Source organism: Pristiophorus japonicus, chromosome 23, assembly GCF_044704955.1.
Source record: "Pristiophorus japonicus isolate sPriJap1 chromosome 23, sPriJap1.hap1, whole genome shotgun sequence".
In the NCBI taxonomy this organism is placed as follows: Eukaryota; Metazoa; Chordata; class Chondrichthyes; family Pristiophoridae; genus Pristiophorus; species Pristiophorus japonicus.
Genome location: NC_091999.1, coordinates 33,355,395 through 33,427,483, shown reverse-complemented (window position 1 = coordinate 33,427,483; position 72,089 = coordinate 33,355,395). Strand labels below are relative to the sequence as shown.

At 47.5% G+C, this 72,089-nt stretch overlaps 1 protein-coding gene across 1 annotated transcript; it reads right to left on the bottom strand.

Moving 5' to 3' along the window:
• Positions 1 to 11,976: 11,976 nt before the first annotated feature.
• Positions 11,977 to 42,208, bottom strand: LOC139235471 (neuropeptides capa receptor-like). Its single transcript, XM_070866567.1, has 6 exons — positions 42,027 to 42,208; positions 41,199 to 41,409; positions 33,525 to 33,641; positions 32,670 to 32,777; positions 14,863 to 14,989; positions 11,977 to 12,875 (listed from the first exon to the last, which is right to left on the bottom strand). The coding sequence occupies exons 1-6, from the start codon at positions 42,206 to 42,208 to the stop codon at positions 11,977 to 11,979; spliced, it is 1,644 nt and encodes a 547-aa protein (XP_070722668.1).
• Between the last annotated feature and the right edge of the window lie 29,881 nt (positions 42,209 to 72,089).

Here is a 72,089-nt window from a genome sequence, read left to right as displayed (position 1 = left end):
CACCACATCCACTGGTTCTCCCTTGTCCACTCTACTCGTTACATCCTCAAAAAATTCCAGAAGATTCCTCAAGCTTGATTTCCCTTTCATAAATCTATGCTGACTCGGTCCGATCCTGTCACTGCTTTCCAAATGGGCTGCTATATCATCCTTAATGATTGATTCCAACATTTTGCCCACTACTGATGTCAGGCTAACGGGTCTAGAATTACCCGCTTTCTCTCTCCCTCCTTTTTTAAAAAGTGCCGATACATTAGCTACCCACCAGTCCATAGGAACTGATCCAGAGTTGATAGATTGTTGGAAAATGATCACCAATGCATCCACTATTTCTAGGGCCACTTCCTTAAGTACTCTGGTAAACAGACTATCAGGACCCAGGGATTTATCGGCCTTTAATCCCATCAATTCCCCAAACACAATTTCCCGCCAATAAGGATATATTTCAGTTCCTCATTCTCACTAGACTCACAGTCCCCTAGTACATTTGGAAAGTTTTTTGTATCTTCCTTTGTAAAGACAGAACCGAATTATTGTCTCTACCTCTCTCTATGTCTGTCTTTCTCTCTGTCTTCCTCTTTGTCTCTCTCTTTGTCCCTGTCTTTGTCTCTGTCATTCCATTACTATTTGCCTCCCTCTCTTATGGAGCACACAAACACATCTCTGTGTATGTATGTGTTTGAGTCTTTCTGTCATTCACTCTGACCCTCCCTCTCAGTCTCAAAGTTTCTGTCTCTCTGTGTCTCTATCTCGCTGTCTGTCTCTCCCTGTTTCCCTGTCTCTCACCTTATCTGTCTCTTTCTCACGATGTCCAGTTCTGTTCCAATGGGATCCTCTCAGTCTCTCTGTCTGACTGTCTTTCTCATTCCCATCAGCTCTGTCTGTCCATGTCTCTACCTGTCTCTATCTTTGCCTGTCTATGTGAATTCCTTTCTCTAACCTGCTGAGTATTTCCATCATGTTCTGTTTATATCTCTGTCTATCTCTCTATCTGTCGCTCACTCTTTCTCTGTCTCTCTCTTTGTCACTGTCTTTGTCAATGTCTTTCTCTCACTCTTTCCCTCTCTCTCTTGAAAGAGCACACACACACACATCTCTGTATATGTGTGTGTTTGAGTCTTTTTCTCACTCAGTCTGCCTCTCCTTCTCAGTCTCATACTTTCTGTCTCACGTTGTCTCTATCTCGCTGTCTGTCTCTCCCTGTTTGTCGGTTTGTCTCTGTCTCTCAATGTGCCTGTCGACTTCTCATGGTGTCCAGTTCTGTTCACAGCTCGATTTCTGCTCTGAAAAAACAAAAGCCCGTCAGTTCCTCGTTAGTATAGTAATTAGTATCCCTCCCTGTCACGCGCGAGGTCGGGGTTCAATTCCCTGACGAGGGTGGAGCTTTTTCAAAATGTTGAATATTACTTCGATATGTCCTGGAACGTTATAAAAAGACTTGGGGAAAGTAATACGGATGTGAGCTTTGGTATCGGCTTTGGTTCAGTGGCAGCATTCTCGACTGAATCAGGAGGCTGTGTGTGTAAGTCCGACTCCTGAGACTTGAGCAGAGAATCTTGGCTGGCACTCAAATGCAGTACTTGGGAAATTTTGCATTGTTGAAGCTGTTGACTTTCGGATGAAATGTTAAATTGAAGCTCCGTCTGCACCCTCGGGTGTATGTGAAAGTTTCCAGAGCATTACTCGAAAAATAATAGAAGAGTTGCCCCTGTGTCAATATTATGATGAATATTTGAAAATGCTCATTGAAAACCTGTGTCTCTGAGAGTGGATCTGCAGCCCAGATTCTCACAGAGACAAAATCCGAATGCTGACAAAACCAGGATGGCCGAGTGGTTTAGGCGTTGGACATAAAATCCAATGGATTTATACCTGCATGGGTGCGAACCCCACTCCTGGTAAATCTTTAAATTCAAACCGATTTCCTCCCATCCTGCTCAGTTATACCTGAATATATTCTGTTGAATCTGCACATGTCGATAACTTTACGACGTTCTCAACTGACAAAGAAATGGGATTATGCAATGTTTCTGTGCCTCTCAACCTCTGTCTTAAGAGAGCTCTTTATGTGTTTGTGTTTGAGTCTGACTCACTCTGTCTGAGGAATTACAATCTGAATTTAGGGAGCTGGGAGGTAGATTAACAAATAGGACCTCAAAGGCAGCAATTTCAGGATAGCTACCACTACCACCTGCGAATCAGAGTAGGAGTCGCAGGATAGCTCAGATTAATGTGTGGTGCAGAACGGAGGGATTCAATTTCCTGGGACATTGGAACCGGTTCTGGGGGAGCTGGGACCAGTGCAAACCGGACGCTTTGCACCTGGGCAGAACCAATGTCCACAGGGGAGAGTTTGCTCGTGTTGTTGGGGAGGGGTTAAACTAATATGGCAGTGGGATGGGAAACTATGCAGGGAGACAGAGGGAAGTAAAATGGGGGCTGAAAAGTAAAGGTGGAGGGCAGAGAAACCCAAGGCAACAACCAAAAAGGGCCACATTGCAGCCAAATTCTAAAGGGACAAGGTGTGTTAAGATAACAAGCCTGAAGGCACTGTGCCTCAATGCGAGGAGTATTCGTAATAAGGTGGACAAATTAACTGCACAGGCAGCAATTAATGAATATGATGTAATTGGCATCACGGAGAAATGGCTCCTGGGTGACGAAGGCTGGGAACGCAACATCCAGGGAGATTCACCATTCAGGAAGGATAGACAGAAAGGAAAAGGAGGTGGGGTGGCATTGCTGATTGAAGAGGAAATTAACGCAATAGTAAGGAAGGACATTCGCGTGGATTCTGTGTGGGTGGAGCTGCGGAATATCAAAGGGAAGAAAACGCTAGTGGGAGTTGTGTATCACCAAACAATCGTAGTGAGTTTGGGGACAGCATCAAACAAGAAAGTAGGGATGTGTGCAACAGAGGTACAGAAGTTATCATGGGAGACTTTAATCCACTTATAGATTGGGCTAACCAAACTGGTAGCAATACGGTGGAGGAGGATTTGCTGGAGTGTATTCGGGATGGTTGACTCGACCAATATGTCGAGGAACCATCTGGAGGGCTGGCCATCCTAGACTGGTTGATGTGTAATGAGAAAGGACTAATTAGCAATCTTGTTGTATGAGGCCCCTTGGGAAAGAGTAACCACAATAAGGTTGAATTCTTCATTAAGGTGGAGAGTGAAACAATTAATTCTGAGACTGAGGTCCTGAACTTAAGGAAAGGTAACTTCGATGGTATGAGACATGAATTGGCTAGAATGGACTGGGAAATGATACTTAAATGGTTGACGGCAGATAGGCAATGGAAAACATTTAAAATCACATGGATGAACTTCAACAATTGGACATCCCTGTCTGGAGTAAAAATAAAACGGGAAAGGTGGCTCAACCGTGACTAACAAGAGAAATTAAGAATAGCGTTAAATCCAAGGAAGAGGCATATAAATTGGTCAGAAAAAGCATCAACCCGAGGTCGGGGAGAAACTTAGAATTCAGCAGGGGAGGATAAAGGGTTTAATTCGGAGGGGGAAAATAGAGTATGAGAGGAAGCTTGCTGGGCACATAAAAACTTCTATAGATATGTGAAGAGAAAAAGATTAGTGAAGGCAAACGTAGGTCCCTTGCAGTCAAATTCAGGTGAAGTTATAATGGGGAACAAAGAAATGGTAGACCAGTTGAATAAATACTTTGGCTCTGCATTCACGAAGGGAGACATGCATAACCTTCTGGAAATAGTACATGACCGAGGGTCTAGTGAGAATGAGGAACTGAAGGAAATCCTTATTTGTGGGAAATTGTGTTAGGGAAATTGATGGGACTAAAGGCCGATAAATCCCCGGGGCCTGATGGTCTGCATCCCAGAGTACTTAAAGAAGTGGCCCTAGAAATAGTGGATGCATTGGTTATCATTTTCTAACAGTCCATCGACTCTAGATCAGTTCGTATGGACTTGAGGGTAGCGAATGTAACACCACATTTTGAAAAATGAGGGAGAGAGAAAACAGATAATTACAGACCAGTTAGCCTGACATCAGTGGTGGGGAAAATGTTGGAATCAATTACTAAAGATGACATAGCAGCACATTTGGAAAGCACTAACAGGATCGGTCCAAATCAGCATGGATTTATGAAAAGGAAATCATGCTTGACAAATATTTGAGAATTTTTTGAGGATGTAACTAGTAGAGTGGACAAGGGAGAACCAATGGATGTGGTGTAGTGGGGCTTTCAAAAGACTTTTGACAAGGTCCCACACAAGAGGTTGGTGTGCAAAATTAAAGCACATGGCATTGGAGGTAATATATTGATGTGGATAGAGAACTGGTTGGCAGAGTCGGGATAAACGGATACTTTTCACAATGGCAGGCAGTGACTAGTTGGGTGCCGCAGGGCTCAGTGCTGGGACACCAGCAATTTGCAATATACATCAATGACTTAGATGAAGTAATTGTGTATAATATCTCCAATTTTACAGATGACATTATGCTGGACGGTGGTGTGATATGTGAGGAGAATGCTAAGAGGCTGCAGGGTGACTTGGAAAGGTCAGGTGAGTGGGCAATTGCGTGGCAGATGTCGTGTAATAACGATAAATGTGAGTTTATGCACTTTGGTGGCAAAAACACGAAGGCAGAATATTATCTGAATGGCGGCAGATTAGGCAAAGGGGAAGTGCAACGAGATTCGGGTGTCATGGTACATCAGTCATTGAAGGTTGGCATGCAGGTGCAGCAGAAAGAATGAAGGCAAATAGCATATTGGCCCATATCTTGGGGATTTGAATATAGCAGCAGGGCGGTCTTGCTGCAGCTGTACAGGGCCTTGGTGAGGCCTCACCTGGAATACTGTGTTCAGTTTTGTTCTAATCTGAGGAAGGACGTTCTTGCTATTGCGGGAGTGCAGCGAAGGTTCACCAGAATGATTTCCGGGATGGCAGGACTGACATATGAGGAGAGATAGGATCATCTGGGTCTGTATTCACTGCAGTTTAGAAGAATGAGAGGGGACCTCAGAAACATTCTGACGGGACTGGGCAAGTTAGATGCAGGAAGAATGTTCCCGATGTTGGGGAAGTCCAGAACCAGTGGTCACAGTCTAAGGACAACGAATAAGCCATTAGGACCGAGATGAGGAGAAACCTCTTCACTCAGAGAGTTGTTAACCTGTGGAATTCTCTTCCGCAGAACGTTGTTGATGCCAATTCATCAGATATATTCAAGAGGGTGTTGGATATGGCCTTTAAGGTAAAGGGATCAAGGGGTATTGAGCGAAAGCGGGAAATGGGTACTGAGGTGAATGATCAGCCATGATCTTATTGAATGTTGGTGCAGGCTTGAAGGGGCGAATGGCCTATTCCTCCAACCTTTTTCTATGTTTCTATGTTTCTATGTTTCAGGGTGCATGCATCTAATGGCCCAATGTGCTGTGCCATTTCTTTCAACTGGGTACTATTTATTGAACCTGTAACTCGCCCGGATTCTATCTGATCCATATTGTGTCTCACCTGACCAATCATCCATCTCCCATAGGCATGACATGTGTCTCTTTTCCTGTCCTCGGCATCGTCCTCTCAATTCCTGCTTATTTTGCTCGTTAATTGTTCGTGCATGGCCTTCCAATACGGATACACCCTGTAGCTTTTTTTTGGATGTTTTAGATCCTAACTCTGAAGATTCTATCCTAATCCTGGACTGTTTCCTGATTAGTACCTCCGTCGTTCCCCTCAAACTATCTACACCTGCCTGGATCGCCTGTATATCTGGTACATCTACTAGAGATGTCCCTGTAAAGTTAATACGTCATTCGCTGTAAATCTCTTCTGTCTTCCTTCTTTGTGTCTCAGCTTCTTGTGTTACTCCCTTGCTCCTGATGTGTCACTAGCTATTCTCAGGATTGTGTCTAGCAATCGTATTTACAAAGCTTTAGTCTTGTGGCTAATTTTTTTCTGGCAGGTATAGGGCTGATTAATTTATGCTCACAGGTAACATTTCATGCTGCACATTGTCAAATAACAACATTACTTCTGTTCCAGGTTCAACTACCACGCAATTTCCCAAGGTTAATTCCCCTGGTTTACAATATTCAGGTAACATTTTTTACACACTTATCTTATGGCTTCAAGACAAACGCTCCGGACACTTAGATGTCGCTCCCTAGAGGCTGCTTTACGTAGTTGTTGTAACCTCCGCTGTGGTTAAATGCTTCTGGGCCCCCTAGGGGCGGCCTTGTAGCTTGTCCTTGTAGAATCGGAAGGACGGTGATGATCACGTTTACATTCTGTTGATAAAACACATCCTGGATATTCCAGGTTTTAGTTAGAGTCTTACCATTTCCATTTCAACCGGATTTTCCTTTCACTAGCCACTGTATTGGTTCTGCAATTGCTGTGGTTAGGCACAAAATTCCTACAATAGCTAAAGAACCCCAGTACCTTACAAACCCCTCAGACTGGTTTTGGTCGGGGCATAATCCTAATGTCCTCCTTCCTGTCATTGGACATGGTCCGAGTTCCTTGGGATATTTCGTGTCCCAAGTACTGTACCACAGGTTGTCCGATGTGTGCCTTTTTGGATTTACTTTAAATCCTGCTTTCCGTTATCTCAAATATATTTTTCATAACTAGAACAGAGTCTAGCACGAAGGCTTTGATAGCTGCTTTCTGTTATCTCACATGTTCCAGTTTCAAAGCCTTTACGTCTCAGTTTCTATGGTTTTTCAACCACTGTATCTTAAGTCACAAATTCAACTTATATTTTCCTTTGTTCTAAACTGTTAAGCCTGCCGTTTTAACATTTAATTTTTTTCAAAATTCATTTTACACTTTCGCAGATAGCTCCCCATTGGCCAGGAGTTTGACCTGATCCCTGAAGGTATTTCTACATTGTTTCCAAACATGATAGTTTTATTTTTTTTTAAGTGATCAGATTTAACTTTTTATTTTAAATGTATCTCATTTTGTTGTGTATTTTCTGAAAGAGTGGTACTTGAAATCTTCACAACAAAATTAACTCTTCACTGCTCCCATCCTAATTTCTGCTCCCCTTTTGTAGTATTTGTATTTATTGTTGGATTATGAAATGTTAAATATTGTAATACTGTTTTTTAATCGAACTTATCATTTATGCTTATAGTGATTCACAGATCACAGAATGCAAAGTACTTGTTTTATAATTATGTGCCTAACTTCTGTTTTAGAAGCTGAACATCAAAAACTCTAATCTTTTGCGCTGTAACTTCAATTTTGTGATACAGTATCTCATAAATTTAATCTTTTTAAGCTTCAGCTTCTGACGCAGTATGTTTACTTTTATTAAAAGTCTTCCAAACCCAAGATTTTCCAATACAACCAAAATATTTATCAAGGAGAATCAACAGAAATATCTCAAATTCCCAATTCAAATATGCCAATCTTTTATTTAATTTTTTTTTTTAAACTGAGCTCGAAGCTTTTGCATCAATATTTTACACAAAGAAATATGGGGGCGTACTTCCCAAGCCCGCAGCCTTGAGACACCCACGCAGGATTCTTTTTTTAAGGCATTACAATTTCCCTTCTCCGTTCTTTATCTCATTCCTGGACTAAATGTATTGTCTTTCAAACAAGTGAGCGTGTCGAAATTCTTTTTTTGAAACCAGCGGGATCACACATTTTTTATCTTTTGCTCAACAAACCTATCCTTTGTGCATTTCCTAGCACCATAACATATCATCTGAATAAATCCACACCTGCGTTTCTAAATTAAAATGTAATTCAATTCTAGGTTCACACTTTCTTAAAACTTCCTTCATACTGGACAGCACTACAAAGGGTTAAAAAAAATTCACTCCGTCTGAAAAAGTGGGTGGGGCCATAACAACAGACAGCTCTACCACTTTCTGAAGCAGGCTTTCAGACACCTGAAAAATTCATTAATTACCACATCAAGTATTCCGCAGTCAAAATCACACAAGCACTTTCATTCAAAGACAGACATTCACAAAAATCTCTCTTCATTCAACAAAGCTTATTGTTTGGCCGACTCTATTTTTGTATCCATACTTCACTTAAGATAGTCACTAACAGTTTTTGTAATGGACTTCCGAAAAATATCTACTAAGCTAGTCTTCTGGCAACCAATCAATACTTTATTTTCATCAGGTCCTAATCATAACCCTGTTAGTGGGGGATACAAATTTGGGCCAAATTCCTCTGTCCATTCCCTTCAGTCATCTATATCTATTTTTATACTTACATCCTGTTGTCTTGTGTCACTTTCTCTGTCCATCTCACCTTCGGGTATCTTTCTATTCATCTTTCCGGCTGTTAAAATTATCTTTTTCCCTTCATCACATCCTGCCTTAACCATCTTCATGACCTTTTCAGATTTATCTCTCAGAAACTCTTCTGGTAGTTTATACCTCAGCCCTCCAAGGGCCTTGGCAGATTCCTTTGCCATTTCAGACATTGGGGCTTTTTCTCCAGTTCCTGTTTTACCATCTTTATCAAGCAGAACTTTTTAAACCAAGGCTTTTTACCTCGTGCTGTTTTTTCGCCTTTACTTATGCGGAACTATTTACACTGAGGCTTTTTCCCCGATATCCCGTATACGTACTTATTGTCCCAACACTTACAGTACTTATTTACATTGTCCTGACGCACCCTTCACCTGGATTTACTGGCTGCATGGACTCTACCTCAGATTCGTTGGATCTCTGTTTACTTTGCGAGGAGAATTTCTCAAGGTAACTCTCTACTCACTCATTATTCGGTTGGTTTGGCTTTTTGAGTACAATCTGCACGTCCCGTAGATCCTGCTGACTGCGCCAAGTTGTTAGAGTTAACTTCAAACCACCACTCGGAGATACATGCTGGTAGGTGAGCTACCCTTGAATGAATGCTCAGAGAAACTGCCAGAGACATCATATTTTATACAGTTTCAGATTATCGTCTTACTTAATTATGCAAGTTACAATTAATATGTGCTGATTAATTAATACATGATTATCTGGGAGTTTGCTTCCTCCAATCTGGCCTCTATATACTTTAATTAGTAATTCAGGATACATGTTGTTCTGATTCCTTTTATTTAACTTGTATCTTATTACAGAATTCAAATTCTATGTTATCTGTGTCTGTGCCCAGCTCCCAAGGCCTTTGGCCTATGAATTGGAACATCTGACCCTCTGCGGAAGGCATCCCACACATGTTTCCCACATTCTGAAAAACAGGCTGTGGGATCTATTTTAAAAATCTGCTAACTCCATTTAAAAAATCACAATTATTATTATTAATTGTAATTACAATTTGTGATGTGCCCTTTCAGTCGATTATGGGGTATCTTATCGAAGGCCTTTGGAAATCTAGATAAATTACATCTACTACATTACGTTAGTTAACGCTATCTGTTACTTCTTCGAAAAATTCAAAGAATTTGGTCAATTCAAGACTTTCCCACTTATAATCCATGCTGACTATTCATTTTTGGTTTCTAGTTGTTCTTCCACTTTCTCCTTTAGTAGGGAATCCATTATTTTTCCTCCCAACGACGTTAAGTTGACTGGACTATAGTTCCTCAGACACGTTCTACCTCACTTCTTAAAAATAGGTATTATATTAGGTATCTGCCAATCCTCTGGCACTGCACTTTATTCGAACGAAATATTAAATATGTTTATTAATGCCTCTGCTATCTCTTCCCTCGATGTAATTTGTCCGAAGCCGGCATTTTATCCATTTTCGGTTTGATTAGTTTATATAATATTTTCTCTTGTTATTTCAAATGCAGTTATTTCATTTCTAATATCATCCAATGTCATGTCCACCTGTGTTGACTCCCTGATAAATATTGATTCAAAGTAATTGTTTAATATTTCTTCCTATCTCTGCCTGTGGGCAACCTTCTGAGCCACGTACCTTGGTATGTATTGTGGATGTCCTCCACGCAATCATTATCCTTATCGTTGGGCAGGAGCAGTGTCTCATTCTCAGCCTCTTCTCATTTCTCGCTTCACGGCACCCAATCAGCGACGGACTTTCCTGAACCTGCGCTTTTCTGTGGGATGTGACTGTTTTCTGGATTAAATCACTTATCCTGTGTGTTTCAGAGTGTGTCGAACTCGCACTCCAGCCCAATTACCCTGAGCCAGAGCGAATAAAGCAGAGACATTTCCTGCAGATGTGGGAATGTGGGACAGATTTGATGTCCACAAACTCACACACATTACAGTCTCGACTCATTGCCTAACCTGCCATCTTTAGTTATTTTTTATAAATGTATTTGCTTATTTACACACTGAATTAATTTAATTACTTAGTTTTTATTCAATGGTTATTTATAATGATATTAATTAATTAGTAATTATAGTTAAATTATTAATTGAATAAAGTATTGTTATTGCTCCCAGGTCTTAGTGTGGACCAAGCTTCGAGAGAAAAAAGGTAATACTCACCAAACGTTCATCTACCTGCTGTATTTTGGAGGCCAAAGCAACACCTCCTTCAACCACTGTTCCCATTCAAACTCTCACCACATTCCGTTTAATATCACTGTGCAGAACACACTGTGAATCAGCAGTTCGTGTTTAGTTTTATACCATTGGATCCACACACAAGTTACAAGTGCTGTCTCAGCTCCATGCCCATTGCTCGCAGTAATTAGCACATATTTAAGACTAACACTTACAGCTGACTGATAGTTAACTATCACTAACAGGCAGTTTCTGCTAACTTCTGTATTTAAAGTTCTAAGTTCAATTCAAAACGTTAATCTAAATGTCCCTTTTTACAGCTAATACTCAGCCAGACTCACCCCGGACTTACCACTGAATCTCACTTTCTCTACGTTCCCAAGTTTACCACTCTCTTTGTGCACTCTGTTTAAGATCAGGATGTGGTGATAGAGTAAACTATCGCATGCTCTGCTGGGCTGAAAGAGTCGGGGTGGGGAAGGTCGCTCTGTAAATTTGCAGTCCACAGGCAGACGGGCTGCTAACTCCCAGCACCCCCAGGGAAACCTCAGGGGAACGCCTCAGACCAGTTTGCAGCCGCGAGCATCGAATGGCCTATTTCTGTGCTGCAGACATTAAGTAACTCTATGTAAAGTGAGGTGTGAAGGAGAAGGGATGTCTGAAATGCGACTCTGGGTCAACCACAGACCAGGGCGTGGTCAGAAGGGCAGGTCTGTGATGTCACAATACTCAGGCACAGTGTCAAGCAAGTTTTCCGGCTTTATTACATCACACATACTGCAATACCTAGCAACAAAACTCGTTACCACCCTCCCTGAACACTGCATATTATGGGCTATGTTTAGCACGGAGATTTTACAGAGAGTGAGGATGAGCTGAGTTCAATGTGTGTCGAGTGTGTGCGGGGAACACTTCATCCTGCAGATCACCGCATTGTTCAGGCAAACTTACAAAGGAACGTTATAGTGGTGAATGTCACTGGGATATACTCCGTCTGCAGGAGACCCTTTAATCCCAAAGGTAGATTATCTGAAACAAGGATACGTCGCTATCACCAGGCGTTGGGGCTGCTCAGGTTAAACCCCACTGGGAGAAAAACACAAGGAGCCTGCAAAGGGATGAAAGCACTGACCTTTGAGCCTTTGAAACCTTCCCTCCCTGGCTGTTGTTTGGTCCCAGGCCATTTCCCTCCAGCTTTCCCTGGGAGTGCTGGGGACTGAGCGGCCCGCCCGTGGACTGAAAAGTAACAGAGCCACCTTCCCCGTGCCGCTCCCTTTGGGTAAACACATCCGACACGAGCCTGGCGGTCGGGAGCTTTATAAACCCGTCCCAGGCCGCAGCAGACGTCTTAGTGGGGATAAAACCTGCAGGAGTCCAGCGGGACTGATCTCCGTGGACTTCCCCACCTCTATCATTTTTGTTAGTCGCTGAATCCGCGCGGTGAAAGATGAAAACAGGCCTCACTGTGTGTGTATAACAGAGATGAGGGGATTGGGCAGATCACCCGCCCATAACATTGTGTGATTCTTATTATTTAATACATTTAACAATTACAGTAAAGGGATATTTCACCACATTCTTCAACTCCTCTCTGAATTTCGACTGGGTCACGGCATAAATACATGTGTTGGTGCAGCAACTCAGGAGCTGAAGCATAAATCCCATTTCCTGTACATATTGAGGTAGATATACAGGAATAAAGTTTAACGAATACAATCGTTTAACCACAGAATATAACAGAAACACTGCCCATAACAGGATAAAATTGCCGGATATAACAAACAGTAAAATTATGGATTTCCTTCGCTTCTCCATCTCTGGGTCACTGGGACTCTCCCCACTGCTGTGGGTCCTGAGTCTCCTGCGGGCTCTGCTCGATACTAAAACGTGTCTGACAGTTAAAGTATTGAGCAGAAGGATCAGAACAAATGGAATAAACGGTGTTATAATATAATGAAGGAATTCAATTACTGCCCATGATAGTGAGTCAGAGAATTTCCATGTAACAATACAAAACCAGGGACTATTGGAAATATTATACATACCTCCATACATAAAGTACCAGAAAGTGTTCTTTACACAGAACAGCGCACTCACTGTTCCCACAACCACAGTCGCCGTTTTCTCGGTGCAATATTTGGTTTTGAGCTTCTGACAACAAATGGCTATACATCGATCAAAGGTAAAAGTAACTGTGAACCAGACGGAACAGTCTGTGACTGCGTAAAGTAGGATGGCATGGATATTACACACTTTACTCTTCCACATGAACTCAAACGCGGTCCAATAAAGAATAGAAATCTGCCTGGATATCAGGTCGAGGATAACGACCAGTAGATCCGCCGCTGCCATTGCCACCAGGTAACGGCTGACACACTTGGAGAGACCGCACCTTCCTCGAGACAGGATCATTATCGTCACTAAGTTCACTGCAAGAAAGAGAAAAACGGAATTTATATTTCAGATTGAGAGCAACAACAGCTGTCTCAAAGAATTATGTGTGAAATGTGTCAGGATTAAATGAACCAGCCAATGGGACGTGTGGTGTTTGGGTCAGGACTGATTACACCAGCGGATGGGTCGTGTGGTGTTTGGCACAGTTACTGAAATAACCAATATATAGGACGTGTGGGTGTCGGGATAAGGACTGAATGTACCAATGGATGGGACGTGTGGGTGTCGGGGCAAGGACTGAATGTACCAATGGATGGGACGTGTGGGTGTTGGCTCTGGACTGAATGTACCAGTGGATGGGATGTTTGGGTGTTGTGACAGGGAGTGAGTGAAGCGGTGGATGTGATGTGTGGGTGCTGGGTCATGACTGAAAGAATTAATGTGTTGGACTTTTGCCGGGGTTTTAAAGCGCTGAATGAGACTAATATATAACGGCATATCCAAGTCAGAGTGAGCAATAATTCAGCACAAGAAGCCGCGAGTTTGTCAACAACCTGTGTCCATTGAGGGGAATAGAGTCATTGTCCAGGGATGGGAATGTAGTCTGGGGACAGCGAGGGGAATGGAATCTGTATCCAGGGAGGAGAATGGAGTTGTGGGCCAAGGGAGGAATGGAGTCTGTGGCCAAGAAAAGGAATGGAGTCTGTACAGGGAGGGGAATGGAGTCTGTGGCCAAGGTGGGGAATGAAATTTGTTGCCAGAGAGGGGAATGGAGTCTTTGGCGAGATTATGGCGGTTGTGTCAAAGGCTGAAGAAGATGACTTGAATTGCATTATGTATCGAAATCAGAACCTTTCCAACCATTGTATTAAAAGTACATTTTGTAACTGGCTTAAGCTGACTTTCCAAGAATATTGCAAATAATCTTTAAAGAAGGGACTGTCACTTTACAATAGACTAATGATGACCCATGTTGTATAATGTCACAGAGGATTTTCGAACGTGTCTGTTTACAGCTGGAACCATGTCAACCTGCTGCCTTTCACCTGGTATGAGAAAGTTACAGACTTCCAGTTGACAGAGAGAGTTTGAGACTGGAAATATTAAAATATTTCACAATATAGTGCTACATTTTGAATAGTTGCTACCGTGCGGCCCACACCGAGATCTCCTGAACTGTGGCTGAACAAGGGAAATAAATCAATTCAAGCACAACTGAATAAACATTTTACTGAGTCCGTATTGCAGTTTTAACCCTGTCCTGACCATCTGGAATTAGTGACTGTGAGGCAGAGCGGGAGGCGGTGAAAATTACGACAACTGTCTATAGTGAATCATTAGTGGATAATGTCTCATATCTCAATGTATTTGTGAAGGGTCTCTCAACGCTGATTTCCACAGAGCAGTGTCATTAACATAAACCAGCGGTCCTTAAAACACGTATTACCGCTGAACACATATTTATTATCCAACACTGGGCATCAGTGCAGAAAGCTGACTGCAAGCTGTTCAATAATCTAATCGTTCACTAACATATCTGTGTCAATAAAATCAAATTTCTGTCAAATCCTGTAAACCACTATCACTGGAAACAAGTTGCGGAAACAACACACTGTTTATTGAACTGGGAGCAGCGAGTCAGCAAATGATCAAACATTATATGACAGAAACTTCTGTGCATTGCCAGACACAGAACAAGAGGTTTAAATTGTGAAAACAACATACTGTTCATTGAACTGGGATCAGCGAATCAGCAAATTATCAAACATTACATGACAGAAACTTCCGTGCATTGCCAGACACAGAAAACAGGTTTAAATTGTGAAAACAACATACTGTTCATTGAACTGGGAGCAGCAAATTAACAAATGATCAAACATTACATGACAGAAACCTCTTTTCATTGCCAGACTCAGAACAAGAGGTTGAAATAGAATACAATTAATAAGTTGAACTAAAGGACAAGGACAGAAAATACAGAGAAACATGGGTTACATAATTAATTGCAGATGAAGGACTCACCAGGAACACCAACAGCAGCGAGGAGCGGGTAATAAATACGTTCCACTTTAAAAAATGCCCACAGGATCCAAAGCTCAGTTGGAATCTCCCAGAACATGATTTGACTTTCTGTGACCTCCAATGAGCGCTGTTCGTTTTAGACAACAACTTCAGTCAAACATTGCTATACAGGCTGAAAAAAAATCCCTATTTATAGCCTGAGTGAACTCTCCACACTGAAGGATATTATTCACAGTCACTGAATAAACAAGTTGTCCGAACCTTTTCTTTGCATCACTTTCAATTGCAAAATATCTTAAAAGCAACGTGGCTTTGAGATCAAATAACTTTATCCAAATCCAAGCACTATTTGTAAAAGCAGAAATAGTTAATTCCACAGAATCACAGCATGCATATGAAGGGAGCAACTTTCATTTAGGGAGTTTCTATTATTACTGAGATGTAAAATAACTCTGTAATTTCAGATTTTCAATTCACTTCTCGGGGTAACACAAGTGAAATAAAACAAATGGAAGGATAGATGCAGGCTAAGTAAAGGTCAGTAACATGCATGGGGACTGACAGTACAGTGCTAATTAAGGATACATGGGCACTGATAAAACAATGGTCAGTAAAGATATATGACGACTGATCATACAATGATCAGTAAGGATACATGGGGACTGATAATACAATGGTCAGTAAGGGTACATGGGGACTGATAATACAATGGTCAGTAAGGATACATGGGGACTGATAATACAGTGGTCAGTAAAGATATATGACTACTGATCACACAATGATCAGTAAGGATACATGGGGACTGATAATACAATGGTCAGTAAGGGTACATGGGGACTGATAATACAATGGTCAGTAAGGGTACATGGGGAGGATAATACAGTGGTCAGTGAAGGTACATGAGCACTGATAATACAATGGTCAGTAAGGGTACATGAGGAGGATAATACAGTGGTCAGTGAAGGTACATGAGCACTGATAATACAGTGGTCAGTAAGGGTACATGGGGACTGATAATACAATGGTCAGTAAGGGTACATGGTGACTGTTAATATAATGGCGAGTAAGGACACATGGGACTGATAATACAGTGGTCACTAAGTGTACATGCGGATGGATAATACAGTCGTCAATTAGGATGCATGGGGACAGATAATACAATGGTCAGTAAGGGTACATTGGGAAGGATAATAAAATGGTCAGTAAGGGTACATGGTGACTGTTAATATAATGGTGAGTAAGGATACATGTGGACAGATAATACAGAGGTCAGTAAGGATACATGGGGACAGATAATACAGTGGTCAGTAAGGGGATATGGGGCATATAATATATTGGTCAGTAAGGGTTCATGTGGACAGATAATACAGTGGTCCGTAAGGGCATATGGGGGCAGATAACATATTGGTCAGTAAGGGTACATGGGGACAGATAATACAATGGTCAGTAAGGATACATGTGTGCTGTTAATACAATGGTCAGTAAGGATTCATGGCGACCTATGCCATACAGATAGTCACACGCCATGCTATCGTTTATTTTCCTCAGAGCAGGGAATGTAGAGACTGGAGGTGAGGAAAGGCGATGAAAGGAGCAGAGAGGTGAGGAGGGGAGAAGAGAGAGGACAGGAGGCGGGAGGGGAGTAGGCGAGAGGAGATGAATGTGGAGGAGAGGAGAGGAGGGGAATAGGAGAGCAGAGGTGAGGGGAGGAGATGCGTTGAGTGGAGAAGACAGCAGAGCAGAGTAGAGGATAGGAGGTGAGAGGAGAGGTTGGAGGAGGAAAGAGAGAAGATGAGCAGGAAGGGGAGGAGGGTTTAGTGGAGGAGAGGATAGAGGAGAGGGGAAGTAGAGAGGAGAGCAGAGCAGAGATGAGTAGAGGAATGGAGAGGAGAGTTGATAAGAGGTAAGGAGAGGACAAGAGAGGAGAAAAGAGGGCAGAGGAGAAGATAGGAGAGGGGAAGAGAGGAGAGGAGGGGAATGGAGCTGAGAGTGTAGGGGAGATGGTAGGAGAGGAGAGTGGAATAGAGGTGGGGAGAAGGTAGGGGAGAGAAGAGAGATGAGAGGTGAGAGGAGGAGAGGAGCGGAACGCAGAAGGGAGGAATGGAGTGAAGTGGAGAGGGGAGAGAGGATGCGAGGGAAGGAGAGTAGAGCAGAGGAGAGGGGAAGGGCGGCGGGAGAGTAGAGGAGAGACCATCAGAGGAGAAGAGAGGAAGAGAGTAGGGAGAGCAGGGGCGAGAAGAGATGAGAAGGGAGGGGAGGAGAGGGGAGAAGAGAGGGGAAGTGGGGAGGAGAATGGAGGGGAGAAGAGCTGTGGAGAGTCGAGCAACGGAGAGGAGAGTAGAGGAGATGAGAGGAGAGGAGAGAAAAGAAGAAAAGGAGAGAGGAGGGTAGTAGATTAGAGGAGAGGAGAGGATGAGACATGGGACAAGAGAGGAGAGTAGAAAAGAGGGCAGGAGAGGAAAGAAGAGTGGGTAGTGGAGAGGTGAGTAGAGGTGAATGGAAAAGAGGGGTGGTGAAGTTAGGGGAGAGGAGAGGAGAGAGAAGACAATGAATGAGAGGAGGAGGTGAAAAGAGGGTAGAGGAAAGGAGAGCAGATGGGAGGAGAGGGTAGGAGGGCAAGGAGAGGAGTGGAGAAGAGAGGAGTGGAGAAGGTACAGGAAAGCAGAGGGAACGAGAGGAGCGGGAAGGAGAAGAGAGGGGAGAACATCAGAGGACACAAGTTGAGGAGAGGAGTTAAAATGAAAGGGGAGAAGAGGTGAGACGGAGGGGAGAGGAGAAGAGGGGAGAATTTAGGGGAGCGGAGTAGAGATGATTGGAGTGGAGAGGAGAGTAGAGATAGAAGCGACTTGAAAACAGGGGGGAGGAGAGGATAGAGGAGGAGAGGAGATGATTGGAAATGAGAGAGCAGAGGAGATGAGAGGAGAATCGAGGAGAGGAAAGGGGAGGAGAAGAGGGTCGGGTGAGGGGAGAATGGAATAGAGGCATGGAGAAGGTAGGCGAGAGGGGAGAAAATGAAGACATAAGAGAGTTGAGGAGAACAGCTGAAAGGGGAGGAGAGTTGTGTAAAGGCGGGGAGATGGGAGAGGAGAGAGGAGAGAACGGGAAAACAGGTGAGAGAAGTGGAGAGGAGAGAGGAGGAGATGGGAGAAGGGATGAGCCGAGTGGAGAGGATAGAGGAGGAGAGGGGAGAGGAGGAGAGAAGATGAAAGGAAAAGGAGGTGAGCAGAGGAGAGAGGAGATGAGAGGAGTGTGGAGGAGAGGGGAGGCGAGAGGAGGAGAGTTGTGGAGAGGGGAGGATAAGAGGGACGAGCGGAGAGAGGAGGGTAGAGATGAGCAGGGAGGGGACGAGAGTGTAGGGGAGGAGAGGTGAGAAGAAAGCAGAGCAGGGGCGAGTAGAGGAATGGAGAGTAGATGTGATGAGAGGAGAGGAGAGGAAATTGGAGTGAAGAGGGGAGGGGATTAGAGGAGAGGACTGGGCAGGGGACAGGAGAGGGTAGGGGCGAGGGTAGGAGAGGAGAATAGAGTAGAGGAGGGGAGAAGGCAGGGGAGAGGAGAGGAGACGAGCATAGGAGAGATGTGAGGAGAGAGGAGAGGAGAGGGGAGGGGTGAGGAGGGGAGGTGTTGGGGTAAAAAGGAGGCTTCTCTCCTTTAAGGTGGACTAACTGATGTAGTTAAACGACATCTCGCCCAGCTTCCCACTGTATAACGACCAAGGAAGTAAACAAACGAAACCTCAGGTTTATTGGTTTTATTCCGAGCAATGCACGGGAAGGTTCAATCTTGGAACCTCTGAAATAGAAGGGTTTTCAAGCATAATTTATACAGGTGTTGGAGAGGAGCTTTCCTCCTGAAAAATCATCGATAGGTCTATTGCTATTAGCGAAGTTACATTGATTTGTTGACTCTTATCAGACGGGCTGTGAGTGGTACATGCAACTGCCCATCTCTCATCTTTGTTTTGTTCCATTTTGCCCTCTACCCCAGTCTATCCGATGCCTGGTATGGTTGTCCTGGCTTCTTTATCTCTTCTCAGGGACTTGTAAAGAAAACTGCTGATTTTGGCTAAGGTTAAGCTATAATATACTGCGTATAAGTGTGTTACACCTTTATAAGCAAGTGTTACATACATAGGTAATTGATAAGTTCACAACCTTCAGCATAATTCTGACCCCATATCTACAACCTTATTATTTATCCTTTACAATTCCCCCTAATGGCCCTTGGCTATATGCCCAAGATAGGCCATTTCGCAATTAATTCCACATGGGTGAGCTTCCAGGGGTGACCTTTCACTTGGGTAGTGCTACTTCCCAAGCTCCTGGACCTATCTGTTGGTTTTCCCATCAAGGTTATACTAAGTCCTTTCTGCCGGACTGTCTGATTTCCCTTTCTTCAATATTTTATCCATAGTACGGACTAGGGCCTGCATCTTACGTCGGTTACAGCTTTTTAAAGGATAATACTAGCAAGGTGAGTTCCCTTGCACTACAACCAGTACATTGAGTCCAGCATAGTTCGTGTATAAGTCCTTTCTAGCCAATATTTTCTCGGTGTTCGAATTATGCCCCGCCTGGGGCATTCTCTCTTTCTTCTATTTTTCCTCCACTTGGGGTCTTCTCTATTCTACCGAATTCCTGCCCTGCCTGGCGTATCCTCTATGTTCAGCCATGAACTCATTGAATGGCGGTGCAGGCTAGAAGGGCTGAATGGCCTGCTCCTGCACCTATTTTCTATGTTTCTATGTTTCTATGAATGGCGTCCAATTCAGTCCAGTTTGTTTCTCGTTCAGTTGGAGTATTGGTTTTCCTTGTTGTCCGATGGCCTTCACATAACCTCCTCAGGTACTGTCCATCATTGCCCCGTCGATCTTTCCTCCTTTAGCTCAGGGGTTGTAATAAACCCATTTATATCTGTCTCGTCAAGTGGAGTAAAGCAGAAGTCAATATCCATAATGGTGCATGAGGTGTTCCTTTCTTCATTTCAGTTGCCGTGGTGCTCACACATCAATCTCCATATCCTCGTGAAACAGCGATAATTTTGTAGTCCTGTGTTAGTGGGGGTGATGCTCAAGGTGCACCCGTCCACTTAGTTATATCCACAGTCATCTTTGATCATTCGTAGTGGATCTCGACATAAAGCAACTTGGTTATTTTTATAACAATCTATATATGCTGAGACTCTTAGTACTGTTGTTCTCTTCAATGACATTTCTGGTTTGTCATCATACCACACGCGAGTTTGATTCATTTATACTCCTACATTGTTTGATGTAGAGTATCTACCATTGTCACATCATACTGTCATATTGATAATAAAAAATCTATTTAATGTGCGGCAACACAGCTGGCCTTTGGGACCCAAGCATGACTGTTTCTCTGCACCTCGCAGGCATGAGTCATGTTTTTGTCTAAGGTCCAGTTGGTAAATATATCGAGTGTTATCCAATCCGGCACCTTTCCATTCTGAAGCTTTTCAATGTTATGTTGTATTCCATTCAGCAACCACACTCCATATCCTACACATACTAGTTCTGTCTGTATGGTTTTACTTAAGTTCGTTTCTGCTCTATTCATTTATATTTCTGGCGTGGTCTCGCAATGTGTGGGCCAGTTTAATAATTCCCTTTCTGCGCCATTACCCAGTTGTGTCTGTAACTTTTCATGATCCTCATCCCTTTCCAGCAATCCCTGTAAGGTTTGTGTTTGGGCATTAACTCGATCATCTATCGTGTCTGGCTCTATAGGTTGAACTCCCGCAACGTATCCCACCGTGTACCATTTCTAGTATCCCTCTTTTTCCCCTGTCCCGTTTTTTACCTGACCCTCTTTCGACAATAAACTTCATGGTTTTGGATTCAGCGCCTTTAGTGCTCGAAGGATCATGTTTCTATACAGGCTTATACTGTTTAACCCGCAGATGTTGGGGTAGCTATATTGTTTAATTTTAGGAATACAGTAATTATTCGCTGAAGTACCCTGAAGTGTATCTTATCCTTGGTCTAACTCATCAATTTCTCTTTTGCCCCAGTGTTCACAGTTGGACACGTTTGTGGCGCTGGGGGCGTGATGGTCGAGGCCGTGGTAATGCTCACTGTTGCTAAACTAGTGGATGGGACCGTGTTGGTGGGTCTATCTCTGGAGATATCCCTCCACCACCATTCATAGATGTTAGTGAAATCTGCACCCCCTTCCCCTGTTGCAGTATGTTTGTCCCTCCTGATTATAAAACACACCGCGGTCTTATTCCCACTAATTATGGTTCTATATTATTGGCTCATCCCCAATGTTGTTTCGTTTCCTTGTAACGTTGTTTTATGCCCGTTATTTAACTCTACTGTTGCTCCGTCATACACCATCAGTGTTTTTGATGTTTTATTAAACTAATGTCGCCCAAGTCCCTGTAATACAGGCCTTGCCATCCCTCAGTCTGTTGTCCCTGATATGAGGCTGCGTTACTCCACGTTATTTCCACGAGCTCTCGAGTCCTGCAAAAAGCAATATTTTCCGGTCGTCACTGGTTAGTTAGTGACCATGCTTTTTTAACTGGGTCCAGAGTTTCCACTTGCCGATACTCCTTATAAGTACCATAACTTACCATGATTACCTGATAGAGACCGATCCATTTGGATGCGATCCCGAACCTCTCTGGGGTAATCTCTTGACTGCCTATTTGGGGTGTTTGGTACTTCTGTTTCTTAGTGTCATTCTCTAAATCCATCACCAGCATCTGGACATCAAGCTTATCATGTTGGTTCTACCTGTATGGACATACCCGTGGTATAAATTTAATAGGCTCCCCTGGATGCATTCCGGGGCCACCACATTCCCATCTTTTCTCCATATCCCGTTGGTCCCTTGTTTGGCCCATCTCTGCTTCCACTCCTCCTGTTCCTGCGGAGTGGCCTCTCCCTGTACCTCAAGCATATTTACTTCCTCAGGCCCAATTTTACATGCTCTGCCTTGGGCTTCCCCGGCCAGTGTACCTGCCACACGCTTGGCTGCTTCATTTGTCCATGCATTCCCCTGTTCATACTGATCATTATTTTTTACGTGTACTTTGATCTTTATTATCGCACACTCCTGGGGTAGGAAGGAGGCTTCCACTAGATGTTTCCCAATCTCCTCATGTTTAATCGGTCCTCCTCCTGAGGTCGTGTATCACCGTCTGCTCCAGGCTATCATATAATCATGCTCTACTCCGAAAGCATATCGACTGTCTGTATAGATATTTACTCATTTTCCCCCAGCAAGCCTCAGAGCCTCAGTGAGAACCACTAATTCAACCACTTGAGCTGATAGATTCTCTTCTAACCGTCCTTCCCCTTTGACCTGACCGCTGCGATCTACCACGACCCATCCTGTCTGTGGTGTCCCATTGATATAGCGCCGAAACTCATCTACATATAGATCCATGTCTGCCTCCTCAAGCAGGGTTTCACTTGCCTGACTACTTCCCTCATCTTCTGTTGTGCTACACTGATGCTCCTCTCCCTCTGTAATGATCCATCCTGCAGACGTCTTTTATTATTGTTACCGTCCCGTTGAGTGGGGCGGGGCGGGGGGTGGGGGGTGGCGGGAGAGGAGGGGGGAGAACATTATTTACCACCTCGCCATTTGTGCATCGAATACATTTTTAGCCTTCCAGTGTTAAGTTATTCTACTAATGTACGCTGGGTATGTAGAATAATGCACCCTGACATTATTATTGGTTCGTTAACTCTGATGGCCCAAGCCGCACAGTCGAGGGCAGCAACGCACCTGGACAGTCCTGCAGCTACAGGTTGCGGTTTATCTGAGTAATATGCCACGGTCTATGCCTGTCGCCATGTAATTGAATCACTACCGCGTTATAATGATGGTTAATATGGTAGGTATAGACGTGAAAGGGCCTATTCTGGTCTGGTAGTCCCAGGGCTGGAGCAGTTGTGAGAGTTTGTTTTAACCGCACACATGCAGTTTCTTGATCTATGCCCCAGTTTACTGGCTCTTAGGAGGGTTTCCACCCTTTGACCTGTTTCTGTATAGGTTAGGCCACCTTGGCATATTCGGGAATAACATTTCTGCAGTAGTTTAATAGCCATAGTACCTGCCTGACCCCTTTCACGGTTCCTGGTCTGGGGATTGATTGAATTGTTCCATACTGTCCTCGGGCATCTGTCTCTTCCCTTCCGATATTATGTATCCCAGATATGTTACTTCGCTCCTTCTTTCTCCTAAGTCTACTGGTTCCAAAATCATTGACAATATTCGATGAAATATGCTCCAGCTGTTATTGAATCCCAGTGGTACCTTCGCCCATGTGTATTGTTATCCATTTACCTTGAAGAGAAATTTTCCTTGAGACTCTTTGGCTAAGGGAATGGTCCAAGTTTCATTCACTATATCCAGCATGGTGAATATCTTATGATCTGGATCCAGGCCATTAAATATTGTGGCTGGACTTGCCACTATTGGGTGTTCTCCGGAAGTCACCTTATTCAGGGTGGTATAATCGATAGTCAATCGGTAAGACCTGTCGGGTTTCTTCATCAGCCACACAGGTGAATTAATGGAGGCTATTATATGTTTCAATATACTTTGCTCCTCTAATTCATGCACTATCTGACAGACCGCTACCTCAGCTTCGGGTGTTAATTGGAACTGTCGGTGAGCTTTGTGTTCGGGTCCAGGAATTTTGATGGGTGATATCTCTGCTAATCCATAATCTTGTTTGCATTGTGCCCACAGAGTCGGGTATAATTGGCACACGCTACCCCATACACCCTTTGTTTCCCACTCGGGTTGGATTACGGTTGTTCCTACCATTCGTTGCTGCTGGTGTCCCGGGTTTTCGAACTTAATTCGGTTTCGTGCTTATCTCCCAAAATTATCCGATTACACTGAAGAGCTATCAGTACCCCTATCTCCCTTAATGTATCGCTGCCTTCTGTATGCCTTCTTTATGTTGCCTTCTGTATTCTGACAGCACCAAAACTGAACAGGTAGCATAACCCCTGTACTTCGACAACACCATCTCACTTAGGGTTGCTTTCTGATATCCCCCACTCTCTCCTTGTATGTTGATGGTCCTATGGGTCAGGGGCAAATCTAAGTTGGTTATTGGGTGTTCTCGGGTTGGGGCGGTGGTGGCCGTGGTACTAGTGGTGCTGGTACCTGTCTGAGCATGTCCATCAGATCTTCCCTGGTTAATGGTATTCCCTTCTTTGCCTGTTTGTGGTCTCGCCATCCAGCGCCTTCCTCGTAACTCCAGCAATCTTTGGCCAAATGTCCAAGTTTACCACAATTTTGACATGTCCCTTTAGAATTGCTGTAACGTCTGCTTTTCTGCAGGCAATCCCTACTGAAGTTACCTTCCTGATTGCAGTGTAAACATATCAGTGGAGCTGCGCGGGAGTCTGTCTCTTCCTCCTTCGTCTCTGCTGCTAACGCTGTTGCTGCTATTTTTGCTCATTTATCGCTTGTTCTAACTTTAACCACTCTACATGTTCTGCCCATTCCAAAGTTTCATCATAATCATCTCCTGTCTTAAATACTCACTTAATTATCTTTAGATGTGCCTTTCCTAGTCCATCCTTAAACATTTTCAAGAATGCTGCATCATTTCTGTTGCGGTCATCAGACCCAGAGTGGTTTTTGTATTCAATCCACTTTCGTTCCCCGTACTCCCCAACCCTTTTCCCTGCCTTTTGAGTCACAGTATTCGACTCCAGTCTTTTGTCAGAGTTCTGTATCTCTACTATTTTGCTTTAGCGGGTGGTAACTTATTCAATAGAATTTGTTTCCTGTGGGCTGAGGGGCACCTCCTGTATGGCAATGTGGGCTGCTCTACATCCGCTGGAGCGAATGGTGGTCGTGCGTATCAGTGCCACTGATAAATAGCCATTATCATGTGCCGGTGCCACCTCAACTCCAAACTCATTATCCCTGTCTGATTAACTGTTTGGTTGGGGTTGTGGACTGCACTTACCCACCTTGGGGTACATTATCTCTATTACCGTAGGTGATGGTGCTATGGTTGTGCTCTGCACTATCTATCTGGTCCTGTCTTTTTCTCTGCCAGCTTATTTATCTTAGCTTCTAACTCTTGAATTTGATGTGTTTAAGTATCTATCTGTCCTCTGTAGCAGGTGAGTCTTATTACATATGCTTTCTTCGTTTTGTTTTCATTCTGAATATCCCCACATTTCTTCTGTCTGTCAGGTGAGTCTTTTTTCTTTTATTAAGAAATCCAAACTAATAATGTCCAGTATAAAATATCTTTCAATGGAAAGGGTTAACTCCACTACAGGTTTGTAAGAAGGTCTGGCATCATTACGTGACTTCGGGTATCCATCTGAAAATATTACCCCAAGTCTTTGTGCTTTCAAAACTTGATAAGAAATTAGGAATCCGTTAAAATAGCAGATATTATTGGTAAAGTTGTCAAAATAAAACTTTCTCAGCGGGAAAGGCAGCATTTTAGATTAAACTCCAATTTCTCTACACACCCAATTCAAATACGTGCCAACGAGTTTTTCATTGATTTAAAGCGAGACCACACATTTTAATAGCTATTTTGTTTACAGAAATCCAATTTCCACGCAAGCTATATACATTCCAGCATTTTGTTTTTTTATGGTCCCGTTCACTGAGCAAATCTTGTGTTTTATTTCTCTCGGCACAAAATCTAATCTTCGGTGCTGGTCCATCTTTTTAAGAATCCTGTAATTCCCAGTTTTTTCTTTCTGTGCTGAGTTCACATAGCTTAGATCTTTTCCCCCTTTTGAATCTGAAATTAATCATTTTTTGATGACCTTACTCCAGTCCATAGTTAAACATCTTTGTTTCTCTTCCTCGGCACAAAGCGTTGTCGGGTTTAACTCATAAGTTTTTATATTTCAACCAATATCCTTTTCACAGCCAATTTAAATCTCGTTTCTTCAAATGAGGTTTTGTATTTTGATGATCTTCCTCCAGTCCATTTAACTCAACATCTTTGTTTCTCTGCAGCTTTCAAGGTCACATTTCTATCTTTTGATAAAAACAAACTGTCCTTTGTAAATTCAATTTGATATCCAACATTTTTCTTTTCTTTTATTAATTTTCCATTTATCTCAGCGAGCATTTTATCCCACTGGCCAGTTTTCCTAGGATCCTGGGGTCCCACCCCACGGTTTAGGTTGTATTCCTTCTTGTTTGCACCGCACACGATCAATACCAGCTTCACTGTGTTATTACCACGTCATGCTTGAGGACATACGCCTTATATTTCCCATAACGATCGCTGGGGTCCACTCCCCCTGCGGTTGCATTCCTTCTTTTTCAGGCATACACCTATCCCACCCTTGGTTTTCAGCCATCTGTGGTTCGTTATAAGTTGTCCTACAGCTGACCCCTTCTAATTCTTTATACAAATTAGCTCCTTCCCCGTCACTGCTACAGCTGCATGTGGGAAAAAATATGCTCACTACCATTTAGCTGTCACGTGATCCAGGTCGGAAAGTCTGCATCCGGTTCATGACGCCAAATGTTGGGGTTAAAAAGGAGGCTTCTCTTCTTCGACGTCGACTAACTGATATAGTTCATCGACACCTCACCTTTCTCCCACTGTATAACGATCACGGAAGTGAACACACGAAATCCCAGGATCAACTGGCTTTTATTACGAGCAATTGCAAGGGAAGGTTCAGTCGTGGAACCTCCGAAATACAAGAGTTTTCAAGCATAACTTATACAGGTTTTGGAGAGGAGCTATCCTCCTGCAAAATCATCGATAGGTCGATTGATATCAGCGAAGTTACATTGATTTGTCGACTCTTATCCGACGGGCTCTGAGTGGTAAATGCAACAGTCCATCTCTCATCATTGTTTTGTTCCATTTTTCCCTCTACCCCAGTCTATCCGACGGTTAGAGTGGCTGTACTTGCTTATTTATCTCTTCCTCAGGGACGTAAAAAAACTGCTGACTGGCTGTTTATGTATTACAGAGGTTACGGATTCAGTTCAATGTGTTATACATTTGCGCTGTACCTACATAAGCAAGTGGTACCTACGTAGCAATTATAAGTTCAAGACCTTCATCATAATTCTGAGCTCCTATTTGCAACCTTATAATTTATCCCTTGAAGGGTTCGATGCAAAGCCTCCATCATTGTTCCCCATGAGTCCTCTAATTGTTTGGTGAGACGTTTATCTCTCTGCTTAGATCTTCTTTTTAAATCTCAAGATTTCCTAATTGTTTACATTGCAGCCCCTACGTGAATTGCATTGATACTCTGCTGTTGCATTACTGCAGTAGCTGAGGCAAATTGACTCTGCAAATTCACAATTTTCTGTTTAATGTCTGAATCTATTTTCTGCAATTCTTCATTCTTAGCCGAATTTTTTTTCCACTTCTGATATTTTATCCTCTAATTCTTTCTTGACTTTTGATTGACGTCCTGCGAAGTACGAAACTGCACAGGTGACTAGACTCATCGCCTTACCCAGCTTCCATTTCTTAGCTTTAATCTGTTCATCAATAAAAGTGACCATATCCTTAAGGGATACATTCGGATTCTTCCCTAGGCAATCTAGCAACAGTGTCTGCACTTGCGTTTCGTCACATCTTTTCTAACTTTTTCTGATACTCTTCCAAGAGATACTCCTCCGGCATCTGAAAATTAATTATTTTTAAGTAAGCTTCCTTAATGAAGATAACAGTCACTAGCAGTTGACGTAAATCAACCTTACACAAGATTTGATCGGTGATCAAATGATCTGCCTTGCATCTGCTGGTGATACACAACAACTTGTTTTCAAATAGACAGAAAAAATTACAAGAGTTCTCAATTAACTTGATTATTGAGTATATTGCATTTTGTTCAATATCTCTTTGTTTTGTTCCTTCGTGGTCGCCAGATGCAGTTTTTAACCAATGAGCAGCTTTTTGCCGCTTTGCTAACTATAGCAATTCAGCTATTTCCAGGGAGACTCTTGTTCACATCATACCAAATACTTTTAATACACGTATAGTGAGTAAAAACAGTGTTTTATCAAGTAAATTACATTCTGTTACAAAAAGTAATACTTAACAAATTATAGTCACAGCCTAATTCTCGATAGCGTCCTCTCGAGCTGACCATGGATCCGACTCCTTATCTCCTGTTCGCTTGATTCGCACTGGCTTCTGAGTAGAAGAGCTGTTACTTTATACAATTTTTCTCCCATTCAAAAGCTGTGAAATTTTACAGCTGTTGTAGCCTTACAATAGATCATATTATCTACTGCCTTTGACTTTCTATGTTATCTCTATCTCCCTCCCTCTCTGTGGCAGGAATCACTTCTCTGAGAACAATTATACAGACCATGGTCACACAGAATTCATTACTGAGCTTGGCTTTACAAAATTATGACAAGAACTGGTACACAATGTATACCTTTATGTTATTGATTAATAATTTTGGCCTTGATCTTTCTATTTCTAAATGAAGCTTTATCAGCTGTTACAAAAATGGATAAAATAATAATGACTCAATTTTAAAATGATGCTTTGTTCATGTGTGTAAATGTGTATGTATGATTATGTCGAAATGTTTGCTTATGTTGAGGTGTAAGTGTGTGTGAGTTTTCGTGTAACATTGTGTTCACATGTAAGTGTGTGTGTGTGTGTGTTTTGTGTTAGTTTGTGTTTGGATTTATATGCATGTTCATGCTTGTGTAAGTGTGTTGAGGTGTATGTTTTCCTGTAAGTGTATGGTTATGTCTCAATGTTGTTCATGTTTAGGTGTAAGTCTGTGTGTGTTTGTGTGTGTATGTTTCGTGTAAGTGTGTGTTTTGATTGATGTGTGTGTATAAGTGCAATAGTGTGTTTGCATGTAAGCGTGTGTGTGTTTTGTGTAAATCTGTATTTGGATTGATGCGTTTGTTTACGAGTGTGTGTGTGTTTTATGCAAGTCTGTGTGTGGATTGACGTGTGTATTTACCTGTGTGTTAGTCTGTTTGTGTGTTTTGTGTAAGTGTGTGTGTGGATTGATGTGTGTGTTTATGTGTGTGTAAGTGTGTTTTTGCAAGTGTGTGTGTGGATAGATGTGTGTGTTTATGTGTGTGTAAGTGTGTATAAGTGTGTTTTGTGTAAGTGTGTGTGTGTGGATTGATGTGTGTAAGTGTGTGTGTGCTTTGTGTAAATGTGTGTGTGGATTGATGTATGTGTTGATATGTGTGTAAATGTGTGTAAGTGTGTTTTGTGTAAGTGTGTGTCTGGATTGATATGTGTGTCTATGTTTGTGTAAGTGGGTATAAGTTTCCGTTGTGTTCGTGTACGTTTCGATTGACGTGTATTATTGTTTTGTTCAAAGTTTTAGAGAGTACCAATAACTGGATTTGACAATGATGGTTTTCATTATATTCTAGTTATGTATAATATTTTGTTTCAGGTTGTTAGTATGTCTTTATATGTAAGTCTTTGTGTGTTCATGTGTAATTGTGCACTTACACAAAAACACAAACTTATACAAAATCATCAAAACACTTACATGTGAACACACACAAACTCACTTTCACATGTATTCTCCTGCGTTCTGTGTAAATGTGTTCTGTGTGAGGCGCAATGTGACATCAGCCGAACGAATGCAACAATTCAACCGATGGGCTTCAGCAACATCAGGGACACAACTGTGAGAAACCCGCAGAGGATTCAGTCACCAGTTTAGACATGGCCCATTAGAATTCAACATGTTAGTTTACAATTAACAGGGACTGTTGCATCCCCAACCCTATTTAAAAATATTACGTGGAATAAATAGTTATTTCAGAATATAATACTCATATGGCAATTTAAAAATTTTTAGATCATGGGTTAGAATGTACGATGGCAACTTAGTGCATTTAAAAGAGAGTGGTTCACTTCCCATCTCCCTGCGGGAGGGGCAGTGGGGGTTACATGAATTACACGTTTCCCTTTCTCCTCTCGCTGGTGCGTGTGAAAGGTACACTGAGTTAAAATTACCCTTTACTCCCTCTCAGCTGAAGTTACCTTCAGGAATCCTGTAATGAGAGAACTCCACCCAGTCCAACTCATGCTGTATCTGAGCTGGGAGCGTTGGTTGTACAAGCCTTGGGACCGAGATCCGCAAACACCCTACTTCAGATAAACAGCCCTCACATTGGCCAAAATAGGAAACATAATTAATTGAGTGGCTGTGTGTTTAACTCACGATTGGAAGAAAAGCCCTTTATTGTTTTTTATTTAAGAACTGAAATGCAATCGAGACATTCTCATTGACAAGAATGACTAAGAAAGCAATAAAGAAAGGAAAGATAGATTTCAAAGGTAAACTTGCGCAAAACATGAAAAAGGATAGTAAAAGCTTTTACAGATATGTAAAACGGAAAAGAGTGACTAAAGTAAATGTTGGTCCCTTAGAGATGAGCAGGGGCATTTAATAATGGGAAATGTGGAAATTGCTGAGAGCTTAAACAATTATTTTACTTCGGTCTTCACAATGGAAGACACAAAAACCATGCCAGAAATTGCTGGTCAAAGGAATGTGGGAAGGGAGGACCTTGAGACAATCACTATGACTTGGGGGGTCGTGCTGGACAGGCTAATGGGACTCAAGGTAGACAAGTCCCCCGGTCCTGATGAAATGCATCCCAGGGTATTAAAAGAGATGGCAGAAGTTATAGCAGATGCATTCGTTATAATCCAACAAAATTCTATGGACTCTGGGGAGGTACCAGCGGATTGGAAAGCAGCTAATGTAACACCTCTGTTTAAAAAAGAGGGCAGATAAAAGGCAGGTAACTATAGGCCGGTTAGTTTAACATCTGTAGTGGGGAAAATGCTTGAAATGATCATTCAGGAAGAAAGAGCGGAACATCTAGATTGGAATAGTGCAATCAAGCAGACGCAGCATGGATTCATGAAGGGGAAATCATGTTTAACTAATTTACTGGAATTCTTTAAGGATATAACGAGCATGGTGGATACAGGTGTACCGATGGATGTGCTGTATTTAGATTTTCAAAAGGCATTCGATTAGGTGCCACACAAAAGGTTACTGCAGAAGATAAAGGTACGCAGAGTCAGAGGAAATGTATTAGCATGGATAGAGAATTGGTTGGCTAACAGAAAGCAGAGAGTCACGATAAATGGGTCCTTTTTGGGTTGGAAACCTGTGGTTAGTGGTGTGCCACAGGGATCGGTGCTGGAACAACAACTGTTTACAATATATATAGATGACCTGGAAGCGGGGACAGAGTGTAGTGTAACAAAATTTGCAGATGACACAAAGATTAGTGGAAAAGCGGGTTGTGCAGAGGACACAGAGAGGCTGCAAATAGATTTAGATAGGTTAGAGAATGGGCTAAGATTTGGCAAATGGAATACAATGTCGGAAAGTGTGAGGTCATCCACCTTGAGGGAAAAAAAAACAGTAAAAGGGAATATTATTTGAATGGGGAGAAATTATAACATGCTGCGATGCAGAGGGACCTGGGGGTCCTTGTGCATGAAACTATTTTAGGAGCAAACAAAAAACATTAAACCGTGCCCCCCGATCTGGGGGAAACACCAACATTTACAAGGTTTTTTTTTGGCACAAAAACATATTTTTTCTCCAAGTGCCCCCTATAAAAAGGGAGAGGGACACTAAAAGCACCGGCAATTAAAACAAATTAACTTAAAAACATAAAATCAAATTAAAATTTGGTTGCCGGGCATGATGATGCACTCCAGTCCCTCCGGTGCCCACCTCATGTGGAAGGCCACGAGCGTACCGGTGGACACCGCGTGCTGCATCTCCAAGGATAGCCTGGACTGGATGTATGCGCGGAAGAGAGGCAGGCAGTCTGGCTGAACGACCCCCTCGACCGCCCGCTGCCTGGACCTGCTGATGGCCCCCTTGGCCGTGCCCAGGAGCAGTCCTTCGAGGAGGCCCTCGGACCTACCCGCTCCCCTCCGCAAAGGGTGCCCGAAGATCAGGAGTGTGGGACTGAAGTGCAGCCAGAATTTCAGTAGCAGCCCCATTAAACAACAAAACAGGGGCTGCAACCTCGTGCACTCAATAAAAACATGGAACACGGACTCTTCCAGACCGCAGAAATTGCAGGCGGCCTGGGAGCCCGTGAACCGGCTTAAACATTTATTGCACGGCACTGGTCCGTGCATCACCCTCCAGGCCAAGTCCCCGACAAATAGTGGGAGGACCCCTACGTAGAGTGCCCTCCATCGAGCACCCCCGCCTCCTCCGGACAGCAAGATGGTACGCCATGGCGTGTCCGGATGGCAGGCGAGGATGGCAAAGTTGAGAGTGTGCAGGAGCAGCCAGTATAGGAAAACCCTCCTAGCAGAACTGAAAGGCACGGAGGGAATTTCTCCGAGGCGGCTCAAGTTGTGAGGCGCCGGCCCCCGAGGGAGGTTCCGGGGTTTGGCGCCGATGAGGAATTCCGTCCGAACGGGATCTCCCCGCGTGCTTGAGCCTCCTCGATGCACCTAATGGAGTCGGGGCACAGAGCTGTTTTTAGCGACTCGATGGCATCGGCCGCGCGGCGGACGTTGGCGGAAATTAGGCGCCGCGCCAGCGTGTCTGCCGCCATCCAGCCCGCTGCTCCGCCATCGAGCAGGTCCCTGGCCCTGGTCACCTCACCAGCCACAGCCTTCCCGTCCGACCGCCACCTAAAACCTCGGTCGTGGAGGTACGGATTCCCGAGCAGCGGCTCCTGCAGGACGGCCGCCACTCCAGTCAGTGGAGAGCTGCGCTTGGTGGAGACTTTGTTCCAGACCCTGGTGAGATCCTTGTAAAAGACAGGCAGCTCCTGAAAGGCGGTCCTGACGCCCCCCAAGCTCACAAACAGGAGCTGCGTGTCGTAGTTGAGGCCATGCTGCTGGCGGAAGAAGTACATCGCCAGAGCAGGCCACCGAGGAGGGGGCTCGACGTAAAGGTATCTCTGCAGGGTCTGAAGACGGAAAGTCACGAGCTGGGTGCTGACGCACACCAACGACTGACCGCCCTCCCCAATCGGGAGACTCAAGACTGCGGCAGAGATCCAGTGCTTCCTGTTGTTCCAGAAGAAGTCCACCAGCTTCTTCTGTATCTTGGCGACAAACGCAGGGGGAGGGGTCAAAGTGACCAGCCGGTACCACAACATGGCGGCCACCAGCTGGTTTATGACTAGCGCTCGACCCCTGTAGGACAGCACTCGGAGCAGTCCTGTCCAGCGCCCTAGGCGAGCGGTGACCTGGGCCTCCAGCTCTTGCCAGTTCGCCGGCCAGGCTTCCTCGTCTGGGCTAAGGTAGACTCCCAGAGAGAGGAGATGGGTCATGCTCCAGGCAAAAGGCCTGAGCTCCTCCGGCAGGGAGTCCACCCGCCACTGACCCACCAGGAGTCCAGAACTTTTCTCCCAGTTGATTCTGGCGGAGGATGCGGCTGAGTGAATCACCTGGCACTCACGCATCCTCCGCAGGTCAGCGGGATCCTCTACCGTGAGGAGCACGTCATCGCCGTAAGCCGAGAGGACGACCTCCACGCCCGGCCCTTGCAGACCAGTCGCGTCAACCTCGTCCGCAGGAGGCGCAGGAAAGGCTCCACGCAGCCAGCATATAACTGGCCGGACATGGGGCATCCCTGGCGCACCCCTCTCCCAAAGCGAAGGGGCGCCGTCAAGGACCCGTTAACCTTAATCTGACACTCCGCGGCGGCGTACAAACGTCGGATCCGGGTGACGAAAAGCGCGCAGAGTTCCGAACACATAGTCGTAATCCACCCTGTCGAACGCCTTCTCTTGGTCGAGGGATAGGAAGGCGACCGACAGAACAGCCTCCTGGGAATAATGGATGAGGTCCCGGACCAGATGGATGTTATCGTGGATTGTCCGGCCCGGGACCGTGTAGGACTGGTCGGGGTGGATCATGTGGTCCAGCATGGCACCAAGGCGAGCAGACATCGCCCTGGCTAAGATTTTGTAGTCCGTGCTGAGGAGGGAGACCGGGCGCCAGTTCTTAAGGAGGCGGAGATCGCCCTTCTTATGCAGCAGGACAATGACTGCCCTGCGCCAAGAGAGGGGCATCTCCCCGGTCACCAGACATTCCCACAGGACCCACGCATAGTCGCCCCCCAGGACGTCCCAGAACGCCCTGTGGAACTCCACGGTCAACCCGTCCAGCCCTGGGGCTTTTCCCCACGAGAGCGCCGGTCAGCTCCGCAAGGCTTAGCGGAGCTTCCAGATTATCGGCGCCCTCCGGGCTGACCTTCGGCAGGTCCTCTCACGAAACACTACGCGCTTCCTCGCTGGACGGATCCGGAGAGAACAGGGCCCCGTAATATTCACGGGCCCTGTTGTTGACGCCCTCCGGATCCGAGACGAGAGAGCCGTCGTCGGCCAGCAGCGTCAAGAGCTGCTTACGGACACTCTGCCTTTTTTCCAGCGAGCAGAAGAAGGGGGAGCCGCAGTCCAGATCCCGCAGGAACCGGATCCGCGACCTCACGAACGCGCCTCGGGACCCAGCGAGCTGCAGATCCTTCAGCACGGCCTTCTTCGCTTCGAACACCGTCCGCAGGGCCGGGTCCTGGACGACTTGACCAAGATGGGCTTCCAGGTCGAGCACCTCTTTTTCTAGGCGCCCGACTCTGGCCGCCCGCCTCTTGGACGATTCCCTCGCGTACTCTTGACAGAAGACGTGGACGTGAGCCTTGCCCACATCCAACCATAGCCTCAAGGAGGGGAAGCCCCCCTGCTTCCTTCTCCAGTCGGCCCAGAAATGACGGAACGAGTCCTGGAACCGTACATCTTCCAGAAGCCGGTTGTTAAAATGCCAGTACGCGGACCACGTCCTCGTGCGGAGCGAAGTGAGCTCCGCCCACACCAGGTGGTGGTCGAAACATGGCACCGGTCGCATGGAGGCCGCCGGGACGCAGGAAACGTACGCCCGAGACACGTAAAGGCGGTCGACTCTGGACCATCCTACTCCAGGCCTCACCCAAGTAAAGGCGCTGGAGTCGGGACGGAGATTTCGCCAGACGTCCACCAAGTCGAAGGACCCGACCAGGTCCCTCAACTTCTCGATCGCCGTCATGCACTGCGGGGCACCGGAGCGGTCCCTCGCCTCGAGGGTGCAGTTAAAATCCCCCCCGAGGACAATGCAGTCGCCGACTTCGACGGAGCCAAGAAGAGCGGACACCTCTTCGAAGAAGCGCGTTTGCTGCGGGCCGGGCTGAGGGGCGTACACGTTCATGAGATGGAGCGACACGTCCCCCAGGCGAACCGTTACGTGCAGCAAGCGGCCTGGCACAGTCTCCCCCAACCCCAAGATCTCCGGCTGAAAATGCGGGGCCAGCAAGTTGGCCACCCCACTAGAAGTAGCGGTGAGGTGGCTCATGCGGACCTCTCTTTGCCATTCCAGGAGCCACGTGGCTTCATCTCCCGGAACGGTGTGGGTTTCTTGCAGGAAGCACGCCGCATATTTCCCCTCCCGCAGGAGCGAAAAATTGTTAAATCTACGGCGTGCCTCTCTGCCGCCGTTGATGTTGAGGCTGGCTATGGTTATCTTCATGACTAGAGCATAGTGCAACCTCTACCTAACCTATTGTGGTGGGGGGAGTGGAGTCGCTTGTTGACCTCCATCCTTCAGCAGCCCAGCGAGGAACTTTTTGAGCCGGCGCAGCTCAAGGCTTTGCGCCTTTGATAAGGGCCCGCCCGCGGCCATGGTATTAGCGGCGGCGTGGACGGAAGCGACGAGCAACACCGGCTCAGACCATCTTTCCAGGGCCAGACGGGCTTGGTCGCAGCGACCCCGGCACTGGACCAAAAAGTCCCGGAGTTCCTTTGCAGGAATGAGGAAGGTCTCAGCGGCGGACGTGAGCAGATCCACTGCCTCACTGAGTCCCCGTCCCCCTCCGGGAGGTCGCCGCTAGCAGCCGGCCCATCGACCACACGAGGTACGGCAAACGGCCCGGCTGCTCCATCTGGCCCTGACACTGCCCCGATCCCACTCCCAGGATCGTCAGCAGAGGAGTCCCCACTGGGCTCTTTTAAAATTGGTGCTGGGTCGGGAAGCGACAGCGGAAGGGGTTCATCCTCCGCCCCAGGAGCCGGGGGAACAAGGAGAGACCTGGTTTAGGAAATTCTCCAGGTTCACCAAGTCCCTCAGCTCCAAAGTAGAGGGCGAGGGTTGTTGTTCTTCCTCCTCCCCACCGCCACCCCCCGGCCCAGCGTGTGGATGTATATTACAGTTGTCTGCAGTGTCAGTTTCTGCTGAGTCGAGCAAATCCCAGGGGAAGTTGTGTATTGGCTGGGCAGCCTCAGGTTCGGCCTTTTCGGCCCCGCCCGCCTCAGTCCCCGGGACCCTCGACCCGGCGGCTAGGCATTCTTCCGCTGGCCCCACGCCCCCCACGACAGGCAGATCATTCACGCCATCCCCGGGAGGCAGCGGCTGGGCAGACTCGACTGCCTCACCCTCCCCGGGGACAGATTCCTCGTGCCTCATTGTAGCAGCACCTACTATTTTTCCTGGGAGGGCACTGAGACAGGGAGACACCCATGTCTGCCGAGGCTTCCCGCTCCACTCCCCTCTTTTTCTTATCTTGCCCGCGCCCGAAACCCTCTGCGGTACTGATCGAGGGCTCGGGCACGGGCTCAGGGCACCCCGCGCTCGCCGGTGACTGGGTTGGGCTGTGCGCGGTGGTCAAACTTTCTGGCACACTTAGGGGACCCGCCTCTAGATGTCTCGTCTTCTTCCACGCCTTCTTTCCAGTCGGACGCTCTCCCTCCCCCCCCCCCCGCCGGAGGCCGTGAAAACAAAGGCCCCGACGATGCCCGCGCACCTACGGCTCCCGGCGCGTGGACGCAACTAGGGGGCGGGGTGGTGATGGCACGAGCCTTGGCCGCCTTCGGTGGTTTGGCGGCCCTGGAGGTGGGGCAGTTCTTGCGAATGTGCCCCACCTCTCTGCAGGCATGGCACCGCACGCCGTTCGACGTCCAGAAGACATGGTAGGCAGTCCCCTCGTGCACCACATTAAAATAGCCCTCCGTCGTCTCCTCCCGCGCCAGCCGGACAAAGAGCTGGCGGTGGAAGGAGAACACGTGGCGCAGGCTGTTCTCCCTGAGGCCGAGCGGTATGGGCTTGATCCCCGACCTTACCTCCCCCAGTTGGTGTAGGTGAGGGAGGAGGAGCTCAGCGGGAACAAAGGGCGGGACGTTAGATATGATGATCCTCTGCGCGGTGGCCTTGAGAGGGTCCACCGGCAGGAAGGTCCCGCCCACCGTGAGCCCCCTTTCAAGGGCCAGGGACACCGCCCGCTCCGACCCCAGGAAGATCACGGCCTTCCCAGACATCTTGGAGGCTGCGACAATGGCCGAGGGGCCGACTACCCCAGCCATTGCACGCACGCACTGCTCGATGCTCAATGTGGGGTGAGTGTAGCTCTTGACCCCGTGTTTTCTCGTAATCAATCTGAAAGGTGGCAGGGCAGCAGGAGGCGCAGGAGGTGCCGTGGATGTCGACGCCGCCTGCGCATATGTCTTTGCTGACCCTGCCACCGGCGTGGATGGAGTCGCCATCACGGGGTACCTTTAAGGGCTACACCACCCCAAAGTCACAGGCCTTAATGGTCTTTATTGGCCTCGTTTGTGTTTTGAGCAGAGGGAGCTCTGAAAGAGGCACACCTCTCCCCTAGTTAACGATTGGGGAGGGGCCTTGTTCCCTCTGCTCAGTGTCTTAATTGTTTTGTTTTTTTAAATTAGGAGGAAAGGGCTCTCAGAGAGAGAGAGGGGAGAGACAGAGAGTAACAGAGAAATAGAGAGGGGGTGTGGGAAGGGGTGGAACTGCGAGGGCAGGTCTCCCCTCGCAGCTGTGGGTGGGTTCAAACCGCAGATGGCAAACAAAAATAGTCTTTGGGCTGGTCTTCGGGTGAGGAGAGAAGATGTCTTCACCTGGTGCAGCTGGAGCCACACAGGCACACACTCCCAACGATGTTCAATAGGGTGATTAAATATTCTTCAGCCAGGTAGCTCCAACTATCCCATACTAGGCAATGCGGGAGTGGTGCTTCAAAGGTGTGTGGGGCCTAGTTGTAAGCAAGGCCCCCACACACACTTCCACACACACACACACCCCGCGATGTTCCGGCCCTCGAAAACTCTTCTTTCCTCCCCCCACCGATACAACAATGTCTTTCGGGGAAATGCACCAACACCCACCTGTAGAATGGTAGAGTCTCCCTCCTTCCACACTGGATGTTGTTGTTGGTCTCTCTCTCCATCCACACTGGATGTTGTTTTTGGTCTTTCCCCCTCTCTCCAACTCTTTGTAGAAATGGTAAAGTTGTTCAAGTTTTCTGCTTTCCTCCTCTCCCTCTGGGTGAATATTGGTGGTGAAGCCCCTTCCTTCCTTCTCTTCCTGGGCTGATTCACAGGCCCAGCCAGGAGCTACAACAGGAGCTGCTCTCCTCACTGCTCACTCAGCCAACTGAGCAGGACACGCCTCCAAAGTTCCACGATTGGTCCTTGTGCATGAAACACTTTTTGGAGTTTATCTGCAAAACAAAAAACATTAAACCGTGCCACCCGACCTGGATGACACACCAGACATTTACAAGGCCCTCTTTTTTTTCTTTTTTTTTTTGTGCACTAAATCACTTCTTTTTTCCAGTGCCCCTTATAAAAGGGGAGGGGGACAATAAAAGCACCAGCAGTTAAAACGAATTAAACTTTAAAACGTAAAATCAAATTAAAATTTGGTTGCCGGGCGTGATGATGCACTCCAGTCCCTCCGGTGCCCACCTCTCGCGGAAGGCCGCGAGCGTACCGGCGGACACCGCGTCCTCCATCTCCAAGGACACGCTGGACCGGATGTAAGAGCGGAAGAGAGGCAGGCAGTCAGGTTGAACAACCCCCTCGACTGCCCGCTGCCTGGACTGGCTGATGGCACTCTTGGCCGTGCCCAGGAGCAGTCCTACGAGGAGGCCCTCGGACCTACCCGCTCCCCTTCGCACAGGGTGCCCAAAGATCAGGAGTGTGGGACTGAAGTGCAGCCAGAATTTCAGGAGCAGCCCCTTCAGATAATGGAACAGGGGCTGTAACGTCGTGCACTCAATAAAAACATGGAACACGATACTCCTCCAGACCGCAGAAATTGCAGGCGGCTTGGGAGTCCGTGAACCGGCTTAAAAATTTATTGCACGGCACTGCTCCATGCACCACCATCCAGGCCAAGTCCCCGACAAATAGTGGGAGGACCCCTGCGTAGAGTGCCCTCCATCGGGGATCCTCGCCTCCTCCAGATGGCAAGATGGTATGCCATGGCGTGTCCGGACGGCCGGCGAGGATGGCAAAGTTGAGAGTGTGCAGGAGCAGCCCGTACAGGAAACCCCTCCGCGCGGAACTGAAAGGCACGGAGGAGATTTCCTCGAGGCAGCACAAGTTGTGAGGCGCCGGCCCCCGATGGAGGTTCCGGGGTTTGGCGCCGATGAGGAATCCCGTCCGGACGGGGTTCAGTTCGGACGGGATCTCCCCACGTGCTTGAGACTCCTCGATGCACCTAATGGAGTCGGGGCCCAGAGCTCTTTTTAGCGACTCGATGACATCGGCCGCGTGGTGGTGTTGGCAGATTTTAGGCGCTGCGCCAGCGTGTCTGGCACCATCCAGCCCGCTCCTCCGCCATCGAGCAGGTCCCTGGCCCTGGTCACTTCACCAGCCACAGCCCTCTCGTCCGACCGCCACATAAAACCTCGGTCGTGGAGGTACGGATTCCCGAGCAGCGGCTCCTGCAGGACGGCTGCCAATCCAGCCGGCGGAGAGCTGCGCTTGGTGGAGACTTTGTTCCAGACCCTGATGAGTTCCTTGTAAAAGACAGGCAGCTCCCGGAGGGCGGTCCTGGCGCCCCCCACACTCACAAACAGAAGCTGCGTGTCGTAGTTGAGGCCGTGCTGCCGGCGGAAGAAATACATCGCCAGAGCACGCCACCGAGGAGGGGGCTCAACGTAAAGGTATCTCTGCAGTGTCTGAAGACGGAAAGTCGCGAGCTGGGCGCTGACGCACACCAACGACTGACCGCCCTCCCCAAGCGGCAGACTCAAGACCGCGGCAGAGACCCAGTGCTTCCTGTTGTTCCAGAAGAAGTCCACCAGCTTCTTCTGTATCTTGGCGACAAACGCAGGTGGAGGGGTAAAAGTGACCAGCCGGTACCACAACATGGCGGCCACCAGCTGGTTTATTACTAGCGCTCGACCCCTGTAGGACAGCACTCGGAGCAGTCCTGTCCAGCGCCCTAGGCGAGCGGCGACCTTGGCCTCCAGCTCCTGCCAGTTCGCCGGCCAGGCTTCCTCGTCGGGGCTAAGGTAGACTCCCAGATAGAGGAGATGGGTCGTGCTCCAGGCAAAAGGCCTGAGCTCTTCCGGCAGGGAGTCCACCCGCCACTGACCCACCAGTTGATCCTGGCGGAGGACGCAGCCGAGTAAATCTCCTGGCAGTCACGCATCCTCAGCAGGTCAGCGGGATCCTCTACTGCGAGGAGCACGTCATCGGCGTAAGCCGAGAGGACGACCTCCACGCCCGGCCCTTGCAGAGCCAGTCCCGTCAACCTCGTCCACAGGAGGCGCAGGAAAGGCTCCACGCAGACGGCATATAACTGGCCGGACATGGGGCATCCCTGGCGCATCCCTCTCCCAAAACGAAGGGGCGCCATCAAGGACCTGTTAACGTTAATCAGACACTCCGCGGCGGCGTACAAAAGTTGGATCCGGGCGACGAAATGCGTCCCGAACCCAAAAGCGCGCAGAGTTCCGAGCAGATAGTCATGATCCACCCTGTCGAACGCCTTCTCTTGGTCGAGGGATAGGAAGACGACCGACAGACCAGCCTCCTGGGAATGATGGATGAGGTCCCGGACCAGATGGATGTTGTCGTGGATTGTCCGGCCCGGGACCATGTTGGACTGGTCGGGGTGGATCATGTGGTCCAGCACGGCACCAAGGCGAGCAGACATCGCCCTGGCGATGATTTTGTAGTCTGTGCTGAGGAGGGAGACCGGGCGCCAGTTCTTAAGGAGGCGGAGATCGCCCTTATTAGGCAGCAGGACGATGACTGTCCTGCGCCAAGAGAGGGGCATCTCCCCGGTCGCCAGACTTTCCCCCAGGACCCGCGAGTAGTCGCCCCCCGGGACGTCCCAGAACGCCCTGTGGAACTCCATGGTCAGCCCGTCCAGCCCCGGGGATTTTCCCCTCGAGAGCCGGTCGAGGGCGCCGGTCAGCTCCGCCAGGCTTAGTGGAGCTTCCAGATTTTCGGCGCCCTCCGGGTTGACCTTCGGCAGGTCCTCCCACAAAACGCTACGCGCTTCCTCGCTGACGGCTCCGGAGAGAACAGAGCCCCGTAATATTCACGGGCCCTGTTGTTGACGCCCTCCGGATCCGAGAGAGAGCCGTCATCGGCCAACAGCGTCAACAGCTGCTTACGGACACCCTGTCTTTTTTCCAGCGAGTAGAAGAAGGGGGAGCCACGGTCCAGATTCCGCAGGAACCCGACAAACTGCAGGTCCTTCAGCGCGGCCTTCTTCGCTTCGTACACCGTCCGCAGGGCCGGGTCCCCAACGACTTGACTGAGACGGGACTCCAGGTCGAGCACCTCTTTTTCTAGGTGCCCGACCCTGGTCGCCCGCCTCTTGGTCGACCCTCTCGTGTACTCTTTGACAGAAGACGCGGACGTGAGCCTTGCCCACATCCCACCATAGCCTCAAGGAGGGGATGCCCCCCTGCTTCCATCTCCAATCAGCCCAGAAAAGACAGAACGAATCCCGGAACCGCACGTCCTCCAGCAGCTGGTTGTTAAAATGCCAGTACGTGGACCCCGTCCTCGCGCGGAGCGAAGCGAGCTCCGCCCGCACCAGGTGGTGGTCCGAACACGGCACCGGCCGCATGGAGGCCGCCGGGACACAGGAAACGTGCGCCCGAGACACGTAAAGGCGGTCAATTCTGGACCATCCTTCCCCAGGCCTCACCCATGTAAAGGTGCTGGAGTCGGGATGGAGATTTCGCCATACGTCCACCAAGTCGAAGGACCCGACCAGGTCCCTCAACTTTTCCATCGCCGTCATGCACTGCGGGGCACCGGAGCGGTTCCTCGCCTCGAGGGTGCAGTTAAAATACCCCCCCGAGGACAATGCAGTCACCGACGTCGACGGAGCCAAGAAGAGCGGGCACCTCTTCGAAGAAGCACGTTTGCTGCGGGCCGGGCTGAGGGGCGTACACATTCACGAGATGGAGCGGCACGTCCCCCACGCAAACCATGATGTTCAGCAAGCGGCCTGGCATGGGCTCCTCGACCCCCAAAATCTCCGGCTGAAAATGCGGGGCTGGCATGATGGCCACCGCACAAGAATTGGCGGTGAGGTGGCTCATGCGGACCTCTCCTTGCCATTCCAGGAGCCACGTGGCTTCGTCTCCCGGAACGGTGTGGGTTTCTTTCAGGAAGCACACCGAATATTTCCCCTCCCGCAGTAGCGAAAAATTGTTAAATCTACGGTGTGCCTCTCTGCTGCCGTTGATGTTGAGGCTGGCTATGGTTATCTTCATGACAAAAGCATAGTGCAACCTCTACCTAACCTATTGTGGGGGGGTGGAGTGGAGTCCTTTGTTGACCTCCACTCCTTCAGCAGCCCAGCGCGGAACTTTTTGAGCCGGCGCAGCTCAAGGCCTTGCGCCTTTGATAAGGGCCCGCCCGCGGCCATGGTTTTAGCAGTTGGCGCGGACGGACGCGACGAGCAGCCCCGGCTCGGACCATTTTTCCCTGGCCAGATGGGCTCGGTTGCTGTGACACTGGCTCTGGGTCAAAATGTCCCGGAGTTCTTTACAGGAATGAGGGGGGACTCAGCGGCGGGCACGAGGAGATCCACCACCTCACTGGCGATGGACTCAAGATCTGCTCCCTCGTCCCCCACCGAATCCACATCCCCCTCCGGGAGGTCACTGCCAGCAGCCGGCCCGTCGACCGCACGAGGTACGGCAAATGACCCGGCCGCTCCAAACGGCCCTGGATCTGCCCCGATCCCACCCCCAGGATCGTCGGCAGAGGAGTCCCCACTGGGCTCTTTTAAAATTGGTGCTGGGTCAGGAAGCGACAGCCGAAGGAGTTCCTCCTCCGCCCCAGGAACCGGGAAACACGGAGAGACCTGGCCAAAGTAATTCTCCAGGTCCTCCAAGTACCCCAGCTCCAAAGTAGGGGACGAGGGTTGGTGGTCTTCCCACTCCCCGCCGCCACCCCCCTGCCCAGCGTGTGGATGTTCTGTAAAATTATTAACATTTTCAGTTTCTGCCGAGTCGAGCAAATCCCGGGGGCAGTTGGATAAAGGCTGGGCGGGCTCAGGTTCGGACTTTTCGGCCCCGCCCGCCTCAGTCCCCGGGACGCTCGTCCCGACGGCTACGCATTCCTCCACTGGCCCCACGCCCCCCCACGACAGGCAGATCTTCCACGCCATCCCCGGGAGGCAGAGGCTGGGCAGCCTCGACTGACTCACCCTCCCCGGGGACAGATTCCTCCTGCCTACGGCGCAGTTTTGGGGGCGCTGGTGGGGGACACGGGACATGCGACGGGCACCGACTCCTCCGCGGAGGGATGTTGTTCCCCCTCCGCCTCATTGGAGCGGCGCCTCCTTTTGTTCCTGGGGGGGCGCGGAGGCAGGGACATGTCTGCCGAGGCCTCCCGCTCCACTCCCGTCTTTTTCTTATGTTGCCCGCACCTGAACCCCTCTGCGGTATTGTTCAAGAGCTCGGGCACGGGCTCAGGGCACCCCGCGCTCGCCGGTGACGGGGTTGGGCTGAGCGCGGTAAACAAATTGTCTGGCGCACTGAGGGGACCCGCCTCGAGATGTTTCACCGCCTTCCGCGCCTTCCTTTCGATCGGTCGCTCTCCCTCCCCCCCGCCGGAGGCCGTGAAATCAAAGGCCTCCGACGATGCCCGCGCACCTATGGCTCCCGGCTCGTGGACGCTACTAGGGGGAGGGGTGGCGGCGGCGCCAGCCTTTGCCGCCTTCGGTGGTTTGGCGGCTTTGGAGGCGGGGCAGTTCTTGCGAACGAGCCCCACCTCCCTGCAGGCATGGCAACGCACGCCGTCCGACGTCCAGAAGACGCAGTAGGCAGTCCCCTCGTGCACCACATTAAAATTGCCCTCTGTTGTCTCCTCCCGCGCCAGCCGGACAAAGAGCTGGCGGCGGAAGGAGAACACATGGCGCAGGCTGTTCTTCCTGAGGCCGAGCGGCCTGGGGTTGATCCCTGACCTTACCTCCCCCAGTTGGTATAGTTGAGGGAGGAGGACCTCAGAGGGAACAAAGGGCGGGATGTTCGATAAAATGACCCTCTGCGCGGTGGCCTCGAGAGGGTCCACTGGCAGGAACGCCCCGCCCATCGTGAGCCCCTTTTCAATGGCCAGGGACACCGCTCGCTTCGACCCCAGGAAGAACACGGCCTTCCCAGACATCTTGGAGGCTGTGACAATGGCCGAGGGGCCGACGACCCCAGCCATCGCCCGCACGCACTCCTCAATGCTCATCGTGGGGTGAGTGTAGCTCTTGACCCCGTGTTTCTTGGTAATTAGTCTGAATGGGGGCAGGGCAGCAGGAGGCGCAGTGGATGTGGACGCCGCCTGCGCATAAGTCTTAGCTGGCCCTGCCACCGGCATGGATGGAGTCGCCATCACGGGGTCCCTTTAAGGACTACACCCACCCCAAAGTCACAGGCCTTAATGGTCTTAAATTGGCCTGGTTTGAATGTATGAGCAGAGGAGCTCTGAAAGAGGCACACCTCTCCCCTAGTTGGCAATTGGGGAGGGGCCTTGCTCCCTCTGCTCAGTTGTCTTGATTGTGTTTTTTTTTTAAGAAATTAGGAAGAAAGGGCTCTCAGAGAGAGAGGGGAGAGACAGAGAGAGAGAGATAGAGGGAGGGGTTGGGAATGAGGGAAGCTGCGAGGGCAGGTCTCCCCTCATAGCGGTGGGTGGGTGTTTGTTGGGGTGCACTCCCCAGATGGCAAAAAACAGTATTTGTAGAGTCGTCTTCAGGTGGGGGGAGAAGATGTCTTCAACTGGGGTAGCTGGAGCCACCCAGGCACACACTCCCAACGATGTTTAATATGGTGAATAAAGATGCTTCAGCCAGGTAGCTCCAGCTATCCCAGGCTAGGCAATGGGGGAGGGGTGCTTCAGTGGTATGTGGGGCCCAGCTGTAAGCAAGACCCCCACACACACTTCAACACACACACACACCCCGCGATGTTCCGGCCCTCAAGTTGTCTTCTTTCCTCCCCGCACCGATACAACAAAGTATTTTGGGGAATGCACCAAAACACACCAACCAGTCGAAGATGTGGAAATGACTCTCCCTCCTTCCACACTGGATGGTGTTTCCTCAGGTTGTTCTTTTCCCCCTCTCTCCAACTCTCTGTAGTTGTAGTAAAATTTTTCAGCTCTCCTGCTCTAACTCCGGATGTTGTATTGTAGCAAGCCAGCCCTTTCCTCCTCTTCCTGGGCTGGTCTCAGGGCTCACTCCAGGCCTTCCAGACAGGCCTTCCTTCTCTCACTGCTCCAGGCTCCAAGTGCATAGGCCACACCTCCAAAGCTCCACCATTGATCCTTGTGCATGAAACTCTTTTCGGACTAAATTTTGAAACAACTGCCTCCCCGTCGGGGAATTGAACCCCGGTCTCCCGCGTGACAGGCGGGGATACTCATCACTATATAATCGAGGAACTGACCGATCCCAAAAAGTTAGTTTGCAGGTGCAGCAGGTAATCAGGAAGGCAAATGGAATGTTGGCCTTCATTGCGAGAGGGATGGAGCACAAAAGCAGGGAGGTCCTGCTGCAACTGTACAGGGTATTGGTGAGGCCGCACCTGGAGTACTGCGTGCAGTTTTGGTCATCTTACTTAAGGAAGGATATATTGGCTTTGGAGTGGGTACAGAGTCGATTCACGAGGCTGATTCCGGAGATGAGGGGGTTACCTTATGATGATAGATTGAGTAGACTGGGTCTTTACTCGTTGGAGTTCAGAAGGATGAGGAGTGATCTTATAGAAACATTTAAAATAATGAAAGGAATAGACAAGATAGAGGCAGAGAGGTTGTTTCCACTGGTCGGGGAGACTAGAACTAGGGGGCACAGCGTCAAAATACGGGGGAGCCAATTTAAAACCGAGTTGAGAAGGAATTTCTTCTCCAAGACATTGGTGAATCTGTGGAATTCTCTGCCCAAGGAAGCAGTTGAGGCTAGCTCATTGAATGTATTCAAATCACAGATAGATAGATTTTTAACCAATAAGGGAATTAAGGGTTATGGGGAGCAGGCGGGTAAGTGGAGCTGAGTCCACGGCCAGATCAGCCGTGATATTTTTGAATGGAAGATCAGGCTCGAGGGGCTAGATAGCCTACTCCTGTTCCTAATTCAAATGTTATGAAACAGCCTTCCAGTCACAAAAACACCCATGTACCATTACATTTTGCTTCCAGCCTGAGCCAATTTAGGATCCAACTTGCCACTTAGCCCTGGATCCCATGGGCTTTTACTTTTGTGACCAGTCTGCCATGTGGGACTTTATCCAAAGCATTGCTAAAATCCATATACACAACATCATACACACTACCCTCATCGACCCTCACGGTTACCTCCTCTCAAAATTCAATCAATTTAGTCAGACATGACCTTCCCTTAACTAATCCATGCTGACTGTCCTTAATTAATCCATGTCTTTCCAAATGAAGATTTATCTTGTCCCTCAGGATTTGTTTCCAACAATTTTCCCACCACTGAGGTTCCGAGGTGATGTCAGGAAGCACTTCATCACACAAATGGTGAGAATCTGTTTCTCTTGGCTCGAGAGTCGAGAACTAAGGGTTATTGTCTCAGGATACGAGCTCGGCCATTTAGGACTGAGCTGATGAGAAATTTCTGCACTCAGAGGGTCGTGAATCTTTAGAATTCTCTCCCCCAGAGGACAGTGAATGCTGAGTCATTGAGTATATTCAGAGCTGAGATAGAAAGCTGTTTGGACACTAAAGGAATCGAGGGACACAGGGATAGTGCGGGAAAGTGGAGCTGAAGTACAAGATCATCCTGGATCTTATTGAATGGTGCAGCAGGCTCGAGGGGCCGTATGGCCTACTCCTGCTCCTGTTTCTTATGTTCTTAAAGGTAGTGGAAATCTGGAACTCTGTTCCCCATAAAACGCAGGCTGGGGCCCAATTGAAAATTCCAAAACTGTGATTAATAGATTCTTCTTGGGCAAGGGTATTAAGAGTGATGGAACCAAGGCAGGTAGACGGAGTTAAGATACTGATCAGTCACGATCTAATTGAATGGTGGAACTATGACTCAGTCACACTGGGTGGTGCCTGTGAGAGATTCGCTAAACCCTCACCAACAGTTCTTGACTTCAGAATTTATAAGAACAAAATACACTCGGCACAGGGTTTTGGCTCAACCTTAAACTTGCATGTTTATTGAAATTGCGTTATTCCCCAGCACACAACCTCCCTGAGATTCCGACAGGAATAACACAGAACCCATAATAAAACCCCCTCCACAAGGTTACCTGAAACCTAACAGGAAATAACACAGTTTAACACCCTTCCGCGATTCGACTGCGATTATAAAACGACTCGGACAAATTCCCCGACGGTTTGACTGAAACTTATAATCAACCACACAGCTGGTGGTTGTGGTGTGGATTGTAGGCCGGGACCAGGTGGCCACCCTGAATCCTCCTTCACTGCACTGTCCTCGCTCCGATATGGTCCTCTTTTTATGGGGCTTCATAATCGCAGCATCAAACATATTTTCTGCTGTTCTCCTGTCGACTCTTCCGATGGTTAATAACCTCTTGATCATCAGTGTATTTCACTCCCTGACCCAGACAGGGCCACGATCAGCTCTCCTGCTGTGTAGTACAATACAAACCTTCCTTGGGAACAGGTCTGGCTCCACAGTTGAGGAATGTATGAATGTCCCTCTTCCTTCTTGACAGGGACCAGGGACCATTGAAAGTGTGCATGGCCGGCGTCTGGTGCTATTGTCTGTGTTGATTAGATCGATGGCAGGTGTCCTGTATCATTGTCTCTGAGGATGTCCTTCCAGTCTCTCAATGAATCATCGTTTCACTGCAATGTTTGAATGAACCCCTTACTGTATAGCCCACCCTTTGGGTGTTTCTACTGAGGTTTGTTTTTTATTAACCCGTCCCACCGCCCGTGGGTTTTATATTCCATTCGACAATCCATTTTACAGTTGGGGTGAGGGGGCGTGGGGAACAGATCCGACAAGCCTTTATCCACTGAGCCATTGGGAGGAGGGTCCGGTGGCCCGACTGGAAAATGCACGTGTGAGGCCTCAGGTGAGGACAGTGCATTAGCCAGTCGACACTCACTGTCGAGGTTCACACATGGAGTTTGGGCACATGGGTCACATATTGGAGAGAAACTGGTGAGTGTAGAACTGAAACCAGCCAGAGTCAGCACCTTCAGGGGAGGGGAAACAGTGAGTGTAGAACTGAACCCAGCCAGAGTCAGTACCTTCACGGGAGGAGATGGAGGGGAACCAGTGAGTGTAGAACTGAACCCAGCCAGAGTCAGCACCTTCAGGGGAGGGGAACCAGTGAGTGTAGAATTGAACCCAGCCAGAGTCAGTACCTTCAGGGGAGGAGAGGGAAGGGAACCAGTGAGTGTAGAACTGAACCCAGCCAGAGTCAGCACCTTCAGGGGAGGAGAGGGAGGGGAACCAGTGAGTGTAGAACTGAACCCAGCCAGAGTCAGCACCTTCAGGGGAGGAGAGGGAGCGGAACCAGTGAGTGTGGAGCTAAACCCAGCATAGGATATTAAGGGAATCAAGGGATATGGGGATAGTGCTGGAAAGTGGAGTTGTGGTGGAAAATCAGCCGTGATCTTATTGAATGGCGGAGCAGGCTCGAGGGGCCGTATGACCTACTCCTGCTCCTACTTGTTATGTATGTTCTTGTGTTCATTCACGACTGGATGTGGCAGGACTGCAGAGATTTGATCTGATTCATTGATTGTGGGATTGCTTAGCCCTGTTTATACCATGCTGCTCTCGCTGCTTAGTATACATGTCGTCCTGTGTTGCAGCTTCCCCAGGCTGATACCTCATTTCTCGGTACACCTGGTGCTGCTCCTGGCATGCTCTTCTGCACTCCTAATTGAACCAGACTTGATGGTAATGTTAGAGTGAGGGATATGCCGGACCATGAGGTTACAGATTGTGGTGGAATACAATGCTGCTGCTGCTGATGGCCCACAGCACCCTGAGGATGCCCCGTTTTCAGCTGCTAGATCTGTTCTGCATCTATCCCGTTTAGCACGGTGATGGTGCCACACAACACATTTGAGAGTGTGTTCGGTGTGACTTTGTCTCCACAATGACTGTGTGCGGTATTCACTGCTACCAATGCTGTCTTAGACAGAGGCAGCTCCATGTGGGACAGGCTCGATGTACCCGATGGTCTTTACCTGTCCGTCATTGTTCGTATCTGTGACAGGTAGATTGGTGAGGACCAGCTCAAGTAGGTTTTTTCCTCGTGTTGGTTCTCTCACCATCTGCTGCAGGCCCAGTCTGGCAGATATGTCCTACAGAACTCGACCAGCTCAGTCAGTAGTGGTACTACCAAGCCACTCTTGGTGATGGACATTGAATTTCCCCACCCAGAGTACATTCTGTGCCCTTGCTACCCTCAGTGCTTCTTCCAAGCTTAAACTAGTGTGAGTAATAGAATAGATTAGATTATAATGTGAGATGTTTATACCTATAATTGTGAAACTATAAGAACTAACAGCAGGCAGGGTAGTTTAGGGATAATGAAAAAAATACTGAAGAAAAGTAAGTGCTGGGAACCAGGGAAAGTGTCCTTGTAAATCACAGATTAGAGAAGTTCCAGCTGTCTTTTCCTCACTTCCTGCCCAAACCCAGCAGAGAAGACAAAGAAGAGTCCGGTGGCAGAGGTGGATCAGTGCCGGGTATAAAAGTGAGGGGAGACTGATGTAAGGGGGCAGTGGGGACTGGAGGCACCGGGGATCAAGCTCAGGGCGCCCGAGGTTCCATCCAGCGGGCTGACCTGGTGTCAGTTACTGTGGACACGCGGAACTTGCATCTTTACTCTGATTGGTGGGTCAGTATAAGATACGGTGGATGACGGAGAAACTGCTCATCTGATAGAAACATAGAAACATAGAAAATAGGTGCAGGAGCAGACCATTCAGCCCTTCTAGCCTGCACCGCAATTCAATGAGTTCATGGCTGAACATGAAACTTCAGTACCCACTTCCTGCTTTCTCGCCATACCCCTTGATCCCCCGAGTAGTAAGGACTTCATCTAACTCCATTTTGAATATATTTAGTGAATTGGCCTCAACTACTTTCTGTGGTAGAGAATTCCACAGGTTCACCACTCTCTGGGTGAAGAAGTTTCTCCTCATCTCGGTCCAAAATGGCTTACCCCTTTTCCTTAGACTGTGACCCCTGGTTCTGGACTTCCCCAACATTGGGAACATTCTTCCTCCATCTAACCTGTCTAAACCCGTCAGAATTTTGAACGTTTCTATGAGGTCCCCTCTCTTCTTCTGAACTCCAGTGAATACGAGCCCAGTTGATCCAGTCTTTCTTGATAGGTCAGTCCCACCATCCCGGGAATCAGTCTGGTGAATCTTCGCTGCACTCCCTCAATAGCAAGAATGTCCTTCCTCAAGTTAGGAGACCAAAACTGTACACAATACTCCAGGTGTGGCCTCACCAAGGCCCAGTACAACTGTAGCAACACGTCCCTGCCCCTGTACTCAAATCCCCTCGCTATGAAGGCCAACATGCCATTTGCTTTCTTAACCGCCTGCTGTACCTGCATGCCAACCTTCAATGACTGATGTACCATGACACCCTGGTCTCGTTGCACCTCCCCTTTTCCTAATCTGTCACCATTCAGATAATAGTCTGGCTCTCTGTTTTTACCACCAAAGTGGATAACCTCACATTTATCCACATTATACTTCATCTGCCATGCATTTGCCCACTCACCTAACCTATCCAAGTCACTCTGCAGCCTCATAACATCCTCCTCGCAACTCACACTGCCACGCAACTTAGTGTCATCCGCAATTTTGGAGATACTACATTTAATCACCTCGTCTAATTCATTAATGTACAGTGTAAACAGCTGGGGCCCCAGCACAGAACCTTGCGGTACCCCACTAGTCACTGACTGCCATTCTGAAAAGTACCCATTTACTCCTACTCTTTGCTTCCTGTCTGACAACCAGTTCTCAATCCACGTCAGCACACTACCCCGAATCCCATGTGCTTTAACCTTGCACATTAATCTCTTGTGTGGGACCTTGTCGAAAGCCTTCTGAAAGTCCAAATATACCACATCAACTGGCTCTCCCTTGTCCACTCTACTGGAAATATCCTCAAAAAATTCCAGAAGATTTGTCAAGCATGATTTCCCTTTCACTAGTCCATGCTGACTTGGACCTATCATGTCACCATTTTCCAAATGCGCTGCTATGACTTGCTTAATAATTGATTTCATCATTTTACCCACTACTGATGTCAGGCTAACCGGTCTATAATTCCCTGTTTTCTCGCTCCCTCCTTTTTTAAAAAGTGGGGTTACATTGGCTACCCTCCACTCGATAGGATCTGATCCAGAGTCAATGGAATGTTGGAAAATGACTGTCAATGCATCCGCTATTTCCAAGGCCACCTCCTTAAGTACTCTTGCAGTCCATCAGGCCCTGGGATTTTATCGGCCTTCAATCCCATCAATTTCCCCAACACAATTTCCCGACTAATAAAGATTTCCCTCAGTTCCTCCTGCTTACTAGACCCTCTGACCCCTTTTATATCCGGAAAGTTGTTTGTGTCCTCCTTAGTGAATACCGAACCAAAGTACTTGTTCAATTGGTCTGCCATTTCTTTGTTCCCCGTTATGACTTCCCCTGATTCTGACTGCAGGAGACCTACGTTTGTCTTTACTAACCTTTTTCTCTTTACATACCGATAGGAACTTTTGAAATCCGCCTTAATGTTCCCTGCAAGCTTCTTCTCATACTCCATTTTCCCTGCCCTAATCAAACCCTTTGTTCTCCTCTGCTGAGTTCTAAATTTCTCCCAGTCCCCGGGTTCGCTGCTATTTCTGGCCAATTTGTATGCCACTTCCTTGGCTTTAATACTATCCCTGATTTCCCTAGATAGCCACGGTTGAGCCACCTTCCCTTTTTTTATTTTTACGCCAGACAGGAATGTTCATCCATGCGGTCTCTAAATGTCTGCCATTGCCCATCCACAGTCAACCCCTTAAGTATCATTCGCCAATCTATCCCAGCCAATTCACGCCTCATACCTTCAAAGTTACACTTCTTTAAGTTCTGGACCATGGTCTCTGAATTAACTGTTTCATTCTCCATCCTAATGCAGAATTCCACCATATTATGGTCACTCTTCCCCAAGGGGCCTCGCACAACGAGATTGCTAATTAATCCTCTCTCATTACACAACACCCACTCTAAGATGGCCTCCCCCCTAGTTGGTTCCTCGACATATTGTTCGAGAAAACCATCCCTTATGCACTCCAGGAAATCCTCCTCCACCGTATTGCTTCCAGTTTGGCTCGCCCAATCTCTGTGCATATTAAAGTCACCCATTATAACTGCTGCACCTTTATTGCATACACCCCTAATTTCCTGTTTGATGCCCTGCCCAACATCACTACTACTGTTTGGAGGTCTGTACACAACTCCCACTAACGTTTTTTGCCCTTTGGTGTTCTGCAGCTCGACCCATATAGATTCCACATCATCCAAGCTAATGTCTTTCCTAACTATTGCATTAATCTCCTCTTTAACCAGCAAAGCTACCCCACCTTCTTTTCCTTTTATTCTATCATTCCTTATTTCTTATTAAGATATTAAAGTTGCTGACACTGGACTCTGGAACTAGCTAATTAATGAGAAAAGGGACTTTTACATCCCCAAATCTCTCTACCCCTCCACTCCTTTTAAAATGTTACCATTTAATGTACATTTCCTCCATTTTTCTTCCAAAATGTTTTGCATCAGATTTCTCTGCACTAAATTTCATCTGCCATTCATCCAGCCCATTTACAATCCTGTGTATTCAGACTGAGCTCACTTACAGTTCTCTTCACAGAGCCCCACGCTCCCCATTTTTGGCGTCAGCTGGAGATTTTGATCATACTGCAGGTCTGATCACCGATTTTTAAAATAATGTATTTATTATTATTTATTGTCCCTCTGGCCCCAATCTCGATAGCATGACAAAATAAAATTCAGTTCCCCCAGTTTGGACTTTCAATTATTGTAAAAAATTCTGAGGGACAGGATAAATCTTCATTCAGGAAGACCGGGATTAATCAGGGACATTCAGTACGGATTTGTTAATGGAAGGTCGTGTCTGACTAACCTGATTGCATTTTTTGAGGAGGTCACACGGAGGGCCGATGACGGTGTTGTGTTTGACGTTGTGTATATGGATTTTAACAAGGCTTTTGATAAGATCTCACATGGCAGACTGGTCATGAAAGTAATAACCCATGGGATACAAGGCAAAGTGGCAACTTGGATCTAAAATTGGCTGAGGTCGGAAGCAAAGGTTAATGGTCAATGGGTGTTTTGTGACTGGAAGGATGTTTCTGGGATACATCAATGGTTTAGACTTGAATGTCAGGGTTATGACTACGAATTTTGCAGATGATACGAAAATTGGCCGTGTGGTTGATAATGATGAAGAAAGCTGTAGACTGCAGAAAGGTATCAATGGACCTGTCAGGTGGGCAGAGCAGTGGCAAATGGAATTCAATCCGCAGAAGTGTGAGGTAGTACATTTGGTGAGGGCGAACAAGGAAAAGGAATAAACAATAAATGGTCGGACACTGAGAAGTGTAGAGGAACAGAGGGACCTTGGAGTGTTTGTCCACTGATCCCTGAAGGTAGCAGGACAGGTCGATAAGGTGGTTAAGAAGGCATACGGGATACTAGACTTTATTAGCCGAGGCATAGAATACAAGAGCTTGAACTGTATAAAACACTAGTTAGGCTACAGCTAGAATACTGCGTGCAATTCTGGTCATCACATTACAGAAAAGAGAAGGTATAGAAGAGTTTACCAGGGTGGTGCCGGGACTAGAGAATATTAGGTATGAGGAAAGATTGGATCGGCTGGGGTTGTTTTCTTTGGAACAGAGGAGGCTGAGGGGAGACCTTATTGAGGTTTCTAAAATTATGAGGGGCTGAGATGGAGTGGTTAGGAGGGACCTATTCCTCTTAGCAGAGGGGTCAATAACTAGGGGCATAGATTTAAAGTAATTGGTAGAAACGTAGAAATTTACAGTGCAGGAGGCCATTTCGGCCCATCGTGTCCACGCCGACCCTTAAAAAGCCGCACGGCCCTCGGTCAGTAGCCCTGAAGGTTACATATAAACCTGTGAGCAATGAACAATGGCGGAAAGGTAAAGAGCACCCGGGCCAACCAGTCCACCTCACACAACTGCGACACCCCTTACACTGAAACATTCTACACTCCACCCCAACCGGAGCCATGTGATCTCCTGGGAGAGGCAAAAACCAGATAAAAACCCAGGCCAATTTGGGGGAAAACAAAATCTGGGAAAATTCCTCTCTGACCTATCCAGGCGATCGAAACGAGCCCAGGAGATCACCCTGGCCATATTCGATTTGCTGCAGTACTTACCATCGTATCTGCGCCAGCCAACAGGAGGTTATCCAGTCTAATCCTAATTACCAGCTCTAGGTCTGTAACCCTGCAGATTGCGGCACTTCAAGTGCGCATCCAAGCACCTTTTAAATGTGGTGAGCGCTTCTGCATCCACCATCCTTCCAGTCAGTGAGTTCCAGATCCCCACAACCCTCTGCGTGAAGAAGCCTCCCCTCAAATCCCCTCTGAGCCTTCCACCAACCACCTTAAAAACATGCCCCCTCGTAATTGACCCCTCCACCAAGGGAAATAGACCCTTGCTATCCACTATATCCAGGCCACTCAAAATGTTGTCACCTCAATGAGGTCTCCTCTCAACCTCCACTGTTCCAATGAGAGCAAACCCAGCCTATCCAATCTGCACTCACAGCTAAGATGCTGCATTCCAGGCAGCATCCTAGTAAATCTCTGCACCCTCTCTCGTGCAATCACATTCTTCCTCTAATACAGCAACCAGAACTCCAGCTGTGTCCTAACCAGAGTATTATACAATTGAAGCAGAACCTCCGTGCTCTTGTATTCTGTGCTTCAGCCAATAAAGGGAAGCATTCTGTCTGCCTTCTTAACCACCTTATCCAGCTGACCTGCTACCTTCAGGGATCTGTGGACCAATGGTGGAGCTTTGGAGGCGTGGCCTATTCAGTTGGAGCTGTGCTGCTGAGAGAGAAGGAACTCCCTGCTGAAACTCCTGTCTGGAAGACCGAGAGTGAGCCCTGAGACCAGCCCAGGAGTAGGAGGAAAGGGCTGGCTTGCTACAATACAACGTCCGGAGGGAGAGGAGGAGAGCTGAAAATTTCAACAACTTTATTTGCTTCTACAAAGAGTTGGAGAGAGTGGGAAAAGAGCAACAACCTGTGTGGAAGGAGGGAGATTCTACAACATTCTACAGGTGGGTGTTGGTGCATTCCCCGAAATACATTGTTTTATTGGTGGGGGGAGAAAAGAAGATTTTCTTCGAGGCCCAGAACATCGCGGGGGGTGTGTGTGTGGAAGTGTGTGGGGGTCTTGCTCACAGCTAGGCCCCACACACCACTGAAGCACCCCTCCCCCATTGCCTAGCCTGGGATAGCTGGAGCTACCTGTCTGAAGATTTACTAATCACCCTATTAAACATCGTTGGGCGTGTGTGCTTTGGTGGCTCCAGCTGTCCCAGATGAAGACATCTTCTCCTCCCACCCGAAGACCATCCCATAATACTGTGCCTTGCTTTGTTTTCCATCATCTAGGGAGTGCGCCCCAGAAAAACACACACCCATCACTGTGAGTGGAGACCTGCCCTCACAGCTTCCCTCTTTCCCACCCCCCACTCTCTCTCTGTCTCTCCCCTCTCTCTCAGAGCTCCTTTCCTCCTTAATTGGAAAAACAATTAAGACAACTGAGCAGAGGGAGCAAGGCACCTCCCCAATTGTCAACTAGGGGAGAGGTGTGCCTCATTGAGAGCTTCTCTGCTCATAAATTCAAACGAGGCCAATTTAAGACCATTAAGGCCTGTGACTCTGGGGTGGGTGTAGCCCTTAAATGGACCCCGTGATGGCGACTCCATCCATGCCGGTGGCAGGGCCAGCTAAGACTTATGCGCAGGCGGCATCCACATCCACGGCGCCTCCTGCGCCACCTGCTGCCCTGCCACCATTCAGACTAATTACTAAGAAAAATGGGGTCAAGAGCTACACTCAACCCACAATGAGCATCGAGGAGTGCGTGCGGGTGATGGCTGGGGTAGTCGGCCCCTCAGCCATTGTTGCAGTCTCCAAGATGTCTAGGAAGGCTGTATTATTCCTGGGGTCGGAGTGGGCGGTGTCCCTGGCCCTTGAAAAGGGGCTCACTATGGGCGGGACATTCCTGCCGGTGGACCCTCTCGAGGCCACCGCGCAGAGGGTCATCATTTCAAACGTCCCGCCCTTTGTTTCCGCTGAGCTCCTCCTCCCTCACCTGCACCAACTGGGGGAGGTAAGGTCAGGGCTCAACCCCATACCGGTCGGCCTCAGGGAGAACAGTCTGCGCCATGTGTTCTCCTTCCGCCATCAGCTCTTTGTCCGGCTTGCGCGGGAGGAGACAACAGAGGGCAATTTTAATGTGGTGCACGCGGGGACTGCCTACCGCGTCTTCTGGACGTCGGATGGTGTGCGGTGCCATGCCTGTAGGGAGATGGGGCACGTTCGCAAGAACTGCCCCACCTCCAAGGCAACCAAACCACCGAAGGCAGCCAATGCTGGCGCCGCCGCCACCCCTCCCCCTAGTAGCGTCCGCGTGCCGGGAGCCATAGGTGCGCGGGCATCGTCGGAGGCCTTTGTTTTCACGGCCTCTGGCGGTGGGGAGGGAGAGCGTCCGACCGGAAAGAAGGCGCGGAGGAAGGCGAAACATCTCGAGGCGGGTCCCCTCGGTGCGCCAGAAAGTTTGACCACCGCGCTCAGCCCAACACCGTCACCGGCGAGCGCGGGGTGCCCTGAGCCCTTGCCCGAGCCCTTGACCAATACCGCAGAGGGGCTCGGGCGCGGGCAAGATAAGAAAAAGGGGGGGGGCGGAGCGGGAGGCCTCGGCAGACATGGAGGTCTCCCTGCCTCCGCGCACCCCCAGGAACAAAAGGAGGCGCCACTCCAATGAGGTGGACGGGGAACAACATCCCTCCGCGGAGGAGTCGGTGCCCGTGTCCCCCACCAGCACCCCCAAACTGCGCCGTAGACGGGAGGAATCTGTCCCCGGGGAGGGAGGGGCAGTCGAGGCTGCCCAGCCTCTGCCTCCCGTGGATGGCGTGGAAGATCTGCCTGTCATGGGGGGCCAGTGCAGGAATACGATGCCGCCGGGTCGAGCGTCCCAGGGACGAACCTGAGCCCAGCTATTAACCACTTCCCCCGGGATTTGCTCGACTAGGCAGAAATACACAGTATTATCAATTTTAATGAATCTGTACACGCTGGGCCGGAGGGTGGCGGCAGGGAGGAGGAAGAACAACAACCCTCGCCCCCTACTTTGGAGCTGGGGTGCTTGAAGGACCTGGAACATTTCTTTGACCAGGTCTCTCCGTGTTGCCCGGTTCCTGGGGCGGAGGAGGAACCCCTTCCGCTGTCGCTTCCTGACCCAGCACCACTTTTAAAAGAGCCCAGTGCGGACTGCTCTGCCGACGATCCTGGGGGTGGGATCGGGGCAGAGCCAGGGTCGGATGGAGCGGCCGGGCCGTTTGCTGTACCTCGTGCGGTCGACGGGTCGCCTGCTGGCAGCGACCTCCGGAGGGGGACGGGGACTCGATGGGGGACTCGAGAGAAGATCTCGAGTCCATCGCCAGTGAGGCGATGGATCTCCTCGTGCCCGCCGCTGAGTCCCCCCTCATTCCTGCAAAGGAACTCCGGGACTTTTTGGTCCAGAGCCAGGGTCGCCGCAACCGAACCCATCTGGCCCTGGAAAGATGGTCCAAGCCGGGGCTGCTCGTCGCGTCCGTCCACGCCGCCGCTAAAACCATGGCCGCGGGCGGGCTCTTATCAAAAGCGCAAGGCCTTGAGCTGTGCCGGCTCAAAGGGTTCCTCGCTGGGCTGCTGAAGGAGTGGAGGTCAACAAACGACAACACTCCCCCACCCCACAATAGGTTAGGTAGAGGTTGCACTATGCTTTTGTCATGAAGAGAACCATTGCCGCCGTTGATGTTGAGGCTGGCTGAGAGGCACACCGTAGATTTAACAATTTTCCGCTCCTGCGGGAGGGGAAATATGCGGTGTGCTTCCTGCAAGAAACCCACACCGTTCCGGGAGACGAAGCCACGTGGCTCCTGGAATGGCAAGGTGAGGTCCGCATGAGCCACCTCACCGCCACGTCTAGTGGGGTGGCCATCTTGTTGGCCCCGCATTTTCAGCCGGAGATCTTGGGGGTTGAGGAGCCCGTGCCAGCCGCTTGCTGCACGTAACGGTTCGCCTGGGGGACGTGCAGCTCCATCTCGTGAACGTGTACGCCCCTCAGCCCGGACTGCAGCAAACGCGCTTCTTTGAAGAGGTGTCCGCTCTTCTTGGCTCCGTCGACGTCGGCGACTGCATTGTCCTCGGGGGAGATTTTAACTGCACCCTCGAGCTGAGGGACCGCTCCGGTGCCCCGCAGAGCATGACGGCGATGGAGAAGTTGAGGGACTTCTTGAGGCTATGGTGGGACGTGGGCAAGGCTCACTTCCACGTCTTCTTGTGCTGAAGTATTGCTTCATCTGACTTGAATATTGCGTTATATTAGAGTCTCATTCAGCGCTTTACCCACCCGGCAAAAGTCCAATCCATTAATTATTTCGGTCATGACCCAGCACCCTCACATAAGATCCACCGCTTCACTCACTCCCTGTCACAACACATAAACATCCCTTCCACTGGTACATTCAGTTCCTGTCCCACCATCCACACGTCCCATACATTGATTCTTTCTGTACCTGTGCCAAACAGCACACGTCCCATCCGATGTTTCATCAGTCCTGACCCACACACCACAAGTCCCATTGGCTGGTTCATTTAATCCTGACACAATTCACACATAATTCTTTGAGACAGCTGTTATTGCTCTCAATCTGAAATATAAATCCCTGTTTTTCTCTTCCCTGCAGTGAACTTAGTGACAATAATGATCCTGTCTCGACGAAGGGGCGGTCTCTCCAAGTGTGTCAGCCGTTACCTGGTGGCAATGGCAGCGGTGGATCTACTGGTCGCTATCCTCGACCTGATATCCAGGCAGATTCCTATTGGTTATTCAACCGATTTTGAGTTCATGTGGGCCATTAAAGTGTGTAATGTCCATGCCATCCTGCTTTACAGTTTTGGTCTCCTAACTTGAGGAAGGACATTCTTGCTATTGAGGGAGTGCAGCGAAGGTTCACCAGACTGATTCCCGGGATGGCGGGACTGACCTATCAAGAAAGATTGGATCAATTGGGATTGTATTCACTGGAGTTCAGAAGAATGAGAGGGGACCTCATAGAAACGTTTAAAATTCTGACGGGTTTAGACAGGTTAGATGCAGAAAGAATGTTCCCAATGTTGGGGAAGTCCAGAACCAGGGGTCACAGTCTGAGGATAAGGGGTAAGCCATTTAGGACCGAGATGAGGAGAAACTTCTTCACCCAGAGAGTGGTGAACCTGTGGAATTCTCTACCACAGAAAGTAGTTGAGGCCAATTCACTAAATATATTCAAAAGGGAGTTAGATGAAGTCCTTACTACTCGGGGGATCAAGGGTTATGGCGAGAAAGCAGGAAGGGGGTACTGAAGTTTCATGTTCAGCCATGAACTCATTGAATGGCGGTGCAGGCTAGAAGGGCTGAATGGCCTGCTCCTGCACCTATTTTCTATGTTTCTATGTTTCTATGTTTCTATGTTTCTATGTTACGCAGTCACAGACTGTTCCGTCTGGTTCACAGTTGATTTTACCTTTGATCGATGTATAGCCATTTGTTGTTAGAAGCTCAAACCCAAATTTTGCACCGAGAAAACGGTGACTGCGGTTGTGGGAACAGTGAGTGCGCTGTTCTGTGCAAAGAACACTTTCTGGTAGTTTATGTTTGGAGGTATGTATCAGATTTCCAATAATCGCTGGGTTTTCTTTGTTACATGGGATGTCTATGCGTCACTAGCATGGGCAGTAATTGAATTCCTTCATTATATTATTACACCGTTTTTCCATTTGTTCTGATTCTTCTGCTCAATGCTTTAACTGTCAAACACTTTAAGTATCGAGCAGAACTCGTAGGCGGCTCCGGGCCCACATTAGTGGGGAGGGTCCCAGTGACCCAGAGATGGAGATGCGAAGGAAATCAATCATTTTACACTGTTATATCCGGCAATTTTATCCTCTTATGGGCAGTGTTTCTGTGCTCTTCTGTGGTTAATCGATTGTATTCGTTAAAATTTCTTTCTGCATATCTACCTGATTATATACAGGAATTGGGATTTATGCTTCATCTCCTGAATTGATGCATCAACACATGTATTTTTGCTGTGAAATTCAGAGAGGAGTTGAAGAATGTGGTGAAATATCCCTTTACTGTAATTTTTAAATGTATTAAATAATAAGAATCACACAATGTGTTGGGCGGGTGTTCTGCCCAATCTGCTCATCTCTGTGATACATGCACAGTGAGACCTGTTTTCATATTTCACCGCGCGGATTCAGCGACTAACAAAAATGATAGAGGTGGGGAAGTCCACGGAGATCAGTACAGCTGGGCCCCTCCAGGTTTTAACCCCGCTAAGACCTCTGGTGCGGCCTGGGACAGTTTTATAAAGCTCCCGACCGCCAGGCTCGGATCTGATGTGGTTACCCAAAGGCGTGGGGAAAGTGTCTGTTACTGTACCGTCCACGGGCGGAAGGGTCGCTCAGTCCCAGCACTCCCAGGGAAACCACGGTGGAAATGGCCTGGGACCAAACAACAGCCAGGGAGGGAGGCTTTCAAAGGCTCAAAGCTCAGTGCTTTCAGCCTTTTACAGGCTCCTTAGGTTTTTCTCCCAGTGGGGTTTAACCTGAGCAGCCCCAGCGCCTGCTGATAGCGACGAGTCCTGCTTTCAGATAATCTACCTTTGGGATTAAAGGGTCTCCTGCAGACGGAGTATGTCCCAGTGACATTCACCACTGTAATGTTCCTTTGTACATCTTCCTGAACAATGCAGTGATCTGCAGGATGAAGTGATCCCCGCAAATTGAACTCAGCTCCTCCTCACTCTCTGTAAATTCTCCTTGCTAAACATAGCCCATAATATACAGTGTTCAAAGAGGGTGGAAACGAGTTTGTTGCTAGGTATTGCTGTACCTGTGAAGTAATACAGCGGTGAAACCCCCATGACACTGTGCCTGAGCATTGTGACATCACAGACCTGCCCTTCTGACCAAGCCCTGGTATGTGGTTGACCCACAATCGCATTTCAGACATCCCTTCTCCTTCACACATCACCTTACATAGAGTTACTTAACGTCTGCAACATGGAAAGAGGTCATTTGGTGGCCACGGCTGCACGTTGGTCTGAGCCTGTTTCCTGTGGTTTCCCTGGGGGCTCGTGGAGTCAGCAGCCCGACTGCCTGTAGACTGCAAATTTACAGAGCGACCTTCCCCACCCCGTCCCCTTTCGGCCTAGCACACCATGCCAGACTTTACTCTATCACCACATCATGATCTTAAACGGAGGGCACAAAGAGAGTGTTAAACTTGGGAATGGGGAGCGAGTGGGATTCAATGGTAAGTCCTGGGTGAGTCTGGCTGAGTATTAGCTGTAAGAAGGGAAATTTAGTTTAACGTTTTGAATTGAACTTAGAACTTTAACAAATGTAGTTAGCAGAAACTGCCTGTTAGTGGTAGTTAAATATCAGTCAGCTGAAAGTGTTAGTCTTCAATATGTGCTAATTAATGCGAGCAATGGGCATGGAGCTGAGACTTGTGTGTGGCTCCAAAGGTAAGAATAAACACTAACTGCTGATGCACAGTGTGTTCAGCACAGTGATATTAAACGGAATTTGGAGAGAATTGGAATGGGAACAGTGATGGAAGGAGGTGCTGCTTTGGTCTCCAAAATACAGCAGATAGATGAATGTTTGGTGAGTATTGCCTTTTTCTCGAAGCTTGGTCTAAACTAAGGCCTGGGAGCAATAACAACACTTAATTAAATTAATAATTTAACTCTATAACCTAATTAATTAATAGAATTATAAATAACCGTTTGAATAAAAACTAACTATTTAAATTAATTCAGTGTGTAAATAAGCAAATACATTTTTAAAAAATAACTAAAGATAGCAGGGTAGGCAATGAGTCGAGACTGTAATGTGTGAGAGTTTGTGGACAGCAAATCTGTCCCGCATTCCCACATCTGCAGGAAATGTCTCTGCTTTATTCTCTCTGGCTCAGGGTAATTGGGCTGGAGTGCGAGTTCGACACATTCTGAAACACACAGGAGAAGTGATTTCTGGATAGTTTAATCCAGAAAACAGTCACACCCCACAGAAAAGCGCAGGTTCGGGAAAGTCCGTGGCTGGTTGGGTGCCATGTAGCGAGAACTGAGGAGAGGCTGAGAGTGAGACACTGCTCCTGTCCAACAGGTAAGATGTACTCGTTACCTTTAACGAGAAGGATACAGATTGAGTGGAGGACAGCCACAATACATACCAAGGTACGTGGCTCAGAAGGTTGTCCACAGGCAGAGATAGGTAGAAATATTAAACAATTACTTTGCATCAGTATTTATCAGGGAGACAAAAAGGTGGACATGACATCGGATGATATTAGAAATGAAATAACTGCATTTAATAAGAACAAAAGGAAAATATTATTTAAACTAATCAAACCGAAAAAGGATAAAATGCTTGCTTCGGACGAATTACATCTTGGGAAGAGATAGCAGAGGCATTAATAAACATATTTAATATTTCGTTAGAATAAAGTGCAGTGCCGGAGGATTGGCAGATACCTAATGTAATACCTATTTTTAAGAAGGGAGATGGAACGTGTCTGAGGAATTATAGCCCAGTCAACTTAACATCGTTGGTAGGAAAAATAATGGAATCCCTACTAAAGGAGAAAGTGGAAGAACAACTAGAAACCAAAAATGAATAGTCAGCATGGATTATAAAAGGGAAAGTCTTGAATTGACCAAATTCTTTGAATTTTTCGAAGAAGTAACAGATAGCGTAAACTAACGGAAAGTAGTAGATGTAATTTATCTAGATTTTCCAAAGGCCTTCGATAAGATACCCCATAATCGACTGAAAGGGCAGATCACAAATCGTAATTACAATTAATAATAATAATTGGGATGTTTTGAAATGGAGTTAACAGATTTTTAAATGGATCCCACAGCCTGTTTTTCAGACTGTGAGAAGCATGTGTGAGATGCCTTCCGCACAGGGTCAGATGTTCCAATTCATAGACCAAAGGCCTTGGGAGCTGGGCACAGTAACAGATAACATAGGATTTGAATTCTATAACAAAATACAAGTTAAATAAAAAGAATCATAACAACATGTATCCTGAATTACCAATTAAACATATAGAGGCCAGATTGGAGGAAGCAACCTACCAGATAATCATGTATTAATTAATCAGCACGTATTAATTGTAACTTGCGTAATTATGTAATGCTATAATCTGAAGCTGCATTAAATAAGTTTCTCTGAGCATTCCTTCAAGGATAGCTCCCCTGTTGGCTTGTATCTTTTATTAATAAAAACTGCATTTACTTTAAGGCTAACGGACTCCGAGTGGTGGTTTGAAGTTAACCCTAACAACTTGGTGCAGTCAGCAGGATCTACTGGACGGGCAGATTAGACTTAAAAAGCCCACCAACCTAACAACGAGTGAGTAGAGAATTACCTTGAGGAATTTTTCCTCGCAAAGTAACCAGATCCAACGAATCTGAAGCAGAGTCCATGCAGCCAGTAAATCCAGTTGAGTGGTGCGTCAGGACACTATAAGTAAATACATGTGTCGGGAGAATAAGTACGTATACGGGATATCGGGGTAAAAGCCTCGGTGTAAATAGTTCCGCTTAAGTAAAGATGGTAAAACGGGAACTGGGGAAAAAGTCCCAGTGTTAGAAATGGCAAAGGAATCTGCCAAGGCATTTGGAGGGGTGAGGTATAAACCACCAGAAGAGTTTCTGACAGATAAATCTGAAAAGGTTAAGAAGATGGTTAAGGCAGGATATGATGAAGCGAAAAAGAGCAGTTTAACAGCCGGAAAGATGAATAGAAAGATACCCAAAGGTGATATGGACAGAAAAAGTGACAAAAAACAAGAGGATGTAAGTATAAAAATAGATATAGATGACAGAAGGGAATGCACAGAGGAATTTGCCCCAAATTTGTATCCCCACACTAACAGGGTTATGATTGGAGCAGAGGAAAATAAAGGATTCATTGGGGGCCAGAAGACTAGCTTAGTAGATATTTTTCCGAAGACCATAATAAAAACTGTTACTGACTACCTTAAGTGAAGGATGGATCCGAAATTAGAGCCGGCCAAACAATAAGCTTTGTTGAATGAAGAGAGAATTTTGTGAATGTCTGTCTTTGAATGAAAGTGATTGTGTGATTTTTGACTGTGGAATATTTGAGGTGGGAATTAATGAATTAATCATGTGTCTGAAAGCCTGCTTCAGAAAGTGGTGGAGCTGTCTGCTGTTTTGGCTCCACCCACTTTTTCAGACAGAGTGAAAGTTTTTTTTAACCCTTTGCAGTGTTGTCCTGTATGAGGGAAGTTTTAAGAAAGTATGAACCTAGAATTGAATTACATTTTAATTTAGAAACCCAGTTGTGGAGTTATTCGGAAGATATGTTCTGGAGCTAGGAAATGCACAAAGGATAGATTTGTTAAGCAAAAGATAAAAAATGCATGTTGGTTTAAAAAAAAATTACTGGGGAAGTACGCCCCATATTCCTTTGTGTAAACACTTGATGCAAAAGCTTCCAGCTCATTAAAAGTATTTTTAAATAAATTGTGTAAAATATGTTACCTGAATATTGTAAACCAGGGGAATAAACCTTGGGAAATTGCGTGGAAGTTATGCGTGGTAGTTAAACCTGGAACAGAAGTAATGTTGTTATTTGACAATGTCCAGCATGAAATGTGACCTGTGAGCATAAATTGAACAGCCAGAAAAAATTAGCCACAAGACGAAAGCATTGTAAACATGATTGCTAGACACAATCCTGAGAATAGCTAGTGACACATCAGGAGCAAGGGAGTAACACAAGCAGCTGAGACACAAAGAAGGAAGAAAGAGGAGGTCGAAAGCAAATGACGTATTAACTGTACAGGTACATCTCTAGTAGGTGCACCAGATATACAGGCGATCCAGGCAAGAGTAGATAGTTTGAGGGGAACAACGGATTTACTAATCAGGAAACAGACCAGGATTGGGATAGAATCTTCACAGTTAGGATCCAAAACATCCCAAAAAAATGCTACAGGGTGTATCCGTATTGGAAGGCCATGCACGAACAATTAACGATCTAAATAAGCAGGAATTGAGAGGACGATGCCGAGGATAGGAAAAGAGACACATGTCATGCCTATGGGAGGTGGATGATTGGTCAGGTGAGACACAATATGGATCAGATACAAACCAGACGAGTTACAGATTCAATAAATAGCACCCAGTTAAAAGAAATGGCGCAGCACACTGGGCCATTAGATGCATGCACCCTGAAACATAGAAACATAGAAACATAGAAAAAGGTTGCAGGAATAGACCATTCGCCCCTTCGAGCCTGCAACAACACTCAATAAGATCATGGCCGATCATTCACCTCAGTACCCCTTTCCAGCTTTCGCTCCACACCCCTTGATCCCATTAACTTAAGGGCCATATCCAACTCCCTCTTGAATATATCTGATGAACTGTCATCAAGAACGTTCTGTGGAAGAGAATTCAACAGGTTAACAACTCTCTGAGTGAAGAAGTTTCTCCTCATCTCGGTCCTAAATGGCTTATCCCTTGTCCTCAGACTGTGACCACTGGTTCTGGACTTCCCCAACATTCTTCATGCATATAACCTGCCCAGTCCCGTCAGAATGTTTCTGAGGTCCCCTCTCATTCTTCTAAACACCAGTGAATACAGACCCAGTCGATCCTATCTCTCCTCATATGTCAGTCCTCGAATCCCGGAAATAACTCTGGTGAACCTTTGCTGCATTCCTTCAATAGCATGAACGTCCTTCCTCAGATTAGAACAAAACTGAACACAGTATTCCAGGTGAGGTCTCACCAAGGCCCTGTACAGCTGCAGCAAGACCGCCCTGCTGCTATATTCAAATCCCCAAGATATGGGGCCAACATGCTATTTGCCTTCTTTCTGTCTGCTGCACCTGCATGCCAACCTTCAATGACTGATGTACCATGACACCCGGATCTCGTTGCACCTCTCCTTTTCCTCATCTGCCGCCATTCAAATAATATTCTGCCTTCGTGTTTCTGCCACCAAAGTGCATAACATCACATTTATCTACATTACACGACATCTGCCATGCAATTGCCCACTCACCTAACCTGCCCAAATCACCCTGCAGCCTCTGAGCATCCTCCTCACATTTCACACCGCCATCCAGCATAATATCATCTGCCAACTTGGAGATATTATACAAAATTCCTTCATCTAAATCATTGATGTATATTGAAATTGCTGGCGTCCCAGCACTGAACCCTGCGGCACCCAACTAGTCAGTGCCTGCCATTATGAAAATAACCCGTTTATCCCGACTCTCTGCTTCCTGTCTGCCAACGAGTTCTCTATCCACGTCAATACATTACCCCCAATACCATGTGCTTTAATTTTGCACACCAACCTCTTGTGTGGGACCTCGTCAAAAGTATTTTGCAAGTCCCACTACACCATATCCACTGGTTCTCCCTTGTCGACTCTACTAGTTACATCCTCACACAATTCTAGAAGATTTGTCAAGCTTGATTTTCCTTTCATAAATCCATGCTGACTTGGACCAATCCTGTCACTGCTTTCCAAATGGGCTGCTATTTCATCTTTAAAAATTAATTGCAACATTTTCCCCACCACTGATGTCAGTTAACCGGTCTATAATTACCCGTTTTTTCTCTCCCTCGTTTTTCAAAATGTGGTGTTGCATTAGCTACCCTCCAGTCCATTCAAACTGATCGAGAATCGATGGACTGTTGGAAAATAATCACCAATGCATCCACTATTTCCAGGACCACTTCCTTAAGTACTCTGGGATGCAGACCATCAGGCCCCGGGGATTTATCGGCCTTTAGTCCCATCAATTTCCCTAACACAATTTCCCACAAATAAGAATTTTCTTCAGTTCCTCCTTCTCAGTAGCCCCTCGGTCACGTACCATTTCCAGAAGATTATGCGTGTCTTCCTTCATGAAGGCAGAACCAAAGTATTTGTTCAACTGGTCTACCATTTCTTTGTTCCCTATTATAAATTCACCTGAATTTGACTGCAAGGGACCTACGTTTGCCTTCACTACTCTTTTTCTCTTCACATATTTATAGAAGTGTTTATGTTCCCAGCAAGCTTCCTCTCATAATCTATTTTCCCCCTCCTAATTAAACGCTTTGTCCTCCTCTGCTGAATTCTAAATCTCTCCCCGTCCTCGGGCTGATGCTTTCTCTGACCAATTTATATGCCTCTTCCTTGGATTTAACGCTATCCTTAATTTTCCTTGTTAGCCACGTTTGAGCCACCTTCTCCATTTTATTTTTACTCCAGACAGCGATGTCCAATTGTTGAAGTTCATCCATGTGATCTTTATATGTTTTCCATTGCCTATCTGCCGTCAACCCTTTATGTATCATTTCCCAATCTATTCTAGCCAATTCATGTCTCATACCATCGAAGTTACCTTTCCTTAAGTTCAGGACCCCAGTCTCTGAATTAATTGTTTCACTCTCCACCTTAACAAAGAATTCTACCTTATTGTGGTTACTCTTCCCCAAGGGGCCTCGCACAACAAGATTGCTAATTAGTCCTTTCTCATTACACATCAAGCAGTCGAGGATGGCCAGCCCTCTAGATGGTCCCTCGACATATTGGTCGAGAAAACCATCCCGAATACACTCCAGCAAATCCTTCTCTACCGTATTACTACCAGTTTGGTTAGCCCAATCTATGTGTAGATTAAAGTCGCCCATGATAACTGATGTCCCTTTATTGCACACATCCCTACTTTCTTGTTAGATGCTGTCAGCAAACTCACTACGATTGTTTGGTGGTACACAACTCCCACTAGCGTTTTTTTCCCGTTGATATTCCACAGATCCACCCACGTAGAATCCACGTGAATGTCCTTCCTGACTATTGCATTAATTTCCTCTTCAACCAGCAATGCCACCCCACCTCCTTTTCCTTTGTGTCTATCCTTCCTGACTGGTGAATACCCCTGGATGTTGCGTTCCCGGCCTTCGTCACCCTGGAGCCATTTCTCCGTGATGCCAATTACATCATATTCATTAATTGCTGCCTGTGCAGTTAATTTGTCCACCTTATTACGAATACTCCTCGCATTGAGGCACCGTGCCTTCAGGCTTGTTATCTTAACACACCTTGTCCCTTAAAGGTTTGCTGCAATGTGGCTGTTTTTGATTTTTTTTCCTTTGGGTTTCTCTGCCCTCCACCCTTACTTTTCTGCCCCCAAAGGTTCCCATCCCGCTGCCACATCACTTTAACCCCTACCCAACAACACGAGCAAACTCTCCCTCGTGGATATTGGTTCTGCTGAGGTGCAGACCGTCCGGTTTGCACAGGTCCTAGCTCCCACAGAACGGTTCCAATGTCCCAAGAAATTGAATCCCTCCCTTCTGCACCACACAGTCATCTGAACTATCCTGCGATTCCTCGTCTGAAAAGTGGCAGCTATCCCTGAGATTGCTACCTTTGAGGTCCGATTTGTTAATTTAGCTCCCTGCTCCCTAAATTCAGCTTCTAATTCCACAGACACAGAGAGTCAGACTCAAACACATAAAGAGCACTCTAAAGACAGAGAGTGAGAGTCACAGATACATTGCACAATCCCATTTGTTTGAATGTTACAAAGTTATCGATAGATGCAGATTCAACAGAATAGATTCGGGTATAACTGAGCAGGATGGCAGGAATTCGGTTTGAATTTAAAGACTTACCAGGAGTGGGGTTCGAACCCATGCAGGTATAAACCCATTGGATTTTCCATCCAACGCGTTAACAACTCGGCCATCCTGGTTTGTCAGTATTCGGTTTTTGTGTCTGTGAGAATCTGGGCTGCAGCTCCACTCTCACAGACACAGTTATTCAATGAGCATTTTCGAATATTTATAGTAATATTGACACAGGGGCAACTCTCCTGTTCTTTTTCGAGTAATGCTCTGGGAACTTTCACATCCACCCGAGGGTGCAGACGGAGCTTCAATTTAACATTTTATCCGAAAGTCAAAAGCTTCAACAATGCAAAATCCCCCAAGTACTGCATTTGAGTGTCAGCCAAGATTATATGCTCAAGTCTCAGGAGTGGGACTTACACACACAACCTCCTTATTCAGTCGAGAATGCTGCCACTGAACCAAAGCCGATACCAAAGTTCACATCCGTATTATTTTCCCCAAGTCTTTTTATAAAGTTTCAGGACATACAGAAGTAATATTCAACATTTTAAAAAAGCTTCATCCTCGTCGGGGAATTGAACGCCTACCTCGCGCGTGACAGAGAGGGATATTAACTAAGACAGAATGAGGAGCTGACTGGTGTGGATTCTGTCAGTGCAGGAATCGAGCTGAGAACAGAAATGGACACCATGAGAAGTAGACAGGCACATTGAGAGACAGAGACAAACCGAGAGAGAAAGACAGCAAGATAGAGACAACGTGAGACAGAAAGTGTGAGACTGAGAAGGAGAGGCAGACTGAGTGAGAAAAAGACACAAACACACACACATACAGATATAAAGAGAGAGAGGGAAACAGTGAGAGAAAGACAGTGATAAAGACAGTAACAAGGAGAGAGACAGATGAAGAGTGAGCGACAGATAGAGAGATATACAGAGATATAAACAGAAAATGATGGAAATACTCAGCAGGTTAGAGACAGGAACTAACAGCGACAGGCAAATAGAGACAGACAGGTCGAGACATCGAGAGACAGAGATGATGGGAATGAGAGAGACAGTCAGACAGAGAGACTGAGAGAATCCAACTGGAACAGAACTGGACATCGTGAGAAAGAGACAGACACGTTGAGAGACAGACAAACAGGGAAACAGGGAGAGACAGACAGCGAGATAGAGGCAAAGAGAGACAGAAAGTTTGAGACTGAGAGGGAGGGTCAGACTGAATGAGAAAACGACTCCAACACATACATACACAGAGATGTGTTTGTGTGCTCCATAAAGAGAAGGAGGCAAATCTGATGCAATGACAGAGACAAAGACAGGGACAAAGAAAGAGACAAAGAGGGAGACAGATAGAGAGAAAGACAGATAGAGACAATAATTCGGTTCTGTCTTTACAAACGAAGATACAAAAAACCTTCCGAATGTACGAGGGGACTGTGCGTCTCGTGAGAATGAGGAACTGAAAGATATCCTTATTGGCGGGAAATTGTGTTGGAGAAATTGTTGGGATTAAAAGCCGATAAATCCCCGGCTCCTGATAGTCTGCATCCCAGAGTACTTAAGGAAGTGGCCCTAGAAATAGTGGATGCATTGGTGATCATTTTCCAACAATCTATCGACTCTGGATCAGTTCCTATGGACTAGAGGGTAGCTAATGTGATGGCACTTTTTAAAAAAGGAGGGAGAGAGAAAGCAGCTAATTATAGACCGGTTAGCCTCACATCAGTCGTGGGGAAAATATTAGAATCAATCATTAAGGATGAAATAGCAGCCCATTTGGAAAGCAGTGACAGGATCGGACCGAGTCAGCATGGATTTATGAAAGTGAAATCACGCTTGACGAATCTTCTGGAATTTTTTGAGGATGTAATGATTAGAGTGGACAAGGGAGAGCCAGTGGATGTGGTGTATTGGACTTTCAATAGGCTTTTGACAAGGTCCCGCACTAGAGATTGGTGCACAAAATCAAAACGCATGGTATTGGGATTAATGTACTGACATGGATAGAGAACTGGTTGGCAGACAGGATGCAGAGAATCGGGATAAACGGGTCCTTTTCAAACTGGCAGGAAGTGACGAGTGGGGTGCCGCAGGGCTCAGTGCTGGGACTCCAGCTCTTTACAATATACATGAACGATTTGGTTGAAGGAATAGAGTGTAATATCTCCAAGTTTGCGGATGACACTAAACTGGGTGGCGGTCCGAGCTGTGAAGAGGACGCTAAGAGGCTGCAGGGTGAATTGGACAGATTAGGTGAGTGGGCAAATACATGGCAGATGCAGTATAATGTGGATAAATGTGAGGTTATCTATTTTGGGGGCAACAACACGAAGGCAGAATATTATCTGAATGGCGGAAAACTAGAAAGAGGGGAGGTGCAGTGAGACCTTGGTGTTATGGTTCATCAGTCACTGAAAGTGGGCATGCAGGTACAGCAGGCGGTAAAGAAGGCAAATGGTATGTTGGCCTTCGGACTAGAGGATTTGAATATAGGAGCCAGGAGATCTTACTGCAGTTGTACAAGGCCTTCGTGAGGACACACCTGGAATATTGTGTTCAGTTTCGGTCTCCTAGTCTGAGGAAGGACGTTCTTGCTGTTGAGGGAGTGCAGCGAAGGTTCACCAGACTGATTCCAGGGATGGCAGGACTGTCATATGAGGAGAGATTGGATCAACTAGGCCTTTAATCACTGGCGTTTAGAATGATGAGAGGGGATCTCATAGAATCATATAAGATTCTGATGGGACGGCACAGGTTAGATTCGGGAAGAATGTTCTCGATGTTCGGGAAGCCAGAACCAGGGGACATAGTCTTAGGATAAGAGGTTGGCCATTTAGCAGTGAGATGAATAGAAACTTCTTCACTCAGATAGTTGTTGACCTGTGGAATTCCCTGCCACAGAGAGTTGTTGAAGCCAGTTCATTGGATATATTCAAGAGGGA

Excerpts from the sequence above, each read along its gene's own strand:
- LOC139235471 (XM_070866567.1), bottom strand. The coding sequence starts at position 42,208 with ATGAGCCACCTCACCGCCAATTCTTGTGCGGTGGCCATCATGCCAGCC. Across the intron at positions 41,410-42,026 it reads CAGCCCGGCCCGCAGCAAAC|TCAAGTCGTTGGGGACCCGG; the intron begins GTGCTTCTTCGA and ends GTCCCGTCTCAG. Across the intron at positions 32,778-33,524 it reads GTCACCCGGATCCGACGTTT|ACCCTGCAGAGATACCTTTA; the intron begins GTACGCCGCCGC and ends TTCCGTCTTCAG.